This window comes from Panicum virgatum, chromosome 7N, assembly GCF_016808335.1.
Source record: "Panicum virgatum strain AP13 chromosome 7N, P.virgatum_v5, whole genome shotgun sequence".
In the NCBI taxonomy this organism is placed as follows: Eukaryota; Viridiplantae; Streptophyta; class Magnoliopsida; order Poales; family Poaceae; genus Panicum; species Panicum virgatum.
Window position 1 is genome coordinate 1,498,108 of NC_053151.1, and position 69,259 is coordinate 1,567,366.

At 46.7% G+C, this 69,259-nt stretch overlaps 6 protein-coding genes and 1 long non-coding RNA gene across 19 annotated transcripts; 4 read left to right on the forward strand and 3 right to left on the reverse strand.

Annotated features, from left to right (window-relative positions):
* Nucleotides 1-1,865: 1,865 nt before the first annotated feature.
* LOC120682142 lies at nt 1,866-8,376 on the forward strand. 7 transcript variants are annotated; one of them, XM_039963897.1, is made up of 12 exons: nt 1,866-1,895; nt 3,191-3,292; nt 3,382-3,669; nt 3,764-3,971; nt 4,036-4,217; nt 4,308-4,598; nt 4,698-4,917; nt 5,126-5,173; nt 5,284-5,393; nt 5,559-5,633; nt 6,011-6,098; nt 7,850-8,231. In XM_039963897.1, the coding sequence occupies exons 1-12, from the start codon at nt 1,881-1,883 to the stop codon at nt 7,993-7,995; spliced, it is 1,773 nt and encodes a 590-aa protein (XP_039819831.1). In that variant the 5' UTR covers nt 1,866-1,880; the 3' UTR covers nt 7,996-8,231. The 7 variants fall into 7 exon arrangements, 6 of the variants coding, with proteins under 6 accessions (XP_039819831.1, XP_039819832.1, XP_039819833.1 ...); XR_005678233.1 differs by lacking the exon at nt 1,866-1,895 and adding an exon at nt 2,548-3,037 and having other exon boundaries at nt 4,698-4,910; nt 7,850-8,358; XM_039963898.1 differs by lacking the exon at nt 1,866-1,895 and adding an exon at nt 2,548-3,037 and having other exon boundaries at nt 7,850-8,376.
* Nucleotides 8,225-9,803, reverse strand: LOC120682144 (methyltransferase-like protein 22). The gene is made up of 4 exons (XM_039963903.1): nt 9,675-9,803; nt 8,922-9,066; nt 8,687-8,792; nt 8,225-8,584 (listed from the first exon to the last, which is right to left on the reverse strand). Exons 1-4 carry the CDS (start codon nt 9,800-9,802, stop codon nt 8,448-8,450), a joined length of 516 nt encoding a protein of 171 aa, XP_039819837.1. The 5' UTR covers nt 9,803; the 3' UTR covers nt 8,225-8,447.
* An 8,968-nt stretch (nt 9,804-18,771) lies between these two features.
* Nucleotides 18,772-23,187, forward strand: LOC120682970. Its single transcript, XM_039964978.1, has 7 exons — nt 18,772-19,033; nt 19,894-20,082; nt 20,609-20,701; nt 20,894-21,076; nt 21,149-21,251; nt 21,327-21,512; nt 22,052-23,187. Exons 1-7 carry the CDS (start codon nt 18,833-18,835, stop codon nt 23,185-23,187), a joined length of 2,091 nt encoding a protein of 696 aa, XP_039820912.1. The 5' UTR covers nt 18,772-18,832.
* A 2,087-nt stretch (nt 23,188-25,274) lies between these two features.
* On the reverse strand, nt 25,275-26,934 carry LOC120683418 (ubiquitin-like-specific protease ESD4). Its single transcript, XM_039965501.1, has 6 exons — nt 26,831-26,934; nt 26,270-26,613; nt 26,114-26,188; nt 25,921-26,040; nt 25,666-25,818; nt 25,275-25,583 (listed from the first exon to the last, which is right to left on the reverse strand). The coding sequence occupies exons 2-6, from the start codon at nt 26,465-26,467 to the stop codon at nt 25,581-25,583; spliced, it is 549 nt and encodes a 182-aa protein (XP_039821435.1). The 5' UTR covers nt 26,468-26,613; nt 26,831-26,934; the 3' UTR covers nt 25,275-25,580.
* On the reverse strand, nt 26,920-29,716 carry LOC120683416. 7 transcript variants are annotated; one of them, XR_005678790.1, is made up of 7 exons: nt 29,461-29,716; nt 29,284-29,334; nt 28,105-28,730; nt 27,908-28,018; nt 27,449-27,779; nt 27,260-27,365; nt 26,920-26,987 (listed from the first exon to the last, which is right to left on the reverse strand). XR_005678790.1 is itself a non-coding variant. In XM_039965500.1 (7 exons), exons 3-7 carry the CDS (start codon nt 28,708-28,710, stop codon nt 27,316-27,318), a joined length of 996 nt encoding a protein of 331 aa, XP_039821434.1. In that variant the 5' UTR covers nt 28,711-28,730; nt 29,284-29,334; nt 29,461-29,716; the 3' UTR covers nt 27,021-27,315. The 7 variants fall into 7 exon arrangements, 6 of the variants coding, with proteins under 6 accessions (XP_039821434.1, XP_039821430.1, XP_039821428.1 ...); XM_039965500.1 differs by lacking the exon at nt 26,920-26,987 and having other exon boundaries at nt 27,021-27,365; nt 28,105-28,289; nt 28,392-28,730; XM_039965496.1 differs by lacking the exon at nt 26,920-26,987 and having other exon boundaries at nt 27,021-27,365; nt 28,105-28,727.
* A 1,433-nt stretch (nt 29,717-31,149) lies between these two features.
* LOC120682971 lies at nt 31,150-32,946 on the forward strand. Its single transcript, XM_039964979.1, has 4 exons — nt 31,150-31,599; nt 32,305-32,585; nt 32,660-32,810; nt 32,873-32,946. The coding sequence occupies exons 1-4, from the start codon at nt 31,356-31,358 to the stop codon at nt 32,944-32,946; spliced, it is 750 nt and encodes a 249-aa protein (XP_039820913.1). The 5' UTR covers nt 31,150-31,355.
* Nucleotides 32,947-32,962: 16 nt separating this feature from the next.
* On the forward strand, nt 32,963-33,541 carry LOC120680842. The gene is made up of 3 exons (XR_005677820.1): nt 32,963-33,103; nt 33,176-33,234; nt 33,401-33,541. It is a non-coding gene; the product is annotated as an uncharacterized LOC120680842 (long non-coding RNA).
* The last annotated feature ends 35,718 nt before the right edge of the window (nt 33,542-69,259 follow it).

Genomic DNA, 69,259 nt, shown 5'->3' on the forward strand with positions numbered 1-69,259 from the left:
TCGTGATGTTACCCTCTTCCGATGCTAGTAATCGTTGTCTTATCCGTACTATGAACTTTATCCGCTACAATGACTATTTCCGCTGCTCTTGAACTTTAAGTACTTTGTTATCTCTATTCGAACAGGTCTGTAATAACTTTAATTTAGGCTCCTATTGGAGTTTTTAATTCTGTGGAATGTCGTAATCTCTGGGAATCGCCATCATGCGAGCGTGTTATTTCGATCGAAAATACATGGTTTAATCGAGCTTGACTCAACGGATCTCCATTTTAATCCGATTTAAGTGTACGAACCCCTCGGGTAGTTCCTGGTGCACTTAAGTTGGATTAATCTCGGGTGGTTCCGCCACACTGGCCTTCCAAACAAGACTGTTCCTAGTTCGCATTGCAGTTGGAAAGTTTGTCTTATATTCTTCTTCCAGCACACCTAGGGCTGGACAAAATACTCGAAACTCGATAACTCGCTTGGATCGGCTCGTTAGTGGCTCGGCTCGGATCGGCTCGTTTGTATTTTGTAACGAGCCGAGCCAGCATGTAATAGAAAGCTCGAGGGTTGGCCGAAGCGGCGGGGACCCCCTGGAAGTAGGCATGACGAAGGCTCGGGGCCGGAGCTGATGTAAGCTCCGGAGATATGGGTTCCGCCAGGAGGACCCGGGCTTACGTAAGCCCGGAGAGAAGCCGCGCGGGATAGCAACCCGAGCTTACGTAAGCTCGGGCCTCCTCTGTGCGTCAGCCACGACGCCAACCACCGCATTAAATGTGGTGGGACGCTGCGGTCAAAAAGGGGGCGCGCCTCGCCTGCGCCACACCGCGCCCTGTAGAGATGTGCGCCACCTACCCCACGCCGCTCGCTGTACGCACATGTCCCGCGAATTGCGCGACGTGTATCAACAGTTATAAAGGACATAGCGCTGTACCCACGATCATGACATGGTCCGGTTGTACTTCCTACCTACCCCAGCATGGTCTGTTTGTACTTCCCACCTACCCCTTGCTCTATAAAAGGGGAAGGTGGGCTACCTTAGAACAGGCTGAAACTAGACTAATCGAACATAGGTTGAACCCACCACACAGGCTGAGCCTTCTAGTTCATCTAGAGCTGTCAACACTTGTAACCGTTTCTCATTCATAGCCAAGAACACTCCAAAGAGGACGTAGGGTATTACACTCCGGTGGCCCGAACCTCTCTAAACCTCTATGTGCTTTGTGCTTGAGTTGCTACTCGTGCTTGTTGGCGAGCACCGGTCCCTACGCTCTTCAGTATTCTGCTCTCACTTTGTTGGGTACCGGTGTACCCCTGTGTCGCACACGTCGACAGGCTCGTTATTGGCTCGTTTGTATTTTGTAACAAGCTGAGCCAGCATCTTAGCTCGCAAACGAGCCAGATCGCGAGCTAGCCAAGATATTTGTATGAGTTCACTGAGGCAGTGAGGCACCGACCACTGTGCAGACTCCAGAACAATCGGCGACTCCACCTCCACGAGCAGAGGACTCTCTATCCTCAGCCCACGCGCCCACCTGACCACCACGCGTCTTCGCCCAATCGCCCCTTCGCCTGGCTTGCTCGCGCCGCCGCCCCCACGTCCTCCGCCTCCGCCTCGGCCTCGGCCCCCGGCCTCGGCTTCGCCCTTGTCGTCGCGTCTGCGCCGACGCCCCTCCGCCTCCTCCCGCCGTCCTTCGCCGGCGCCCCTCCGCCAGCACCCGCGCAGGCGCGCAGCCACCTCGATCCGGTCCCGGCGCCCCTGCGCCACCACCCGCGCGGCCGCGCCGGATTTCCCTCCGCCTCTGCACACCATCCCCGGCCTCACCCCCCCAAACCCACCCCATTGCACGGCGGCGCTGCTGCTCCTCTCGAGGTCCGCCACCTCCTCGGTGCCGCTGATGTATTCATCTCCGGTGAGTACGCCTCTGCCCCCCTCGTTTCCTCTGAAGACTCGATCCACGTGCTCTGCCCGTCCTTGGGGCTGTTGTCTTCAATCGATCCCCACAGGAGCTTGGGTGCTGTCGGATTCGTGGTCTCTCGATCATAGATGCTTCTTCTCTCTCATGCCACGCGTTCCATCATGCCACGCGTCTCCGCGGGAGGTCTCGGCCAGTCCGTGAAATGCGGCCAGGCAAGGAAGGGGCAGCATTCTTTAGGGGGCGTTTAGTTCCCAAAACAAAAAAATTTTGGGTGTCACATCAGCGTTTGACCAGATGTCGGGAGGGCTTTTCGAACACTAATTAAAAAACTAATTTCAGAACTCACTTGGAAACCGCAAGACGAATCTTTTGAGGCCTTTGACCGCATCATTAGCACATGTGGGTTACTGTAGCACTTATGTCTAATGATGCCCTAATTAGGCTCAAAAGATTCGTCTCGTCGTGTACATCCAAACTGTGTAATTAGTTTTGTTATTTAATTACATTTAGTGCTTCATACATGTGTTTAAAGGGGAGGTGAAAATTTTTGGGTGAAAATTTTTGGGAACTAAACGGGCCCTTAATTTACCCGATTGGCAAATAGTTAAATATACCGTGGACCAATCGACGACTCCACCTCCACGAGCAGCGACTCTCTATCCTGAGCTCACGCGGCCACCCGACCACCTCGCCCCTTCGCCTTGCTTGCTCGCGCCGCCGCCCCCACGTCCTCCGCCTCCGCCTCCGCCTCCGCCTCCGCGCCGTCCGCCTCCGCCTCCGCCCCCGCCCTCGGCCTCGCCCTTGCCGTCGCGTCTGCGCCGACGCCCCTCCGCCAGCACCCGCACGGCCGCACCTCCGCCTCCTCCCGCCGTCCTGCGCCGGCGCCCCTCCGCCTGCACCCGCGCAGGCGCGCAGCCACCTCGATCCGGCCCCGGCGCCCCTGCGCCACCACCCGCGCCGGATCTGCCTCCGCCCGCGCGGCCGCGCCGGATTCGCCTCCTCCCGCGCCCTCCGCCTCTGCACACCATCCCTGGTCTGCCCTCCCCCCCCCTCCCCACCCACCCCATTGCGCGGCGGCGCTGCTGCTCCTCTCGAGGTCCGCCACCTCCTCGGCGCCGCTGATGTATTCATCTCCGGTGAGTACGCCCCTGCCCCCCTCCGTTTCCTCTGAAGACTCGATCCACGTGCTCTGCCCGTCCTTGGGGCTGTTGTCTTCAATCGATCCCCGCAGGAGCTTGGGTGCTGTCGGATTCGTGGTCTCTCGGTCATAGATGCTTCTTCTCTCGCAGGAGATGAGCGTCTATAACATCAGGATCAACCAAAGGCTGCTGGACTGCACATATTGCGGCCAACCCCTCCGGCCTGACACTTTGGGTGGCAAAGCGTGGAAGGTGGGTGAGATCTGAGATGAGATCCCCGGCCCGGCCGCAACGTTTTTCTTTTCCTAGCTGCTCAACTTCATTCCTTCTGGGCCTTGCAGTGCGCTGGCGTCCACATCTTCTGTCGTGCCTGCGTCAGCCGCCACGAACAGGCATGTATCTCCTACTGCTCTTCGCTGGACCAAATCATCAGTAAGATGAAGTTCAAATGCAATTGCTGCGACTCTGAATACATCCCCTTCCACGAGATCGAGGGACACCTGTGCGACATCAACATCCTTGTCCATCACGAGTTTTTCGCCGTTCGTGACTATGGAGAGTGCATCATCGACACAAGCGCCCTTGTGTGTTCTGAATGCCGGCTTCCTCTCCGACCTCCCATTTTCAGGGTGAGCTCATCTCTGATCTGATCTGACCGAATTAATTTGGATGCAGTTTGGTTTGATTTGGTTTTGGCTTCATGCTATCCTAACCTTGTTACAGCATCTCCGTAAATACATGCACGTTTGTAGCATCTGCTACCATCGTGGTGATTTCGCCAACTACCATCACTGCCACGACCTCGACTACCTGGTCGAAGGTATCTCGGTGGAATGTGAGGCTTGCAAAGAATACCTTCCATTCTCTACCTTGGCTTCACACCAGCTGGACGGTTGCTCATTCAGGCAGACATTGCCAAAGATTGCCCCAGGCATGCCTCCCACCTCTTCTCCCCTACATGGTCCATGTTTGCAGCCCTGATGGTTGTGCTTCAGGTTGTGCGCGATCTCCTCAGTGCCCCCTGATGTCTTCATCTCCGGTGAGTGGGCCTCTGCCTCCACCATCCGTTCCTCCGAAGATGAGTGTGTTTAACCTCAGGATCAGCCAGGGGCTACTGGATTGCACATATTGCCACCGAGCCCTCCTGCCTGACAGTTACGGTGGCAGAGCATTTACGGTAGGTGAGATATGAAATGAGATCCCTGCCTGCAAAGTTTTTGTTTTTGTTTTACTAGCTGTTCAACTTCACTACTTATGGGCCTTGCAGTGTGCTGGCAGCCACCTCTTTTGCCGTGACTGTGACACCCGCCATCAAAAGGCATGTATCTCCCACTGTGGTTTGATGGATGACATCATCATTCAGATGAAGTTCAAAAGCAACTGCTGCGACTCTGGACGAAAATACACGCCTTACTGCGAGTTTGCTGGACACCTGTGCACTACCCGTGCTGTGGAACAGCAGCTCAAGTCCGTTCGTGCCTGGAAAGAGTGTATCCTCGACACAAGTGCCCTTGTGTGTTCTGAATGCCGGCTTCCTCTCCAACCTCCCATTTTCAGGGTGAGCTCAGCTCTGACCTGATCTGATCTGATCGAATTAATTTGGATGCAGTTTGGTTTGATTTGGTTTTGGCTTCATGCTATCCTAACCTTGTTGCAGCATCTCCTTGGTAACATGCCCGTTTGTAGCGCCTGTTACCACCGTGGTGATATCGCCAACTACCGTCACTGCCACGAGCTTGACTACCTCGTCAGTGGTATCTTGGTGGAATGTGAGGCTTGCAAAGAATACCTTCCGTTCCGCAACTTGGCTTCGCACCAGTTGGACAATTGCTCGCTAAAGATTGGCCCAGGCTCAAGGGCCCGAAAAAACGTGTGTGGTAATACATGCATGCCTCCCATCTCTACTCCCCTACTTGCATCCATATGGTTGTTTGAACGGTGCTCATCATTTTTGGTGTGGTTTTTAAGCGTTAAATAAATGTGCTGGGGCAGTTTGGAGGTATTTGTGATGTTTGCGTACTACGTCTTTGTTCCCCAACTTGTGGAAGTGGAGGTGGTGAGTAATGAACTTTATCCTCATTTCAGATGAAGATAAAACCAAAAGTCCTTCGGTGGGCAGCAATAGTATCCATGGTATGTAATTCCCCCAATTATTGGTTGCATTTTACTCTTTAGGCTATTTGTGCTACTAGCCCTTGAGTCTTGCTGACCCTTATTGCCCCACTGTGCATTCTGTTTTTAAGGGAAAAACAAGCGAATGCCTCCACTCGAGGTTGGTAAAATGGACAAGCACATTGTTCACAGTGATGAGTCTGGGAATGATGATGACTCATGTGATGATAACCATAACCATGTAAGTTTATTGGTGATGAAACCATTTGTATGCTCTAAGCTACATGTACATAAAATTGGATTGCTGATTCGTTATGATTAGACCCAAAGTGGTATGTGGACTTATTGTTGGATGATGCGCCACATTTGATCTATGGATTTTTTTTTGAAACCCTAATTTTTCCAGGGCACGTGTGAGCATGTGTTCAGTTGTGAAGATGATTCTATTGACAAAATGGATGAAGGGAAGGAAGTTGAAAATGTGAGTTGGGTTGTTGTACTTTTCTCTATATGCATCTTTAGCATCAGTTGATTCTGTTATGAATAGCACTATACCACTATTCAATATGAGGGCTCTAGGCCCGAATATGTACAGGTACAGGAGTTAGCAAATATGCACAAAACCCCTCATAGAACGGGGAAAATACAGACACAACATATACATCTAACAGATTCATATGCTTTGTATGTACCCTAGCCTCATATTGCACATTTATTGAAAAGAGTTTCCTGTGTTCCATCATGTTCTGTGCCCTTTAAGAGAAGAAAATTGATAATAGGTCCCTTAGTTGAGGTTATTAGCGATATGCAGCTTCACGGCTCACACTCATGTTTTCTTTGTTTGCTTGTTCATTGTAGCCTGAGACTGTGAAAGGAGTGACCGAGAATGCCTTCAAGACACCTTGTGAGAAAGCAGAGATTGCAATGCCGAATGGGCAGAAAACAGGTACTTGTTGCCGTGTTGAGTGCCTACCTAGTTTTTATCTAATATGCTTTCTTTATGGGTTAATTATATATGTGCCATTGTAGAGTTGGCTTATTAGGGATGATCGATATGTGCGTTTATGTGACTTATGGGCTGAAATCAATAATAAGCATGTTCGATTACTCAACAATAAAGTGATAAACATGTGGGATTACATTACAACTGTGTTGGGGAGTGTTAGGATATAGCAAGGTTCAAGAAAGTGCAATTAAGCGTGTGATTAAGTGTGATTACATGCTAAGTGCAAGGTCAGCGCTTTGCTTTAGCCCTAAGAGGTCAATTAAGCGGCCTCCGCTGTGGGTTGCTCCTCCACCATTGCTAGCTACCTCTGCCTCGGGTAGCTCCTCCACCACAGCTAGCTCCCGCTGCTGTGGGCCTTGTCAGCGGACAGCAGCTTGAGGCCAAGTAACTCAACCTGCCAGCGCAGGAGGTGGTGCAGCGGTGTCGGCGTGCATGTAGCGGGCACAGACTGCGTCGTGAAGCTCCGTGCTGCCCGGCGGTTGGGTACGTTCGAGGTGGCTGGCAGCAGCTGCCTGCTGTTGTGGCAGAGATAGGAGAGAAGAAAAGGTGGTGGCTGGGTGCTGCGTCCGCTGGAAGAGTGGTCTAGTGGAGGTTTTAGCGTAAAGAAACGTGTGGACGTGGTGATATGGTGCAGGTCCAAATTAAATAGAAGCCCATACCACCCTTTTCCCTTTACTTTTACATTTCCTTCATGGAGTGCTGATATATTGATAAGGAAAATGAGTAAATATTTGACATATATATAATCATTGGCAAAGAAACATGTACATCTTCAAGACAGCTTCTTAATATGGCTACCAAGGCCAAGGGGTATCCATACTAAGAAGCATACTGCAGGGATCAAAATTATATGTATGGCAAGAACAACAGCAACATAAACTGAACCTAATTTTCTCTGCATCAACAGCTTTTAGTGTTGATTGTATGAACACTGGGATTACTTTGTCCTTCAGGAAACATATGAAATTATCCAAAGGATTATATGAACACAAAGAACGCTTCTAGAAGTTCTGAAAATTTCCAGATTGTCAGCAATAGACATAAAGTAGCAGTAGCAGCGAGCTATGAGTTTATTTGAGATCAAAACAATTAGCAAGAATAAGAAACATATGTGACTCAGGGCTCAAAAAGGTGAAACAATATATATAAATTATAAAGAGATGTGAGGTCATGTGGAACAACAATTGCAATTTAATAAATAAATAAATAATCACTTGTTTATTCCTTTGATCCCTAGATGAACAGATAACCGGTTTAACAATCATTGACTACTGCCGTAAGATGTCAGTTTTCATCACTTTGATAATTAAAGATAAACCAATCAGCCACATAGGTGAAAGAAGCAGAAAGAGTGTAATGGTGTTACAACCCATGCTAGCTTCATCATGCAGATTGTTTCATTTTTTTAGTATTAAATGTGCTGGGCAATTTGGAGGTGTCTGCGCTCTTTTGCATTGTATCCTTATTCCCCAGCTTGCAAAGTAGAGGCTAACTCACAGAAATGAGAATATCAGACTTTATCCTCATTTCAGATGAAGAGAAAACCAAGAGACTTTCAACATGCAGCAGTTGTATCCATGGTTTATCATTTCCCCAATTATTTGTTGCATGTTTACTCTTTAGGCTATCTGTGCTATTGGCCCTTGAATCTTGCTGCCAGCTGAACTATATGTACATGTTTTTGTTTTAAGGAAAAAACAAGCGAAAGGCTCCTTATGGGGTTGGTAAAATGGACAAGTACATTGTTCATGGTGACGAGGTTGGGAATGATGACTCATCCGGCGGACGGCATGGCGCCGTTGCTCGAGCACACGGTCGTCGACAGGCCCGGCACTAGCTCATCGTCCCCTGCTGCCGTGGCCTTTGTTCTGCTCTTCTGGGCCGTCATGCTCGTCGCTGGGATCGCCTACTGGAATTTCTTATGACGCTGACGGGAGTTTGTTAGCTGCCAGTAGAAACACAGCGTGCGGGAACTTGGTCTCATCGCGTGCTCTTTGTTTATGTTGTTGTACTAACCGTCTCGATCCCCACTAATTACTTGAGAACTAACCATTCGATATCTCCAATTGAGCATCTACGTTTGTTCATATTGTGTTCGAAAAAAACGCCATTACAGATCGCATTTGCAAATAACAGCCGAGATATTGCTGGAATAATAGTCTGATGAAAAAAACGACATCAAATGAGATTTCTGAATGTATGAGTATATAAGTTATTCTATCCTCTTCCTAATGTCGCGTAGCATGGAACAAGAGTCGATGGCTTCTGCACAACCTACTGCAGTTTCTGTCATGGACTGTACGTGATTTCCCAGATTTCCAAATCACTGCCCCTCTCGTATTCTCTGATGTACTGAGGAATCTCTGCCAGATCGATCTGCTTTCCAAGGACACCCAGTTTGTCTCCGTGGATTGCATCCCCGTGTTCTGCAGATAAATGGAGTCAAAGGAAAAGGTGTAGATAGCTTGGAAATGATAATGGTTTTTTGTTAGCTAATTAAGCAGAATTTTGTTTTGCAAATAATTTACCATCTTGAGTTGCAAAGAAACTTCGGAAATGAGCGTAACCATTGGCCACAACGTCTAGTTCGTCCAGACTGAAGTTGTATCTCTTCTCCAGGGCCAAATACAGCACCTACAAAGTACAGAGGAGAACCTCAACTCATTCATAAAAGATTTTAACACTCTTAACTCCTAACTTTGGGGAAGCATGTTAACTCAAGACCTTGGAATTGAACAGTATAGATGCAGTATAGAACAATACCTTCTTAGCACCACTTGACATCAATTTCCTCACTGTGTCGAAGAACAAATCAGTGAGATCGTCACTGTAGATAACATCTGCGGCAAACAGGACTGTTGCTTCCTCAGCCTCATCAATTTCATCTGCAGACCATAGGTACCTTAAACTGCATAGAGACACGTGAATGAGCCCAGTGCCAAAGAAACATTTGCCAAAACTGAAAAAAAAAGTAGAAGAAAGACTATATAAAGGAGTTGGAAACTCCATCTAGTGTTTGCGCATCAAAGACTATCAGGTGGAAAACCTTTCCCAGCCCACCTTTCCCAAGACAATTGTGTCAGCACTCAGCACTATAAGTCTATAATCTTTCTGAAGAATGATGAAGGATCCCCTTCCCTAGAGCTAAAAGCCCCAAATGACTAAGATGTGTGCAGGTCAGAACTCAGAACTCAGAAGGTGCCTTCATTTACACATGAACTCCCATACTTTTGTGTCAATTTGGAGCCCATCCAACATATGATGTTTGCCTTTCAATTCTGCAATCAATTTCAAATCTACTCAGTTTGCCTACTTGATGGTGCTACTGACCTCTAAATTATATGGTTTCTAAACTGTATGGCAAATTAGTGTGTAATATTTTGTTTTACACAGGAAGTGGTAAAGGAACATATGATCTGATATTCAGTTTCCACTTAATTATACTGCTTATGAATCATTTTTTGCTGGTGCATCATGAACAATAATGTAAGTGAGATCAATTGGTGCAAAGAAAACCTTGGATCAGAAGGATCACATGTACTCACTGGTGGAGGCCATGACAATTTCCAGTCCAGTTCCCTTACACAGACTTTAGCTTCATCAACTTTAGCGTACCAGAGTTGATGCAGACATTGGCCAAGCATCCCTTTTTTAGCGGTCCACACTAAGACTAGAATGTCGTGCCCACCGGTGCCCCGATGGACATTCTCATGCAACGTCATCATTTTTCAAGGGTTCTGCAGGATCTTCAAATGACTAGAATGCTACGGCATGACTGACACGGTCCTTGCGCCCATGCCGGTTCGAGGGCCTCGGCATGGGGAAAAGGTCACCCGGGGCGAGGCGTGATCACCCCGGGGGGACAGGATGGCCCCGGGGGGCCCGAGCAAGGTCACCCCGGAGTGAGCGCAAGTGGAAACATGGCGGCATAGTGCCTTGGGATGACGCGGGCCTGTCCGCACAGTGCGTCGTGGGCCTGCATAGTGCTGGGGATGGCCACACCATACCGGAGTTGGCGGACAAGACCCGGCCTGCGCCGTCCATGCGGTGATGTTGACCGGCGCCCGCGCCTGGTCGTCGTCCGTACGCCTTTCGAGGGCGCTCCCATACCCGTTCGAGGGTCTCGCGGTGGGAGGACAAGAGTCGGCAGCACAGGCGCCAGAGTGGTGCGAGCTTATCCGCGCAGCACGTCGCTGTCTTGACAATGCCCGGGATGGCTGCGTCGCGTCGGGGTGAGCGAGCAAGACCTAGCCTGTGTCAGTCATGCCGCAGCATTGACCGACGTTTATGCATGACCTCAGTCCGTACGCCTTTCGAGGTTGCTCCCATACCCGTTCGAGGGTCTCGCAGTGGGAGGAGGATGAGAGTTGGCAGCACAGTGACGCGGAATGACGCTGGCCTGTCCGCACAGGGCGGCGCACAGCGTTTGGGTCCAGCCGCACAGTGACAGGGGTCACATGCGCAGAGCTCCATGCCGCACCAGCTGCGCGGCATGGGCGATTTGCTTTTGACTTCACCGTCCCGCGGTAGATCGGGGCATTAAATGCTCCTGTCGGGCGGAGCGGATGGAGCGCCGTCGGTCAAGCAGAGGCCACGCTTAAGCCCAAAGCAGATCCTTGCTGGAGGAGCTCTTTGGTCCAGTCGATGGTGCCGGAATGATCCGGCACGCCGCCGCCACTGCTTGCATCGAAATAGTTTCCGGCCCCATTGTAGTCGCCGCCATCCTGGCTCAACATGACCGCCGGTGGCCTAGAGCACCTAGATCTATTGGAGGAGGTGCTGGATCTTTGCTTTGACAGTTGGGATCGGCGAGATGAGATGGTGCGAGCGCGGCCGGCGGTGGCCTAGGTTCGAGAGTGGGAGGGAGAAGGGAGCGGGGGCGAATGCCTAGGGTTCGGCAGGGGGAGGGGCAACGGCGGGGGTATACCCGTCCACTCCCCTCGGCTGTGGGCTGGGCTAAAAAATCATGCGACCCCATTTAGTTGCGAAATTTTTTGGGCCAAAAATTTCGGTCGCGGGCCAGAACTCCTCGGCATCTAAACGTGCCCATATAGTGTGGAGAGGGCCTGGCGCCCCGCTAGTTTGCGCCAGGACCCACCACATGGAGCTCCGTCCACTCTGGGCCGCCGATTAGGCACGAGTGTTATGTGTATGTTGCTGTCACTCAAAGGAAGTACTGGTAAACTGTGGCATACACTGGTAAACTGCAATATCTAAACACGAAGTACATAGTAATACATGGTAGTAAAACACAATAGTCTGGGAAATATCACTTAATACAACAAACTTAATTGCAAGTGTGATTAAATAAAATAAAGAACATTGCATCATGCATACACAAAGATGTAACTAGCGCCTAGGTCGAGGTTGTCGTGTAGATGAGCTCAAATCAGGAGGTGCTCCATCACCGGCATTCCCAGATGGACCCGCCTCGGCAGACCCAGGCAATTCCATCATTGGACATCTCTTGTAGCTATGCCCAAAACCACCACACATAGTGCAGCACTTCGTTGGTTTCCCAGCTTCAGCCTCATCCATTCCATTCCAGATCTGACGTGTTCTTCTACGGCCACGATGAGTTATCTTTGTTTCAGGATCGGGAATGTAAGCTGGAACTACATTCTCCTGTGTGAATGTACCCACCATAGCGAAGCTATACACCTCTTGATTCCATACCGCAGCAATTGACTCCTTTCTATAGTACGATGAAACAAATTGATTAAACTGAAAACCGCCCACCCTGCATGCTGCAATAATATGTGAGCAAGGCTTGTGCAACAATGTTGGCTTGTAGCATGAACAATGAATCCTCCCATTCTGACCAATAACATATTCGTGCGCCACTCTTTGTCTCTTCAAACCTCTATGAGCTCTACCTTTGCATGCAACATCGAACTTGGCTTCCTGGTTACCCCAACGTCGGACATCATGCAGTTCTGACTTTTTAATCTTCTCATCCATGTACTCATTCATTGTATACCCATACAACATTGATGGGTTATTCAAAGAGGGACTGACAGCCAGGTAACGCTCCCTGAAGTGTATTGCCATTAGGAACTAAAGATAAAAGGTTTGGTAAATGGTCTCCAACTTGCCACGGGCCATACAAGATTGACCAGGTTTTGCCTGGGAATGCATACATGCTCGAGGAATTGGACGGCGTCAAGTTTTCTGTTGCTGTCAATGGTCAACACCTCAAGAAGTATTTCCCGAGCATGTGGGAAAGCGAGTAACAAGAGCCGATGAGATCCATCTGGCTGTAATCATGAAAAGGCCAACACGTTGAGTTGGCCAGTAAAAAAAAAGAAAAGAGATAGGCCAACACGTTGAGTTGGCCGATAAAAAAAAATATATAGGCCAACACGTTGAGTTGGCCAGTAAAAAAAAAGAAAAAGAAAGGAGCCAACACGTTGAGTTGGCTAGTAAAAATACATATGAGAAGCAAACAGCCGATGTGTAACCATCGACTTAAGATGTTTTTAAATGAGTACAAGTTTCAGGTTTAACAGGCCACGTCAAATGTTTTCTGAACAGTTCTACTAGTTCAGGAATTTTTCTATGGCATGGATGGCGTCTGCACGTATAGCATCAGCTCTTGCAATGATTTCTTCGTCGTCCTTGTCATCGCCTGATATTATCTGCCGACTCAAGGTGCTTATCTCTGCAAACTCTGCCCGTATCTGTTCAGTCATTTCTTGGGCTTCCTGCTTAGAGTTTGTGATCGAAGCTTTCTCCTCTTGGATTAGTTTTTGGGTATTGCGGACCTTTTCTTCAAGTTCCATCAGTTCCTTTTCCAAGAGGTTGAGTCGTCTTGTGTTCTCGGAGATATCAGCTTTAGCATCCAGAGTTGCATTCTTTTGGTTGAGGGCTTTGCACTTTTGAGCTATGTCAGTTTTCAGAGAGACTTGAGAATGACGTGCTTCTATTCTTTGTTGAGCTGCCTTCACCTCTGCTCGGAAGAAAAGGAGATGGCCAGCTGGCCAAAGTTTGACTTGAAGTGATTCTGGAAGCTGGGTTTCTATCTGCTCGAGAATTTCTTTTATCTTGCTGGGATCATCAACCATAGCAGTGATCGGAGCAGATAGTAGATCCTTGATGAGTTGAAGCTGATGTGCCAAATTAGCCGATTGCTGCAGAGATTGTGTTTCTGCTCCAGGGACAGTCAGACCCATTGATACCGGGTCGAAGGAAAGCAAACCTGAAATATCAAAGCTCTATGGACATATCTGGAGTTAGAGCAAGATGCGTTTATGAAGCTATCGGCTGGTTTAGAATTGGTTCTCACAAAAGTTACCTGTTCTGAACAAGAAGTAATGATCGGCTCAGGTGTAGCCGATCCTGTTGGATTGGAGGTGACAACAGGGGCTTCGACTGTGATAGCTTGTTCGTCATGCACATCCGTCAGAGCGTTTGAAGCGTCAGTTTCAGGGATGTCTTCAGTTGCGTCCTGAAATTAAAATTACGGTCAACCAGGATATATGTGCATAAGGGAGAAGTTTCAGAAAAGATGAATCGCCTGGTTGGTGTTGGACTCTGATGGGCTCGGGGAAGTTGGTGCTGGTTTCTTGATGACTCGCCTCGTAATCATCTTCCTTTTGTTGGTCAAGACTCGGGGGGGGGGGGCAACACTTGCAGAAGTTTGTCTTCGTTTGGAAGCCGACTGAAGTAAGTCTGGCTGAATGGTCATTATCACTTTCTTCATTGGTGATGATCCCTTGCAGAAGAGTATGTCAGGGGCAGTTGGAAGAAAGTGGAATGGCTACCCGTTGCTGGTCATAGGTTCTGGACCATCCTGTTGCTGCTAACAGGGTGAGCAGGATTAGTCAAGTAGAGGAATGAATGATCTAGAAAGAATAAAGTGCATAAATTCAGTATCTCTTCCTCAGGGATTACATGTTCAGGATCAATTTGCTGCAGTCGAGGACCTAGAGCTTTCTTGAATACATGGGTTTTTCACATTCCCCACCATGTGCTAAAATCGATCGATGAAGGATCAAAGGATAGATCGGCTGGTATTGGAATGTGGAGGTCATCGAACATGCTGTAGCATCTTGAGCTGGTGAGACCATCAGGCAGATCGGCTCTGCTCCCCACCAAGTGGTGAATATGGAAGTGGGGAGGGACCTGTCCTAGGCCAAATTGCCGAGTTGCTATGACTGGTTGGTAAGATTCATAACCTGGCTTGATAATTCTATTAGAGGTGCTAATGCCAACAGGAAGAAAGCCAGATCGGATCATTAAAGAGTATAAATGCCGAGTGCTGTCGTCATCGGCAAAATTGTCTAATCTGAAGGTAGTTGGGTTCTCAAAGGATTCAGATTCAGTAAATGGGAAATAGAGTGGATTATCCAATCCTTTGTAGAAAACTTTGAACCAGTTTGCTGCATCTGCTGAATTCAGTTTACTGCCAGGGAGACTAAATATAGCTTGGCCATAGCTAGTACATCTAATTGGTTTGCTACTCTCATCAGGAAAAGAGTTCTTGGTCAGGCTTTGGAAGTTCGGAATCTGGTGCTGAAAGTACAGTTGTGCCCACAACTGAATAAACCACCAAGGGCCTCCAGTTCTCAGTTTCTTTTGGTTAAGCAAATTAGATATCATCAAATGGAGATATCTGTATGTTTCTCCAAGGAAAAGTTTGCCTAGGCCGGTGTGATTGCCATGGGCCAGGTGATAGGCCAAAGGAAGGTAATTCTTAGTTGGAGCTAAAGAAGGACCACAGAAGATGAAGTGCTCTAACCAAAGATTTAAGAAGGTTGTGTGTTCCTTCTCAGTCGCTAGGCCTTTTGTTTTCATGTGCTGATTCATGTAAGTGCCCCAGTTTGTGCAGTTAACTTTGGAAGAAAGTTTGAAGGGGACTTCTGCCATTTTGTGAGCAGCAGGATTAGGAGAACTAATGTCTAGGCCAATGATCATGGTGACATCCAGCAGAGTAGGAGTCATGGGTCCATGGCCAAAGAGGAAACAGTTAAGAGCATCAGACCAGAAATAGCCGATGGTTTTCAGAAGATTTTCATCTTTGTCAAGGGGTGATAATGATAAGCTAAGTGCATCGGCTATGTTCAAATCCTGCCACAAGGGCATATAAGTTTTTGCTACTCTGCTGTACCATGTAATCCAGCTCTCAGGGGGATTAGGCCAGGCTCTTAAGCAGTCGGCCCAGAGGTTCAGATCGATGTTTTGACTCACAAAAGGGATCCTATTTACTTCACAAGAGATCAAATCTATAGGGTTTTCGAAAGTTCGTGGGCCAAGACAGAAAGATTTTGGATTGGAAGGATGTGGCAGAAGAATGTCTGACACCTGAAGTTCAGGAATTCAGAAGTATGCATATGGTGTCATGTTTCAGAGTTTAGTGTTTCAGGGGCTTAGTAAGCTGAAGAAAACTAAAGGATTAGGCCGAATATTACCTTCAGGCCGCAGATTGCCGCATCATCGATTGCAGAGCTTGTCATCTGAGCTGCAGAATCTGCCATGGTACAGATCCGTTGACTTGGGGTTTGGTTGCTGTGGGTTCTGATTCGAATTCCGGGTGCTTGGAGAGTTCTTGCTCGAATTTGTAGAGCTTGGTTTTCGAATTTCATTCGGATTTGAGAGTTTGTTTCGAGCTCGGTTCAAGGTGGAAGTGATACTCTACTCTTGTGCGGATTGCTTCTAGTTTGAATTTTGTCGGCTCTTGGATATTTATAGAAGTCTGATGCGTTGCCATCGGCTTTTTTGGAGAGTAATCGGACACACAGAATTAAAGGGGAAGTCGATTTCATTAAAAGAAAGATCATTACAAGGAAAAGCCGATTGTTACAAAGGAATTAATCCTTCGGCTTTGTGATCCTACCCCTACGATACTACCTATTTCTACTGCTCGTAGGTACCTAGTACCTATGACGCTTGGGACTCTGGGCCGGCGCATCGCCACCATCGTCACTGTCGTCATCGTCGTCACTGCTGAAGGCACTGCTGGTGCCTTCGGACCCGAGGTCGCTCCAGCCGTCGTCTCCGCCCTATTTTCTTCCTCGCTGTCCTCCTCGGAGGACCCGAGGAACCGAAAGGGCTTTCCGCCCATCGGCTCGTCGTCGTCGGAGGGGGAGTCAATCTCCTCTTCCGAGGAGAAGTCGACTCCGTCCGAAGAGGGGTCTTCCTCGTCGCCGCTCTCCGACTCCTCCTGGAACAGGAGCCGGAGGTCTTCTCCTTCAGTTTCGGGCTCGTCCTCCTCGGAGACGACCCCGAAGTCGAACTCCTCTGCATCCCAGTGCAGAGGAGCCAGCGCTTCGTACGCTACGGTTGGGTCCCACTCCGGCGTCGGCTCCCGACTCTCCGGAATGGAGTCGATGGAAGAAGCAGGGAGGGGGGAAGAAGAAGGAGAAGAGGAGGAGGAAGAGTCTCCGAAGGAGTTGGAGTCAGAGGAGGAAGACATCGCCATGGCTACTGGTGCTGGAGGATTGGGGTTTTTTCCTGCGCTACTGGCTTTGGGAGGAAGATGGAGTTTTGCCGTGAAGAAGAGCCGATTCGGGGTGAGATTAAATAGTGAAAAGATGGAAGACGGATCGGCAGTTTCACGTTCTACGAGGTGCCAGTTGCAGAGACGTTGCGTCTTCCTTTGTGGTTGCAGTGTGTTTAATGAGCATTAACGGGAAGATGAAGCGACGGAGTGGTTTTGGAACTATCATTGCCAAGACCAGGGGGCATGTGTTATCGCCATAAATTAACAGGATTAATTTATGGGCCGAAAACAAGATGACCTTAAAGCAGAAGATTAAGAAGGCTTGTAAATCGGCTCCTGCGTGAGCATTTGGGCCACATGGGCCATGTATTTATAGAATTAGTTCAAGATTAGAGATAGAGTCCGATCGGGACAAGATTAGTTTAGATTGTTTCCCAAGTCTCCGGACTATAAATATGTACCCTATGTTATTTATAAAAAAACGTCATCACGTCTCACAAATAACAATCTCGGCGCATCGCCATCCCTAATCCTAGGGTTTCATCCAAGTAAGCGCCATGCTACCCTGATCGCGTCTCGCGATCAGGGCAGCGTTGTTCTTGATTTTACCTTGGTATTACTCGTACTGATGCGTTTTTGATGGCGAGTAGTACTAGTTATCTCGATGTTCGTAGCATGGCTTTTAGTAGATCTGTTGTGGTTCGTTGCTTATCATCTACGAATATCATGTTGTCTCTGTGCAGTCACGTTTCAATCTTATACTAGTTCTTGTCGCATAGAATTAGTTGCACAAAGACAACACCCTACTTCTTTTATGTCTAGTAGATCTAGTTTGTTATGGTTTGCTCTTATTTCTAAGAGTTGGCGTAATATCTGCTAGGTTACCTTACAAACGGGTTGGATGATCCGGTGGTGTACTAGATGCTTTATCTTAGCCTTAATAGGGATTGTTCCGGGAATCGGCTCTTGCTAGTTCTTAGGCCTCTGTTTTGGGTTTTGGTTTAGTTATCTGTTATGTTCATTAGGCCCAGTCACGTGTAGGATGTTCCAATCTAGCATTGAAGCTTTTACCATCGTGGATTAGATTAGTTAGATTTAATTGAAGCAGCTTTATAGTTATTCGCTTTATTTATCAATACCCGGATGCAAACAGATCCAATCTGACACTGGGACTCGATCGGCTCTTTAAAGCCGATGCAAGAGTCGTCCCGGGGAGCTGACCACAGCTCGGACTTATGTTTCCACGTGTTTGTGTATGCAGGCTAATCGTTGCAAGCACGTTCGCACCTTCCTGATCGGGTATAGGTCAGGTGGCACGCCCTGCGTCTTCAACAAGCCGCGGCGTGTGCTGGAATTGCGGGCCGTCGACGAGGGAGCAGAGCCTGCCAGCGCCCCGGCAACCTCCCGGCTCTTCGTGTTGCCTGTCGCTGCTCGCCGGTGGGTTTCGACCGACAACACCACCGCCGGCAGCAAAGGCCGCCGCAACTGGGCACTTGTAGGCGGCGTGGCGAAGATGGAGCATCGAGCTTAGGCGCGGAGCCTGGTGGTGGAGGCCCGGCAACAACGGCTCAGACCCGCGGTGCGCTCGCTCGTCGTGTCATCGGCGAGCTCGCACGGAGCTGGGCAGCGGAGGCCCTGCGGCAGCAGCTCGGCGAGCTTAGGCATGGAGCCAGGGGAAGGAGGCGAGGTCAGGCACCGGCCGCCATTGCCGTTTGCGTCGCGTGGGAAGATAAGGGGAAGATATCGTTGGAGAGGATGACAAGTGGGCCCTATAGCTAACGGTGTTAAGAAGACCATCCATCCCATCCTTCTTAATGTGCTGTGGCAAATGGCCACAAAATCTTAATGTTTTTGGGCAAATACCATATTTTTTAATGTCCTGCAGCAAAAACCACATTCGAAGAGTGTACCACAGCAAATTTTTCCCCAAACGAAACACCGACCCCCCTCCTCCACGCCGACCACTCCCCTCGCCGCCGCTGCCGCCGCGGCACACTTTTCCCACGACCGCATCGATCCATCCGTCGCGCTAGTTTTTCCGCCCATCCGCCTCCCGGGGCTCCACGGGCCCGACTCGGTTTGCGCCAGGGGCGGCGGCTTCGTGCTCTGAGCCACTCGACGCCGTTGTAGCCCGCTGTTGCGGGGGTGCTCGGCGGTCGGCTGCCGCTGGTGTCGCGGTCTAGGGTTTTGGCTCCGCCAGGCGGAGGCGGAGGGTGAATTGGTTGGCGCGCGCATGGGGATGGTGCCCAACGGGCTCCTGCCCAATGCGTCCGCCCGGGTGACACGGCGACTCGATCCCGAGCGCTGGGCGGTTGCGGAGGGCCGCACGGCGGAGCTGATCGCACGCATCCAGCCCAACGCACACTCTGAGGGCCAGAGGCTGGCCGTCTACCACTACGTGCAGCGGCTTATCATGAACTGCCTCTCTTGTCAGGTATACTACCTGGTTACCAACTGGTCCGACTGCTCCCCGCAGGTAGTAATAGGAAATAGCGTCTGCCTGAAGTAGAAGGCTCTTGTATATGTCGGTGAGGACTGATGTATGGATGGATAGATGAAACTGCTATTGTAGAACTGACTTGAGTAATGGTTGCTTTACAAAGAGGGCAATAGTCAATAGGTGATGCTTTGCTTTCTATTTCTCAAATGTTTGTCTGACCTACCGAAGTTGATTCTGGAGCAAGAGCTTGCTGAAAATGGGTGGTTACAGAAGAGCAGGAGGGATGCTGGTCACCTTACACACATGCTTCTACATCTGATATTTGAACACCTGTATACAAGCATCAAAGATCAAAGAGTGGGGATGATTGGCAAAAAAAAAGTGCATTGGGGGAAGAGTAGGAATAGAGATCCTGGACACGTAGTCGAACTGTATTTCCCTTTTCATACACATTCCTGTGACATGGGGTATTGCACACATCCAGTACCATGTTACTGAAGTTTCGTGGAACCACAGAGCTGGTCTCTGCCAATAATACGATATGAGAAACTTGCATGTCTTAGCCAGAAGAGTTCTAGTAATTCTAGTCATATATCAATAGCTAAATGTCTGAAAATTCTGGATTGCCTGATGGCATGAGCATTTGCCATACCGCCTAGCAGGTGCACTGAGATACCACTTTTACCTTATGTCATGTTTATTGGATGATTGAAATAGACTTTTCCGTAAGTCTTATGCATGCCTAGGGGAATTTTGCACTAGTGTTTTTGAAGTTCTTTGCCCTTATCCTCAGTGTTCAATTGTCCAGTTGATTAGATGTGCTTCACAGAGAATTGATCTCTTTATCTCTACAGGTTTTTACCTTTGGTTCAGTACCTCTCAAGACTTACTTACCTGATGGTGACATTGATGTCACTGCTTTTAGTAATAGTGAAGAATTAAAGGAGATTTGGGCAAACCTTGTCCGGGATGCATTGGAGCGTGAAAAGAAGAGTGAAAATGCTGAATTTCATGTAAAAGAAGTCCAGTATATTCAGGCAGAGGTATTTTTCAATGTGACAATTCCAGCATGTTTTTTTTAAATATAATTTTACTGCTGTATAGGCACCAGAATTACCTCCAAATGGAGTTGCTCCTCTGCTAAGTTCTAACTATGTACATATGTTGGAGTTTCATTTAGCATTGTTCCTGCATTTAAAACTTTACAATCCTGTTGAAGTTGTTACCAGAAGTTGCCAATAGTACTTTGTGCTATATGAATGGAGGCAGAACAGAAACTAACAATATCTTGAGCCAAAGTTCAGTTTAGTAATATAGCCATTTCTGCTTCTACACCGTCCTTTGCACAATATGGTGTGGCAAAATAGCTATGCTATAGAATTCCAGAAGATTATGCATTTGATGACACTTCTAGGTTCTATGTACAATAAAATGCATCCAATGGCATTTTCTCGCTCCCCTTCCTTATCTTCTTTTGCGGATTGTGTCACCTTTAATTATTTGGCACTTGTATTATTTTGCTTTTCACTCATTTTAGTCTTTCTCATATGTATCATGTATCATGCACAGGTCAAGATTATTAAGTGTCTTGTGGAAAACATCGTTGTCGACATCTCATTCAATCAAGTCGGTGGACTATGTACACTTTGTTTTCTTGAAGATGTGTGTTCTTATTTTCAAATATAGAATAATTTGTATGTGCAGACAAGTTGCTCAAAAATTTACCATTTATATGTTAATACTGTAAGAATTTTATATTGAGTTGAATAACTGTGATTGTTGCATCTAGTAGCTGGCTCAAATATGCTTGATTTTTCTATCCCTACCTCTTGTAATGTTTCCACATTTTAATAGATCGACAACTTGATCAGCCGAAATCATTTATTCAAGCAGAGTATCATATTGATAAAGGCATGGTGTTTCTACGAGAGTCGTATTCTTGGAGCTCACCATGGTCTTATATCTACCTACGCATTGGAGACACTGGTTCTGTACATATTTCATATATTCAACAATTCTTTAACTGGACCTCTTGAGGTGACTCACTCTCTTCTCTTTTGGATATCCTGATATGAAGCCAATGCTTATTTTCTGTTTGTGCTTGTGCAGGTTTTGTACCGTTTCTTAGAATTTTTCAGCAACTTTGATTGGGAGAAATTTTGTTTGAGCTTGTGGGGGCCAGTTCCTATAAGTTCACTTCCAGATATGACTGGTAATCTCTGTATGTGCCACTTTGTTTTGATAGATCAGTGATTGAGTTTGTGATCATTCATGTTATGTCATGCAGCGGAACCTCCGCGGAAGGATAGTGGTGAATGTTTGCTGAACAAGTCCTTCCTGGATACGTGTAGTTCTGCGTATGGAGTTATGCCTCACACCCAGGATAATCAGGGTCAACCATTTGTTTCCAAACACTTCAATGTTATTGATCCTTTACGCACAAACAACAATCTTGGAAGAAGTGTCAGCAAAGGTAACTATGAGCCTACTTATAGATCATCCTATAGGTGAATTGAACATAGTAAATGTTCTTTGGTTCACCTATTTCCATGAAATTGATGGTGTACTGCGTTTGATTTAAGGATTTCTGAATGGGATGCAATGATATCTGTAATTCATCCACTGTGCATGTGTTAATTGATTGCTATGTTACCTCCTTGTGTAATTTATGTGTTCTACTGATATATTGCGATAGCTGTATCTGTCAATACTTTTGTTCATTCTTACATATGTTGAGTTCGTAGTTTACAGAAGAAATCTATCTTACTTTGACTGTCTAGCACTTAAATATTAAATTTTCCCCTGTTGTGTTTGCATACTCTGAAAAGTAACCCTGTCAATATTTTGTCTTATTGGCCATTTGATACTAATAATGATTGATTCTGTCTCTTAAGAGGATTCAAGTTTATGGATTGGATGACTACCACTTTTTTTATTTGTTTAATGAGAAGTTTATTCTGTACAAGGACAACAAAAATTTGTCATTTGTTGAGTTGACATTTGGTTCTTCAGGCAATTACTTCAGAATACGCAGTGCTTTTGCTTATGGGGCGAAAAGGCTTGGAAAGTTACTTGAATGTCCAAAAGAAGATTTAATTGCTGAATTGGATCAGTTCTTCACAAATACATGGATAAGACATGGGAGTGGAAGTCGCCCTGATGTGCCTATTGCAAGTCCGGTCGATGTGCAGCCTCTGAAAGTTGTTCCTTCTGTATTGTCAAACAGTCACAGAAGTGTAACAGCATTTAAGAAAAAAGTTGAAAATCCTAAGCTTCTTGCTAATCAGGATAATCTTCATGTGGATCAAGCTAATCTTACTGAAGTTTTTCATGGTTATCCTTCTTCTCAGACAATTCAGAAAAGTGACCTACATTGTCGTAATCTGCCAAGAACAGTTAATCCTTCTGTTTCTCATTCTCAGTACCAAAAGGTGAATGTAGCACAAGGAAATGCCAAGGTCTCTGAACAGCTTGAAAGAAATCACTCCGCTGGATTGATGCAAGCTGAAAGGGATAAGAGAGTGCCAAATGGTCTCTTTGTCAATGACAGGAATGGGCAAAACAGGTCTAGATTTGCAAGAACCCGATCTAGCCCTGAACTGACAGATTCTTCTGCTGAAGGATTTCGTGGTAGGGGGGCAAATGTGGTTGGTATGGAAAAACCTTTGAAGGTTGATTACAGCAGCAGAAGAAATATCATGGTTCCAGAAGTGTCCAGCAACCACAGCACCAAGTCTTCACAGGATGAATCAATGTCTTCCTTGAACTCATCTCACCCTAGTGCAAAGGCAGTCTCTGACTCAAATAGCGTTTCCAGCAGCTATCGTGAAGATAATGGTTTTGTGATGAATGAAGAACTTCCTACTGTCTCTGAATCATCGGATATGCGCCATGACGAACAAGTTCTGGTTCATTTAATGGAATCCATGAAGTTGCATGGATTCAATGGACAGATTCAATTGCCAATGCAAATACCTTCTCATCTGTCTGTAACAAATTCCCATTTACTGGCTCTAGCAGGTTTTTCACAAAAGCATCTGGCTGCGGTTCCACCAGCTAACTTAATTGGGGCACCATGGTTTCCCAATATGCAGTTCCTCCGTGGATTTGCCCAATATGCTACACCCTGGTACATGCTGATACAATAGCCTACGTGGCAAGCTCACCGTGTGAGTACAACAATCCAACTTGCCCTGCGAGTGATCAGATCTTAGTCCATCTCGATGGTCGCAGTTGGCTCCAATGCCACGCTACGAGATAGCCAAGATACGAGAGAACGTACCTAAAGACTACAACCACCAACGGCACATCGGTACGTCTCGATATGGGAGGCTACACACCGGTACATGCCGATACGGTACGCTACATGGAAAGCTCACCGTGTGAGTACAGCAATCGAACTTGCCTAGTCAGTGATCACATCTTAGTCCATCTCCTTTCCCTTTCGACACTCTGATGGCCGTCGTTGGCTATAATGCCACGCTACGAGATAGCCACGATACGTTAGAACGTACTAAGTCCTACAACTGCCACCGGCACACCGGTACATCTCGATACGGGACGCTACACACCGGTACATCTCAATACGGGACGCTACACTCTGGTACATCCCGATGCGCGACGCTACTCCCCGGTACATGCTAATACAATAGCCTACGTGGGAAGCTCACCGTGTGAGTATACCAATCCAACTTGCCTAGCGAGTTATCACATCTTAATCCATCTCCTTTCCCTTTCGACACTCTGGTGGTCGCCGTTGGCTCCGATGCCATGCTACGTTATAGCCACGATATGAGAGAACGTACCTAAAGACTATAACTGCCAATGACACATCGGTACGTCCCGATACGGGAGGCTACACACCAGTACACCCCGATACGGTACGCTACGTGCGAAGCTCACCGTGTGAGTACAGCAATCCAATTTGCCAAGCGAGTCATCACATCTTAGTCCATCTCCTTTCCCTTTCGACACTCTAGTGGTCGCCATTGGCTCTAATGCCACGATACGTTAAAACGTACGTAATGCCTACAACTGCCACCAGCACACCGGTACATCTCGATACGGGACGCTACACTCCGGTACATCCCGATACGGGACGCTACACCCTGGTACATGCTGATACAATAGCCTACGTGGCAACCTCACCGTGTGAGTACAACAATCCAACTTGCCCTGTGAGTGATCAGATCTTAGTCCATCTCCTTTCCCTTTCGACACTCTGATGGTCGCAGTTGGCTCCAATGCCACGCTACAAGATAGCCAAGATACGAGAGAACGTACCTAAAGACTACAACTGCCAACGGCACATCGGTACGTCTCGATATGTGAGGCTACACACCGGTACATGCCGATACGGTACGCTACATGGGAAGCTCACCGTGTGAGGACAGCAATCGAACTTGCCTAGTAAGTGATCACATCTTAATCCATCTCCTTTCCCTTTCGATACTCTGATGGCCGTCGTTGGCTACAATGCCACGCTACGAGATAGCCACGATACGTTAGAACGTACTAATTCCTACAACTGCCACCGGCACACCGGTACATCTCGATACAGGACGCTACACACCGGTACATCTCAAAACGGGACGCTACACTCTGGTACATCCCGATGCGCGACGCTACTCCCCGGTACATGCTGATACAATAGCCTACGTGGGAAGCTCACCGTGTGAGTATACCAATCCATCTCCTTTCCCTTTCGACACTCTGGTGGTCGCCGTTGGCTCCAATGCCACGCTACGATATAGCCACGATATGAGAGAACGTACCTAAAGACTATAATTGCCAACGGCACATCGGTACGTCTCGATATGGGAGGCTACACACCGGTACACCCCGATACGATACGCTACGTGCGAAGCTCACCGTGTGAGTACAACAATCCAACTAGCGAGTCATCACATCTTAGTCCATATCCTTTCCCTTTCGACACTCTGGTGGTCGCCATTGGCTTTAATGCCACGATACGTTAAAACGTACGTAATGCCTACAACTGCCACCAGCACACCGGTACATCTCGATACGGGACGCTACACTCCGGTACATCCCGATACGGGATGCTACACCTTGGTACATGCTGATACGAGAGGAGTCCATCAACATCTTCCTCATGCCAACTTGTGGTATTTCTAGTCTGGCAAGCTGCTCCTCAATGCGGAGCCTTTTCCTTGAAGGAAGGACATCAACATCTTCCTCTATTGCGGCCACCTGTGATGTATCGGGATGGAGATTTGCATCTACTAGGGAGAGCTTTACAAAAACAAAAGAGCTCACAACCTGTTGGGAGAGCTTTACATAAACAAAAGAGCTCTCAACCTAAACAAAAGAGCTTTACATAAAACTAGCGGATGGTGCGGCCATTGTATCGTAAACAAAAGAGCTTTACATTGCATGATTTTGCATGAACGCACAGATAACTCTGTAACATGCTAGTTATCATGCACTAATCTTCCTTGGCATGCAGATATTAACTCATTTAATCAGCTTTTGATGCTAGTATCGCCTTTGCTATTCGCCTCCTAAAATAAGGAATCTCTCACTGCAAACAGAATTCACTTTAGTCCAATTTAAAAGGTGCAAATGAAATCATGGCATAGATCAATGTAGAATCATGCACTCACGCAGTTAAATGATGGCTGGATTCCTCTGCTGAGGAAATCAATGTTCATCAACAAAAATACAACACAATCGTTATAGTTATCCTGCTGAGGAACATCTACTATTTCTGCTGTCCACGTACTGGCGTCTGTCACTAACTTCTTCATATATTCATGCTGAAAGAAAAAGAAACAATCTAATCAAGAAAAGTACTGGTAGGCTCAGACATGAAAATTAGGCCAAGTACTGGTAGACTCAGACATGAAAATTAGGCCTACCATATATCTCAATGCAAATCTGCTTCTGCCACCCAAGGAATCACAGTATTGAATAGCTTGATGCTCAACATCTATCACTATTAAACTCCAATGTTTTCCATGATGAATTGGAAAGAATATCTGTAATGAAAGTTGAATGTGATTTTTTTTAATTGTAGGAATGGAAGTCAAATGACAAGAAAAATGATCTTACTTTATGAAATTCAGCAAGTCTGTTCTTTAGAATATCAGTGGTTTCCCATCTACAAACACTCTGATTCGACCGAATCTGCACAGGAGAGAAATTAAAAAAGAGGAATTGATAGAATATCAATGGTATTCCATCTAGGAATAATCTGAATCGACTTACCTTAGTATAATAAAATGAACCAGCAAAGTGGCATTTCTTAAACTTATGTGGTGTCCTTGTTTGCCGCTCCTTTAACAATTTACAGTATAACCCAATTATATTATCATTTATCCAATTTCCAATATTCAACCTCTCCGCACATTCTTTATCAATGATGATGTCCTCATGCAACCATTTGACGTTTCTACCTTTGACCATTAATAAACTTTTCTACGTCATTTTCTTCCTCCTGTGTGAGTGCAGCATAAATCTCTTCTAACATCAATTTCTTCTTTCTCTTGAACACAATTATAGGTTTATTGTCTTCCTCTAGCCTTGCCTCGCTGGATGCCTTCCTCTTGGCACTAAGAGAGCATGCAAAAATCTCAATGAAAAAAAGATCTAAACTCCGATATGCAAATGGTACATCACTTTACGGCTACAATGTATATTCTCTAAAAAAAACTGTGATTCGATTGGAGCATGTTCATCATGGGATGCCATCTTCTACTACCAAAGAACGCAAAAGAAAAGAAACATGCAACTCAGATTTGGATCCGCGCATCAGAGGTTGCCAGTCACCTTCTCTTCCTTTTCCCACGTTCCATCCTTTTTGTGGCGTTTGTATGATTTTTTGGATATGTAAACTCAACATAATCTTTCCTGACGCGGCTACTCCTGGGTAAAACAACTCTCTCACTTTCAGGAGAAACATACACTCTGTTGTCATCACCCATATCTGTAATAGAAATCAGTGATTAAAATAGCCAGCTATCTCGAACCACGCAGGAGATCTGCGAGTCATTTCATTAAGAAGGAAAAAGAGGGTCTAGATACAGACTTGGGCCAAAACAAAAACAAAATAAAAACAAACAGGACCACCAGACCACAAGACCAACAACCCTACACACAGAATCTAAGCCACTAGTACTGGGCCAAAGGTCACTGAAGAGGATCTCAAGCAGATTACGAAATTAATAAACTAACATAAAAACTAGCAAGCTCTCTGACCTTCATGATCACCTTCAAGAGGACCATTCACTCTATCACCCATATCTGTAAGAGAATCAGGTGGGGGTGACTTGTTGCTTATCCACTCTGGAGTCATCACCCATATCTGTAAGAGAATCAGTGATTAAAATAGTCAGCTATGTTGGCTAGTACTGGGCCAAAGGTCACTGAAGAGGATCTCAAGAATACCTGATTTGTCTAGGGTCTTGTTTGTTCCATTTTTTAGCACTTGTGCAATACTGTGTAGCTTTGCATTAAAGGTGACACTGAAATCTTTTAACTTGCATGACCAATCTTCGCTGGCCTTTAGAGCATCAGACATCTGCTTAGTGACCAACATTTGCTGATCGACCAATTGACTAAGAGTAGAGTTAGACTCCTTAGCAAAATCTTCAAAAATCTTCCAAGCATTTGAGGTTCCATCAGCATTGGTCACCTCTTCAGCATACACAACATTGGCCACCTCTTCAGCATACCCAGATAATTCTTCGGCATATAAAGTTTCCGAAAAATTCAAGACCTAGTTCAATGTGTAGTTCAAAATTGTTAAATGCAATTAAAATACAGTTCGAAATTGGAAATGGGAAGTGTTGGCAGTACATGCACAAAATCAAGTTGACTACTACTAAAACATGTGATATTACATACCTTCGAAGATAAATCAAGTGGCTGAAGATCGTGGAGATCCTCGCCCCGAACATATTGTATCCGTGGTGTCTGACATATCTCGGACTTGTGTAGAAAATCAAAATAGATGAGCTGATTCAAATATATAATGGTTGGTCAGTAGCAGCAAAGGAAAATGATTAAGGCAATTAGATAAGAGGAAAATGATTATAACTCACATGCAGGATATGCACACACCCATACACATATTCCGACTTTAAGTTTGTGAAATTCTCGATTCTAGAAATCAAATATTGGACAACAAAAGCGCACCAATTGAATTCCTTGATTTTGTCCACATCTTCAAGAGAATCCAAAAAGTCACGATTGACTTGAAGGGTCGTGTTTGGAGATAAGTAGTAAGCTAATGCAAAAAGCATGAATGAAATACAGAAGTCAGCTTTGTTATCTTCCTCCGTTAGCCCCTTCAACGCTTTTTCAATACTTGAAACATGTTGCCCTCTACCATGTTCAGTGTAACGTTGTTTCAATGCTTTGCTGCACTTCCAAGAACTTTTTTGAACTTCCATAGTTCCTTTGGGAATCCCAAGAAGCTTTGGAACCAATGGCTCGATGGGGATGGCCTTATTACCAAGCACCAAAGTTTTTGAAGCACAATTCACTTGTCTGACCAGCCACGTTGTCAACTCAGCACAAAGTTTACAAGACAAAATATCATTGAAACATCCAAATCCAATATCAGTCAAAAATGTTTTTTGATTTGGTGTCAACTGAAGATCAGCAATCTTATCTGGACAGCATCGGTGTCTACATCGCCTTGACATCTTTACTCAGAAAAGTACTACTGTTCAAAAAAATGGATATTATTAAATACTAATAAGAAAAAAAGAATCTTCATATTCACTAAAGAATACTTTTGGACACGATAATGAAATTTAATAGCCATACTGTGAGCTATTCATGGCTCATGGTTCACAAACTGGGCATAACAAGCATCTACATGACTGATTGCCTACTGTATTCAGAGATCTTAGCATAACAAAGTGCTTCAATAGTTACAATCAGACAATTTATGAATTTGGGGAAATCCCATGAAACCTGCAACAATCTTTCGTGATTGTACTCAGGTAGTGCTAGACGACCATAGTTAAACTAATTAACATTGCTTGAAAAGCAAATAAGAGCAACGGTATTTGATTTTGTTAGCATCATTCCCGTGGCAAGTTTATTAGCATAAGATATTTTCACATGAGTAGAAATAGAAATAGAAGTGCAGCTTATAACAGTTAATAAGCCAGTACTCTTTTTTTCCAAAGCACAAATTGACAAAAGAATGCAGATCACCACTCATTCACAATTTCACATACACATTCAAGGAATGAAAATAGATATCATACCTGACCGGTGAGAGAGGATCGCAGAGGAGAGGAGCGCGCCTGTGCCTTTCTCTGCAGAGGAGAGGAGCGCCTGTTACTGATACTTACTGATACAGTATGCTACGAGATTGGATTCGCCGTCGGTGAGAGAGGAGGCCGCGGCGAGGGATGGGGCACATGAGGAAATAGATATCATACCTAACCAGTGAGAGAGGAGCGCGCCTGTACCTTGCTCTGCCGAGAGGAGCGCTACTGATACTTACTGATACAGTATGCTATCGCCTGATGCGGGTGGCGGCGTGCTGTGACGGGAGGGAGGGGGTGGAAGGTTGAGCGGCGCCGACGGGAGGGGGTGGCGGAGGTTCAGCAGTTCTAAAAAAACAAGAAAATGCATCATGGGCCGGCCCAACGGAGCAGCAGGGTGTGCGGCCTCGGAGGAAGTGCCAAAACGGACCAGCTCTGTGCCAGCCAAAACGGACCAGCTCTGTGCCAGCCAAAACTTTAGACATTGTGCTGTTTTAATTACTCCTGTATCAATGTTGTGAACTTAAGACGTTGTGCTAGTCATGCTCGATGCTTGGTGTTGTAAACTTTAGACATTATGTACTGGAAGAGCTTTTGTGGAATTTCTAGTTTTTATCCTTAATTCCGTTGCCAGGTAAATCGTTGTTTTGTCAATAGATAAGTCAATACCGTGTTTATTTATGCAGCTGATGCTTGGTTGTTTTCTCGTTGTCTAGACTTGTTGGCTCAAATGATTGGTGTTGTAAACTTAATTTTAGCTTGATTGCGATTGCCTCCTGACATCCAGTGTTTCTGTTCAGTGTTTCCGTAACGATGTTCTGGTTTGACTAATTGACAAACAATGTAATAAAATTCACATCCTTGATGATGTTTTTTCTGGTTTCAAAAGTACGTGAGCGATAAGATCGGTTTGATGCTCAGGTCAGGGCTAAAGATGGCAACGGATATAAAATATCCACAAATCCGCGGATACCCGACCCGCTGGGCGCGGATTCTGGTCTCGGTTTGTACCCGCGGGCGCGGGCGCGGATTTGACTCTAAACCCGATGGGTATTTTATAACGGATTTAAAAATTTGATATCCGAACCCGCAAACCCGAAACCCGTTGACATGTGGACCCATACCCTTGTATATATATATATATCTATATATATATATATATATCAGATCTTTAGGTTTTCATTCCCCCGAACAGAGTCCCAGCCGCCACCCTCCCGAGCCCCAGCCCCCAAGGCCCCAACCCAGCGCCGCGCCGGCCCCCAGCGTCACGAGTCCGCGACCCCCCCCCCCCCCCCGCAGAGCGCCCCCTCCGAACGCCCAACCCAGCGCCGCGCCGCCCCCACGACCTAGCATCGCGAGTCCGCGACACCCCCGTGCGGAGCGGCCCCCTCCGAGCACTGCCAGGGCCGTCCGCTCCCCCAGCCCCCTCCTCGACTCCACCGCCGTGAGGGATTCGCCGCCCTGGACGGTACCACCGCCGGGGGTGCTCGCTCCCCCTGGACGGGCCGCCGCCGCGAAGGGGGCTCGCCGCCCCATGGACTGGCGCCGCTGCCCTCCGCCTTCCCGGTCGCCGCCTCCCCCGCCCTCCGCCGTCCCCGGTCACCGCCGTCGCGCCCTCCCCCAGATCCAGCGGCCGGCCTGGCGGTTACGGGCATGCCCGCGGGCATGTGTTACCCGCGGGTAGCGGGCGCGGGCGTAAGGTGGTGCCCATTGCGGGTGATGGGCGCGGGTGCGGGCACGGTTTTTGCTCCGCGGGTTCGGGTTTACAAAGTCACTATCCGCGCGGATAATATCCGTTGCCATCTATAGTCAGGGCTCCATCAGCCGAGCTCGGTCGCACCACCCCTGCCTCATCTAAAAATAAATTCAGTCTCATCTTCCCCTGCCTCGTCTACCTCCCACCCCTACGAGGCTACCACTCGCCGTCCCCGAGGCTGTACCTCTTGAGTCACTGACCACAGCCGCCGGCGAGGCTCGTTGAAGGAAGAGTAGCTGACCACAGCCGCCCCGAATTGAAGGCTCCCCCCCCATCCGCAAACTGAAGGCTCTCTCCCGGCCTCCCCCAAGAAATGGAGGACATTTGTGGTTCAGCTGGTTCGTCCTCGCACCAGCACGACGATTGCGCTTTAGCTGATTCGTCCTTGCGCCAGCACGGCGATTGCGCTTCAGCTGGTTCGTCCTCGCGCCAGCACGGCGATAGACCATATCCTCGCTGGACCGGTGCCCGGCTCAGATCTTCGCGGTCTTTACCGGGTCGATTGTCAGGCGGTGCCTGGCTCGGATCTTCGCGGTCTTTACCGGGTCGATTGTCAGGTAACTACAATCTGTAGCAACTATTTTGCGGCTAATTTCATTTTTGAACATATCTAGCCAGTCAATGCATAGATAGTTGCAATATTTTGCGGCTAGAATCTGTAGCAAACTAGAAACCTAAGCCATTCTTTGAGCCTCCACCCTGAGCTCACCGACAGTTTTTTATCCATACAGTTAGTTCGCTCCAAAATGAGTTTTCATTCCTTAGGAGTTAGGTCACATTCATAAAACTCGTGAGCAGGTCATGTGTGATGACTTACATGTTCATATCATGTTATTTGAAATGCCAGATATGTGGTGTAAGGGTGATCTAGCCAGTCCATGCCTAGTTCGCTCCAAAATTTTGATGTGGATCATTCAGAGGTCATGGCACCGCCAAAGTTGCCTAGAAACAAGATGGACTATTTTGTGGATGAGTGTGACGATAGTATTCCTAGCTCTCCGTTAATTGTAGTTAGGCAAAGCTGGGCAAAGCTTTGCCTAGAATCCCCTCATCAGGCCTCATATGCGCTCCAAAAGAATGTGCATCTTTTTCCTCTTTTTCCTCATATGCCACTGGCATGGCCTGACTCCTTGATCTAGCCTTTAGCATTGTTAAAAATTGTAGGGGGCACATCGGAAACCATTACATGATTTGCTTGCAGAAATCCATACAATACTTTCAGAACAAATGATTAAACTCCTTGCATCTTTTTCCCCTTTTAGGTTGGAGGAATCCGTTGGACATGCATTGGCCTGAGCATTTGGACAAAATTTTCGTGGATGCGTGTTATGAAGCGGTTGAGATGGACATCACTGTAACAGAACACAAGTCGTTGTTTTGGAATAGGATTGCAGAGTTCATCTATAAAGCAACGCAACTGAGTATTATACAGAAGGATCTGAAAAGTAGGTTTAAATACTTCAGAGACTTGTGGGGACAGTACCAGAAGCTTACACGGGAGTTGCACTTGCACCGAGGCTCGACAAAGCCCTCACCTGAAGAGGTACCTCACCTGAACATTTCACTGTCTTTCTCCGTTTATAGAAACTTAACACTAACTGAGGCTTTCCATTTCAGATGAAAAAAGAACTTGAATCAAGTAAATTCAATCGTATGTTGCAATATATGGATAAGCTCACATATATATTTGTAAAATGTGATGAGCATAAGTCACCATCAGTAGCTGCGTATCATTGCAATGTTAGATGTGGGAACTTAACTAATCCAAGTAGTTGTTCAAGTAGCAGGAAGCTCAGCATTGATGAGGCCTCTTGCCGCCATGTTCGGCAGAAGAGCTCGGAAGTTCATTTGGCTCGGTCATTTCAAAATGGCATGACCCACGAGGATGCAATACAATATCTTAGAGCAAATGGCATCGATCATTATACATTTTGTTTAGCCAATAAGTTACTTAAAGACAATAAAAATCTGAGTTCATTCTCCCTTCTGGAATCCCTTGAGGAAAGGATCGATTTCCTGAGACTAACATGGAAGTTGGAAACTGATCCCAGTTCCTTAAAGGTAAGCCAGTTTGTCTAGGTCTTCTGTAGTCATGTCAGTTGCTTATTGCACTTTTGATGGAATATTTGGCAGGACTTGCCACCAGCTAGTGTGAGGAGAGGTACCTGAGCTCACTGAGCGCCTGCCTTCTGGTAAGCCAATGGCCAACTGAATTTGAACTGAATTTGTTTGAGCATTTGATTTCTGTGTTGCATTTGGAGTTTATTGTCCATGTTCGTGACGCAACACAGAGAGATGGCAACACAGAGAGCATTTTGCTAATTTGCTCCATCCATTTACCTGATCTGCTCTCCGTAGCCTACTTATCTCTCAAAACTAAGGGAAAAGACCACCGGCCAGAAGAACAGGATCACCATCACCAACGACAAGGGCCCGCTAAGCAAAGAGGAGATCGAGAAGATGGTGCAGGAGGCAGAATGTACAAGGCCAAGGATGAGGAGCACAAGAAGAAGGTGGACGCCAAGAACTCGCTCGAGAACTATGCCTACAACATGCGCAACACACGCTGCCTCGCCACTAGGAGGAGAAGATTTGCTGCTCCCCCATGCCACTAATGTTTTTTTCTTATTGAACTTAGTAGTTTTCTGTATGAACTTCTGTTTATCAGATACCCAGTTGCACAAGTTCATTACTCTATTTATGATATTCAGTATTTGTAATATTAGCGGTTGACTTTAGGAAATCAGAAATTATTTGGCTCATGACAAACTTTTGGATTTGCCATATTCATGTTTTTTTCTATAGGTTTGGTTAAACTTAAGATTGTTTGGCTCAAATTTACAAATTGATTTTTTTATTTATTTTATGGTGGTGGGTGTTTAAAATAAACAACATAGATCCAATTACGAGCTATATTGTTAAATGGTTTTTGACTTATAGGTAGCAAAACCCCCGTCGCTTGTGTTTAGAACCCACCCGAAGAGGTTCATCGCGGTGCCCTGATGGACAGTCTTAATTTTTCTTGGGCTCGACATGCTAGTCTTTGTGTGGAACCATTCAAAAGGGACGACGCTGCAGGAGAAATTCAATCAGGGCACTGGTGGGCCCGACCTGCAATATAGTTCCTCACTTTCGATGGGACAGATGAATTAGGGGGAGGAAGCATCCAGCCGACTTATGCTGAGAGGCTAATGAACTTAGGATGGACTTTTGTATAGCTAGATGTAATCAGAACTGGTTTATATTTTCTCTGTTAACATGTTGGTGTGAACTTTAGAAAGAACAATCTTTTACAGCAAAATGGCCACGCCAAAGCTGGTACAAGTTCTTACTCCCCCTTCATTCAGAAATATTAACATAACCAACAGTTTGCCTTAAACCCAAATCCCTTCCATTTGCCTTCGCCATCCCATCCACACCCCCATCGAGACGAGCCTCGGCGGCGGCGAGGTGGCCGCCGAGCTTGACATGTCCGATGTACCGGATCAAGTCATTAGCCAGATTTAGCATTTAGGATCTAGGGTTTCCTAGGAATGGTTCCTGACCAGAAAACATAATATCTACATTTGGGTATGTTAATATTTCTGGTGGAGCACCAAATATTCCATACTGTATAATGGAATATTTACTGTTGGTTACGTTAATATTTCCGTATGAAGGGTCTAATATTTCTGACCACATAAAGGAATATTTACAGTTGCATACATGAATATTCCAGGTCATAGCATCTAATATTCCTGACCTGAGTCCGCGGAGGTGGAGGCCCCAGGGGCCAGCGCTACCAAGAAGACCCCCGGGGCTGACCTCGAGAAGGAAGCCCCGGGAGGCAAGGTGGATACACGAGCGACCCCCGAGTGCATGATGGCATCGGCGTCGGGGGCTGCCTCGGGTGTCCCCCTGATGGGGATGCAGTTTCCCCGGGGTACAGGCACCGATCCAAAAGATGCTTGGACCTAAGGGTACACGCACCGATCCAATGGGTGCTTGGACCCTAGGGGCGATCCAGCGGACAACTTGATCCGTAACATCGGGCACGTCACCGTTGATCCGATTCATTCCTGGCTGCCCGACCGGTGGGGGTCGGGATATGAGCCTGACCATTCCTACGGGCGGGGCATGCCAATTCTCTGAGCGCCAAGGCCACGAGGTTGACCTTCCTGCCTGGCCGGCCGGCGCCCCCAGGGTGTGAGTGCCCATTCTCTGTTTCTTCTGGGGGGGAGGGGGATCTGACGTGCCCGATGTAACGGATCAAGTCGTCCGCTGGATCGCCCCTAGGGTCCAAGCACCAATTGGATCGGTGCGTCTACCATGAACCTGGTGGGCTCGACATGCTAGTATTCATGTGGAACCATTCGAAAGGGACGACGTTGCCTGTCTGAATTTCTCGTGCAACATCATCCTCTTTTAGGTTTCACACCGAGATTTGCATGTCGGGCCCACCGGTTCTCAGTCTTAATTTTTCCAGTAACATCGTCCTTTTTTAAGTGTTCCCGAGTGGTTCCAAACGAAGAGTAGCATGTCGGGCCCAACGGTACCCTGTCTGAATTTCTCATGCAGCGTCGTCCCATTTTTAGGGTTCCACACCAAGATTAGCACGTCGGGCCCACCGGTTCCCAGTCTGAATTTTTCCTATAACGTCGTCCTTTTGTAAGAGTTCCCTAGTGGTTCCACACGAAGACTAGCATGTCGGGCCCAACGGTACCCTGTCTGAATTTGTCATGCAGCATCGTCCCTTTTTCCGAGTTCCACTCCGAGATTAGCATGCCGGGCCCACCGGTTCCGAGTCTGAATGAGTTCCCTAGTGGTCCCACACGAAAACGCATCCGATGTACTGGATCAAGTCATTAGCCGGATTTATCATTTAGGATCTAGGGTTTCCTAGGAATGGTTCCTGACCAGAAAACATAATATTTACATTTGGGTATGTTAATATTTCTTGGGTGCACCAAATATTCCTCACTGTAGAATGGAATATTTACTGTTGGTTATGTTAATATTTCCCGCCCTTGCACGCCTTCCGTGTCGGCGGCATGGAACATAGACTGTTGGTTAAATGTTGAAAGTAATGATACTCTTAGTCGCAATGAACACTCGCTTAGCCCTCTGTTGTGGGCTACACCGTCCCATTCGGCTTCCCCTGTTTGTCTTGTGAACCCTCGTCTGCTTCCACTGTTTGTCTTGTGAACCCTCGTTTGCGCGCTGCCCTCCCCGTGCACTCCAAATCAGCCTTCCGCCCTTCCCCCCGCCCTTGCACGCCTTCCGTGTCGGCGGCATGGAACATAGCGCTGCGCTCCCGTCCCATTCTTCCCTGCAGATTCCCGGCCTCCACACAGATACTGTAGCAGCGCCTCCCACTGAATCAGCCATCGGATCCCTCGCCTTCCACCTAAGCTGCGCAGAAACCGGCGGATCCCTCGCATGTGCGCCCCCTATGCTTCCGACTCCGCTGCCCGTCCGGGCCTCCGCCGCCACCACCGCCGCCGAGACCGCCCCTCCGACTCCGCCGTCCGTTCGGGCCTCCGCCGCCGCCGCCGCCGCTGAGACCGCCCCTCCGACTCCGCCGTCCGTAAGGGGTATTTGTTGCAATACTAGGATTTTGCCACTAAATCCGCAGACGAATTTTCGAATTCTCTGTGTTTTATTTGGTGGTTCTGTTCATATTTCATATATCTCACAAAACCCACGGTTAGTGATGAAACCGATTAAGAAGCTAGCAAAATGGCTTTTAGGCTGCTTCAGCTGCCCAGGGTCATCATGTACGATCGACGTGGCATGTTGTGGTAGCAGCGTCGCCACAAAATGCGACGCGAAGGACGAGAAGGGGGCAAAACCTAGCGTGCCTGATTTAATATCTTTGTAATATTAATTTGTAGTATGTGCCTAATTCCACGTATGGGTGCTGGATTTAGCTGTATCGTGAGATGTGTTTCTAAACCTGTAATAATTTAGCTAGGAAGGACCCGTAATTAGTAGGGCATTGTAATGTATTGTGAGATGTGATAACCCGTAATCTGTAGAACCATGTCTTGTTCTTATGGAATATTCGGTGTTCTAGATTGCTCGCCTGGTGCTTTAATCGACAAGTTCAAAAACCATCTAGAGTGGTGCTTGAACGGACAAGTTCTAACACCATCTAGCTTGGTGCTTGAACGGACGTCTTTCAACCTGTTAGCAAGAAACAGGATGCAAATCTGAAGATACCATCAGTACAACCTCCTGAATGTAACTCTGAATGTGATCAACTTTGAAAAATCTTATGCTGTTTCTCAATATGTTGCTTTTTTATGGCGAGTTTAGATGAGAAAGATCTTGAATGGTATCCTCTCTTCTACGCGGGGCGCAGGTTATGATCTCATCCACCCTGAGGATCATCTCTGCTGCCTCTACCGCGGACAGAAGGATGGCCTGCTTCGCCTTGAACGACTCTTGAATCCCTAGCTTCTGCATGTCTCCGACACTGCCCATGTTTTGTCTAGGACAACATGCATAGGGTGTCATGCAAGGACCTCTCGGCCTTATCAAGCACATGCTCACTCGTTCCCCGCAGGACAATGGTGCAAGCCTATCCCATCTCAACCCCAGTGAAATGAATTAGCCTGTCCTCCCCAATCATAATCTCTTTGATAACCTTGTAGTGCCCAAGCTTAACAGACTCCGGATTATCAGCTGCCACCGGCACACCGGTACATCTCGATACGGGACGCTACACACCGGTACATCCCAATACGGGATGCTACACTGGTACATCCCGATGCGGGACGCAACTCCCCGGTACATGCTGATACAATAGCCTACGTGGGAAGCTCACCGTGTGAGTACACCAATCCAACTTGCCTAGCGAGTTATCACATCTTAGTCCATCTCCTTTCCCTTTCGACACTCTTGGTGGTCGCCGTTGGCTCCGATGCCACGCTACGATATAGCCACGCTATGAGAGAACGTACCTAAAGACTATAACTGCAAATGGCACATCGGTACGTCCCGATACGGGAGACTACACACCGGTACACCCTGATACGGTACGCTACGTGCGAAGCTCACCGTGTGAGTACAACAATCCAACTTGCCCAGCGAGTCATCACATCTTAGTCCATCTCCTTTCCCTTTCGACACTCTGGTGGTCGCCATTGGCTCTAATGCCACGATACGTTGAAACGTATGTAATGCCTACAACTGCCACCAGCACACCGGTACATCTCGACACGGGACGCTACACTCCGGTACATCCCGATACGGGACGCTACACCCTGGTACATGCTGATACAATGGCCTATGTGGGAAGCTCACCGTGTGAGTACAACAATCCAACTTGCCCTGCGAGTGATCAGATCTTAGTCCATCTCCTTTCCCTTTCGATACTCTGATGGTCGCAGTTGGCTCCAATGCCACGCTGCGAGATAGCCAAGATACGAGAGAACGTACCTAAAGACTACAACTTCCAACGGCACATCGGTACGTCTCGATATGGGAGGCTACACACCGGTACATGCCGATACCGTACGCTACATGGGAAGCTCACCGTGTGAGTACAGCAATCGAACTTGCCTAGTAAGTGATCACATCTTAGTCCATCTCCTTTCCCTTTCGACTCTCTGATGGCCGTCGTTGGCTACAATGCCACGCTACGAGATAGCCATGATACGTTAGAACGTACTAATTCCTACAACTGCCACCGGCACACCGGTACATCTCGATACGGGACGCTACACACCGGTACATCTCAATACGGGACGCTACACTCTGGTACATCTCGATGCGCGACGCTACTCCCCGGTACATGCTGATACAATAGCCTACGTGGGAAGCTCACCGTGTGAGTATACCAATCCAACTTGCCTAGCGAGTTATCACATCTTAGTCCATCTCCTTTCCCTTTCGACACTCTGGTTGTCGCCGTTGGCTCCGATGCCACGCTACGATATAGCCACGATATGAGAGAACGTACCTAAAGAGTATAATTGCCAATGGCACATCGGTATGTCCCGATACAGGAGGCTACACACCGGTACACCCCGATACGGTACGCTACGTGCGAAGCTCACCATGTGAGTACAACAATCCAACTTGCCCAGCGAGTCATCACATCTTAGTCCATCTCCTTTCCCTTTTCGACACTCTGGTGGTCGCCATTGGCTCTAATGCCACGATACGTTAAAACGTACGTAATGCCTACAACTGCCACCAGCACACCGGTACATCTCGATACGGGACGCTACACTCCGGTACATCCCGATTCGGGACGCTACACCCTGGTACATGCTGATACAATGCCACGTACGTAAAGAAAGACAAGAGGAGTCCATCAACATCTTCCTCATGCCAACTTGTGGTACTTCTAGTCTGGCAAGCTGCTCCTCACTGTGGAGCCTTTTCCTTGAGCTTAATAGCTTTTAGGCTGCTTCAGCTGCCCAGGGTCATCATGTACGATCGACGTGGCATGTTGTGGTAGCAGCGTCGCCACAAAATGCGACGCGAAGGACGAGAAGCGGGCAAAACCTAGAGTGCCTGATTTAATATCTTTGTAATATTAATTTGTAGTATGTGCCTGATTCCATGTATGGGTGCTGGATTTGGGTGCTGGATTTAGCTGTATCGTGAGATGTGTTTCTAAACCTATAATAATTTAGATAGGAAGGACCCGTAATTAGTAGGGCATTGTAATGTATTGTGAGATGTGATAGCCCGTAATCTATAGAACCATGTCTTGTTCTTATGGAATATTCGCTGTTCTAGATTGCTCGCCTGGTGCTTTAATCGACAAGTTCAAAAACCATCTAGAGTGGTGCTTGAACGGCAAGTCGAAACACCGCCTCCATTGGTGCTTGAACGGATAATTTCAAACACCACCTAGCTTGGTGCTTGAACCCACAATTTCAATGACCAGATACATAGTGTTTACACCGGCTCAACAGAGTTATATGTTGCTATTATTATTATGGCATGCTAGTAGTAGTGTTTACACCTCCCATCTCCCTGGTTCGAGCGTTCCGGCCCATCATCGGTTCACGACGTGATACGGCCCGCTATCCACTTCGCTTGTCCGATCTCTTGTCCGATCCCTTGTCCGATCAGCGGCAGCGGCAGAGAGCTGGGCGCGGCGCGCGCTGGCTGCGCCGATAGGCGGGTCCCGCCGCGCAGAGAGAGGAGGGCGCTGGGCTAGGCCGAAAGCCTGGCCAGGCCGGCTAGGCCGCTGCGGTGCAAAGAAGGAGAAAAAAGGCCAAAGAAAAGAAATTTGGCCTATTATTTGCATATTAGTATATCATAACCAAGTAAATAAATAATCATGAAAATAAATTTTATTTTTTCTTATTTGTTTTTGAAAGCTATGTTGTTGGCGAAGGCAAATGGAAGGGATTTGGGTTTAGGGCGAGGTTATTCCTAACCAAAAAACAGAATATTTACATCCGGTTATGTTAATATTTCCGGAGGAGCTGTAAATATTCCTGACCATAGAACGGAATATTTACCATTGGTTATGTAAATATTTCCTGATGAAATGTTAAATATTACTGCACATATAAACGAATATTTACATTTGCATACATGAATATTCCCGACGTTGCACGAGAAATTCAGACAGGCAACATCGTCCCTTTCGAACAGTTCCACACGAATATTAATTTGTAGTATGTGCCTGATTCCATGTTGTGCATTGTTATGTATGTTTGCTGGATTTAACTAGAAAGGACCAGAAATGTATCGTGAGATGGGATGGGCATGCCTCCGATGGGTGGAATGGGTATGCCTCCAATGGGTCCTGGTCCGATGCCAGCATTTGGAATGCCACCAATGGGAAGCTACTAGATTGGTTTTGCAGAGCGCATAGATGATGGTTGGGATTTTTCCAGTGTAAGCTTAAAGCAATCACTCAACCACACGCAAAGCCATGCACTGCAACAAGTCAATAGCCGGATTTAGCGTTTAGGATGCCACGCTACGATATAGCCACGATATGAGAGAACGTACCTAATGACTATAACTGCCAATGGCACATCGGTATGTCCCGATACGGGAGGCTACACACCGGTACACCCCGATACGGTACGCTACGTGCGAAGCTCACCGTGTGAGTACAACAATCCAACTTGCCCAGGGAGTCATCACATCTTAGTCCATCTCCTTTCCCTTTCGACACTCTGGTGGTCGCCATTGGCTCTAATGCCACGATACGTTAAAACGTACGTAATGCCTACAACTGCCACCAGCGCACCGGTACATCTCGATACGGGACGCTACACTCTGGTACATCCCGATACGGGACGCTACACCCTAGTACATGTTGATACAATGCCACGATATGTTAAAACGTACGTAAAGAAAGACAAGAGGAGTCCATCAACATCTTCCTCATGCCAACTTGTGGTACTTCTAGTCTGGCAAGCTGCTCCTCACTGCGGAGCCTTTTCCTTGAGCTTAATAGCTTTTAGGCCACTTCAGCTGCCCAGGGTCATCATGTACGATCGACGTGGCATGTTGTGGTAGCAGCGTCGCCACAAAATGCGACGCGAAGGACGAGAAGGGGGCAAAACCTAGAGTGCCTGATTTAATATCTTTGTAATATTAATTTGTAGTATGTGCCTGATTCCATGTATGGGTGCTGGATTTAGCTGTATCGTGAGATGTGTTTCTAAACCTGTAATAATTTAGCTAGGAAGGACCCGTAATTAGTAGGGCATTGTAATGTATTGTGAGATGTGATACCCCGTAATCTGCAGAACCATGTCTTGTTCTTATGGAATATTCGCTGTTCTAGATTGCTCGCCTGGTGCTTTAATCGACAAGTTCAAAAACCATCTAGAGTGGTGCTTGAACGGACAAGTCGAAACACCGCCTCGATTGGTGCTTGAACGTACAATTTCAAACACCACCTAGCTTGGTGCTTGAACCCACAATTTCAATGACCAGATACATAGTGTTTACACCGGCTCAACAGAGTTATATGTTGCTATTATTATTATGGCATGCTAGTAGTAGTGTTTACACCTCCCATCTCCCTGGTTCGAGCGTTCCGGCCCATCATCGGTTCACGGCGTGATACGGCCCGCTATCCACTTTGCTTGTCCGATCTCTTGTCCGATCCCTTGTCCGATCAGTGGCAGCGACAGAGAGCTGGGCGCGGCGCGCGCTGGCTGCGCCGATAGGCGGGTCCCGCCGCGCAGAGACAGGCAACATCGTCCCTTTCGAACAATTCCACACGAATATTAATTTGTAGTATGTGCCTGATTCCATGTTGTGCATTGTTATGTATGTTTGCTGGATTTAGCTAGAAAGGACTAGAAATGTATCATGAGATGGGATGGGCATGCCTCCGATGGGTGGAATGGGTATGCCTCCAATGGGTCCAGGTCCGATGCCAGCATTTGGAATGCCACCAATGGGAAGCTACTAGATTGGTTTTGCAGAGCGCATAGATGATGGTTGGGATTTTTCCAGTGTAAGCTTAAAGCAATCACTCAACCACACGCAAAGCCATGCACTGCAACAAGTCAATAGCCGGATTTATCATTTAGGATCTAGGGTTTCCTAGGAATGGTCAGGCAGAGAATGGGCACTCACACCCTAGCGGGCGCCGGCCGGCCAGGCAGGAAGCTCAACCTCGTGGCCCTGGCGCTCGAAGAATTGGCATGCCCCGTCCGTAGGAATGGTCAGGCTCATATCCCGACCCCCACCGGTCGGGCAGCCAGGAATGAATCAGATCAACGGTGAGGCACCCGTTGTAACGGATCAAGTCGTCTGCTGGATCGGTGTGTGTACCCTAGGGTCCAAGCACCTCTTGGATCGGTGCCTGTACCGCGGGGAAACTGCGTCCCCATCAGGGGGAACACCCGAGGCAGCCCCCGACGCCGACGCCATCATGCCCTCGAGGGTTGCTCATGTATCCACCTTGCAACTGAAACGGGTGAGTTGGGAACGACAATGGCCCAGTTTAATTCTAAAATTTTTCTCAAAATTTTTCAAGATTCCTTATCACATCGAATCTTTAGACGCTTGCATGGGACATTAAATATATATAAAAATAAAACTAATTACACAATTTAGATGAAATTCAAGAGACAAATCTTTTAAACCTAGTTAGACCATGATTGTACACTAATTGCCATGCAACAAATTGCAAAGTAAAAAATGTCAATTATTTTGAAACGGAGGGTAGTATATGCTCAACTAAATCACAATAAATTTTTTTTTGAATAAGCGATTTGGGACTGAGGGAGATCAGATAAGAGATCAGACAAGAGTTCAGATAAGAAGTTTGGGATCGGACGAGTGGGGAACCAGCGCCGCCGCGGCCGCCGCCGGCCTCTTCTTCTAGGGCGCGTTCAAACTCGACCGCCCAGCGCCACCGCCCTAGCCGCCGGTTGAAGCTCCATGACGCCCTAGCCGCCGTTTCGCGGCTGCCGGCGGCCTCTTCTTCTTGGGCGCGTTCAAACTCGACCGCCCAGCGCCGCCGCCCTAGCCGCCGGTTGAAGCTCCACGACGCCCTAGCCGCTGTTTCGCGGCCGCCGTCCTTCGATTTCTCCCCTGTGAGCCTTCCTATTTTCTCCCCTTATCTGAGTCCCTTAGCACTCCTAAAAGAAATTCTCCCCTTTCTCCATTTATGTCAATACACACTCTGCCACCCTTTGTAGCTTCCATCATCCAATTAATCCATTTTTGTGAAAAACCTTTCCTCTCCAAAACCTAGATGCCATATGTAGATCATTACCACCTTAAGCTCATGTAACACGTGATTCCTTTATTCCCTGATACCTTAAGCTCATGTAATCACTCTGGTTCTTGTAAATGATCTTGTAATGATCATCAGCCTTCCTGTTAGGACTTTAGTAATGATCTTGTAAATTTGGCCTAAATTATTTAACCATAGATGCCCCTAACACCTTTGGCAGTAGAATTATCACTCCAAAAATTTAGTCTCCACAGGTCTAACCTCTCCATATCAGCCTTCCTGTTAGGACTTTAGTAGTGATCTTGTAAATTTGGCCTAAATTGTTTAACCATATATGCCCCTTTCACCTTTGGCAGTAAAATTCAATTGAGAAACCATCAGGTATGTAGGTTTATAGGTCTCCTTGATTATAGGTGTTTTGGTTTATTAATTGACGGGATTCTAATTTATTTTGCGAACACCAGAATCATCAAAATGCTACCTGGCCAAACTTTGTTCGAAGAGGTGCTATCATGGTCAGTTCACGACATTTTGAAGCAGCAATGGGCCCCTTTTAAGGTATGAGCCTCTCCCAACAGGCAATATTCCTTATTTGGCACAGGTGGAGATGATTCCCAATGAATTTGAAAACCTTCTGGTCTATACAAAGGCATTTCGTTATCCAACAATAGAAGAGATTTGGAATCAAATCTGCTCTGGCATGGATACGATATCCATAGGCCTAAATGTTGGCCTAGATGTTGAGAAACTCAAGAACAGCAGCAGGCCAAATAAATACAAAGTCAAGCTCATTTTGGGAAAGGTAATGAAAAAGGATATGCCAAAAAGAGGAGATATCATGTTATTGTCAAAGAGGGGATTGAACTCAAGCGACCAAATTATCAAGGCTGGCTCCTTTTGCACTATCCTAGTGGTTACCTTGGTCAACGACCATGTAGAGGACTATCCAGCATCAATGCATGTCTGGCTGTCGCAGTCACCATATGGGGGCAGTCCAAATGACCAAACTTCCTACCAAGTTATGCACCTGACTAATCTGATCACTTTTGCACATAGTTGGGAAGTCATTATAGGAGGTTTCAAAGAAAATCCACATATAGTCGATGCCATGTTGGCTAGAAATGAGAATGTGGACAATATGCTGCAGGCTGATGGAAAATTCACAGATAAGGATTTTGGATTGAATAAATCACAGAGAGATGCAGTGGAAAGTTGCTTTTCAGCCTCTGAATGTTCAAAGCATTCTGTACGTCTAATTTGGGGGCCACCTGGCACAGGTAAAACTAAAACAGCTTCAGTGTTTCTGCTTATGATTCTAAAGTCTCTAAGGACACATAGAACTCTTGTATGTGCTCCAACCAACACAGCTCTCGTACAATTGGCTTCTCGTTTTGTTTGTCTAATTGAAGAGTCCACTGAAACCAGCTATTTACTTGCTGACGTCATTATGTTTGGGAGTAATAAGCATATGGACACTAATAATAACCTATCAAAAATTTTATTGGACCATCGAGCAAAGGAAAAACATGCTAGGAACAAACTCTTGGAAAATGCAAAACTTGTATTTTGCACTCCTTGTGGTTCATCTAGGCTCACAAAAAATCAGCAATACGACACCTTGGTTATTGATGAGGCAGCATACCTAAAAGAATGTGAGTCGCTGATCCCTCTCGCAATTCGTGGGATAAAACATGTGGTGCTTATTGGGGATGACAAGCAGCTACAACCAGTGGTTAAGAGCCCGGTATGTCTTCACTATAAAACCATTTGAATCTTTCCTTATGTTACCTGTTATTATTTCCTATTTTTTCTCCTTTCTGCTAATTTCCAAATTTCTAGATTGCTGAAGAGGCTAAGTATGGATGAAGCCTATTTGAGAGATTGAGTGAAATTGGCCACCACAAGCTGTTACTCGATGAGCAATATAGAATGCACCCTCACATCAGCAACTTTCCAAATAAAACATTTTATAGTGGAATGATTAAAGATCGCACTGAGGCTAGTGGAGTGCCCAACATTTTTATCGGTCATAATTTTGATCATTATTCATTCATTAATGTTAGAGAAGGTACAGAAAAACAAATTGGTATGAGTTTAGTAAATGAGGCTGAAGCTGTTGTTGCAGAGACGATCGTTGACAGACTTGCTAAAAGTACAGTCTCTTAACTTTTTGGAGGTTTATTAAATATGATTCGTTTATGGCTGATCCTTATATATTTGGTCCAACTCTACTGCAGCATGCACCTATAAGGAGGAGAAAATCAGTGTTGGTGTAGTATCTCTATATGCAGCCCAAGTGAATGATTTGGAAGAAAGACTTGATAGATTTAAGGAACATGAGTTTCTTTCTGTTAAAGTACAAACCGTTGATTCATGTCAAGGTGATAAGAAGGACATAATAATACTTTCAATGGTTCGATGCAATCATGGTGGGAACATAGGCTTTCTCGATTCTGATAGGAGAGCTAATGTGGCCTTGACAAGAGCAAGGTATGTTAGCTTTTGTTCCTTTTTTGTTGGCAAGAAATGCCTTTGAATCTTTGACAAATCAATATTCCACTACATTTTTATTCATTTTTTATTTAAAAGAATTATTTAACTCGCAGAAAACACCTTTGGATCCTTGGACATGAAACAACTCTCCTGAGAAGTAATTCAATATGGTCTAAGGTAGTCCAAGATGCAAAGGAACGCAATTTGCTCGTTCATGCTCACTTAGACATGCATCTTGCTGAAGCCATTAGTCATTTCAGAAAGTTTGCTATATATGCACAGAGCACAGGTGACATCCTGATAGAGGCCACAATCAATGAAGCAGACAGACGAGTAGATGCAACAATAGAGGAAGAAAACATTGGTTCCTTGCCTGGGGATATGCAAAGAAATTCAGATATGGGTCAGGACCAAGTTTCCAGTCTATCTCTACCACAATGCGACCAATTTGCAGTTAACAGCCCAGTAGGGACCGAAATAGATGAAGCCAACGTTGAATTCTCACCCAGTCATGTTCATTCAAGGAAGAGGCCCTGTCCTTTCTGTAAAGACCAACTTGCCATACCAGAAGTTGCACAGGCAATAGAAGCTACAGTAGAGGATAATGACGTGATTATAGAAGAGCTGACCCAACTAGCTGAGGGATCAAATGCAATGAAGGACAATAAAAGAGCAAAAAAGGCAAACCCCTACGAGCAGGCCAGATCTGCAAGAGATGGTCGTTTTTGGTCCACCGAGCAAGAGAAATTGTACAATAATGTTTATAAACAGAAGGATTTTGCGGACAACAGATGGATCGATTGGGAAAGCATGAAGCAGTCCAAAGAGATGCTTGATGTTGAGAAAAAATGTAAGAACATTAATCTCCGTAAACTGATGGGTATAAGAAATGATTGGCATGAAGAAACAGTCAAACAGTTCTTCTCAACATTCTACATAAATCCAAGTAGGACCTCCCTGACATGGATGAGTGGCATAAATAAGAAGATTACTGTCACTAAGGGATTTTGTGAGAAATTACTACTTGGTGATCCCCAACACAGTAGTAAGATTGAGGATAAGTTAACTCACACACAAGAAGTCATGCTCAACAATTTTGAAAAGGATGGGCTTTTTAGTGCAGCAGATCGTTTGGTGAGAAAAACCATCTACCCTAGGGCTGGAAGTAGAGATAAGACTCACAAGGACATTAGGGTCATACTATATCATATTTTGACTGAGAAGCCTTTCGACGTTGTAGACATGATGTTCAGGGAGATGGAAAAAACTCTCACCGATCATAGAATTTTGATTCCATATGCCCCATACATCATATTACTGATTGACCATGTAAAAATTGTACCTGAAACTGAAAAGAACCGAAGTCACCATGTGTACAACATTGAGCTTCAGAAATGTGAAAAAAGAAATGGAACGGGAAAAAAGCATGGAAGAAGCAGAACAGCAAAGAAGGCAGCGGAAAAAAACTAGAAGTGGAGCCGAGCAACCAATCTACCAAGTTACTCGTTCGAACATTCATATCAGCTTGATCTGGCTCGTGTGAAGGAGGTCACAGGATGGGAGCGGGTGGGCCACGAGGTTGAGCTTCCTGCCTGGCCGGCCGGCGCCCGCCAGGGTGTGAGTGCCCATTCTCTGCCTGACCATTCTTAGGAAACCCTAGATCATAAACGCTAAATCCGGCTATTGACTTGATCTCGATGGGGGTGTGGATGGGATGGCGAAGGTAAATGGAAGGGATTTGGGTTTAGGGCGAATGTTATTCCTGACCAGAAAACAGAATATTTACATTTGGGTATGTTAATATTTCTGGGGGAGCACCAAATATTCCTCGCTGTAGAATGGAATATTTACTGTTGGTTAAATGTTGAAAGTAATGATACTCTCAGTCGCAATGAACACTCGCTTAGCCCTCTGTTGTGGGCTTCCCCTGTTTGTCTTGTGAACCCTCGTCTGCTTCCCCTGTTTGTCTTGGGAACCCTCGTCTGCGCGCTGCCCTCCCCCCGCCCTTGCAGATTCCCTCGGCGGCATGGAACATAGCGCTGCGCTCCCGTCTTCCCTGCAGATTCCCGGTCTCCACGCAGATACTGTAGCAGCACCTCCCACTGAATCAGCCATCGGATCCCTCCTGGTTCTCACAGAAACCGGCGGATCCCTTGCCTATGCGCCCCCTACACTTCCGACTCCGCTGCCCGTCCGGGCCGCCACCGCCGCCGCCGAGACCGCCCCTCCGACTCCGCCGTCCATAAGGGGTATTTGTTGCAATACTAGGATTTGTCCGCTGACGAATTTTCAAATTCTATGAGTTTTATTTGGTGGTTCTGTTCATATTTCATATATCTCACAAAACCCACGGTTAGTGATGAAACCGATTAAGAAGCTAGCAAAATGGCTTTTAGGCTGCTTCAGCTGCCCAGGGTCATCATGTACGATCGACGTGGAATGTTGTGGTAGCAGCGTCGCCACAAAATGTGACGCGAAGGACGAGAAGGGGGCAAAACCTAGCGTGCCTGATTTAATATCTTTGTAATATTAATTTGTAGTATGTGCCTGATTCCATGTATGGGTGCTGGATTTAGCTGTATCGTGAGATGTGTTTCTAAACCTGTAATAATTTAGCTAGGAAGGACCCGTAATTAGTAGGGCATTGTAATGTATTGTGAGATGTGATAACCCGTAATCTGTAGAACCATGTCTTGTTCTTATGGAATATTCGTTGTTCTAGATTGCTCGCCTGGTGCTTTAATCAACAAGTTCAAAATCCATCTAGAGTGGTGCTTGAACGGACAAGTTCAAACACCATCTAGCTTGGTGCTTGAACGGACGTCTTTCAACTTGGTAGCAAGAAACAGGATGCAAATCTGAAGATACCATCAGTACAACCTCCTGAATGTAACTCTGAATGTGATCAACTTTGAAAAATCTTATGCTGTTTCTCAATATGTTGCTTATTTATGGCGAGTTTAGATGAGAAAGATCTTGAATGGTATCCTCTCTTTTGCGCGGGGCGCAGGTTATGATCTCATCCACCCTGAGGATCATCTCTGCCGCCTCTACCACGGACAGAAGGATGGCCTGCTTCGCCTTGAACGACTCTTGAATCCCTAGTTTCTGCATGTCTCCGACACTGCCCATGATTTTTCTAGGACAGCATGCATAGGGTGTCATGCAAGGACCTCTCGGCCTTATCAAGCACATGTGTAAGCATCTAGGCCCTCAAGGTATGTTTCGGTGATTAATGACAACCATTATTGTGACTAATGAGTTTGTGTAGTTTAATAGATCATTATCACTCATTTGGTCATATGTCAAAAGAGGCCCCTCAATTTCATTATTCAAAAAGGCGATCTCGGTTTTCAACTCAATTATATGTCAAGACTAAGGATCTTTCTAGTCCTAAGTGTCATAAGATTGAGAAGGACACTTAGGTTAGTATAGGTTTTATAGTTTTGTAGTGATCACACTATTAAGAGGGGTTAAGGCCAAGTAACTTGATCATGGACATGGTCAATCAAAAATGGATGCACACTATGGTCACTCAGGATTCAAGAAGTTCAAATAAGTGGTTTCCAACTTATATCTCAAGAATATTTGGATTTCATTCAAGACTCAAATCAGAAAAGGCAAAATCAGAAAAAGTCTTTAACACCGGTTTAACCGACGCAATCCCTTTTCTATACGTCGGTTAAACGAAGTCAGCAGAGTCTGGACAAGTCAATACACCGGTTAAACCGACGTGTTTGAATTTAACGTTGGTTCATTAGTCCAGAGTTGGTTTTTCCAGGGTAATTCAAGTTCTATACACCGGTTAAACCGACGCTGTTTGAAATGAGACGTCGGTGCAATTGACCAGTGAGATGGTTTTTCCATGGATTTCTGAAGTTGTACTCACCGGTTAAACCGATGATGGTTTTGAGTTAACGTCGGTGCAGTTGTCCAGAGACTTGGTTTTTCAGTTGATCAGTGGACAACTACACTCACCGGTTAAATCGATGATACGTCGGTTAATCTACCCAGGTTGTAACGGCTAGTTTTCAGAAGGGGCAGTTTACATTCATCGGTTAAACCGATGCTGACTATTGGAGGTACGTCGGATTAACCGGCGCTACGCAGTTTCTGGCAGCTTTTCTCCAACGGCTCTATTCGTGTGAGCTGCCTATATATACCCCTCCAATGGGTCATTTTGCCCACTCTTGACACCAGGTAACATCCAAACACTCATACTATAGTCAAGAGCCACCTTGAGCTTCATCATTCACATATTTGTTCATTCAATCAATCAAGAAGCAAGACTAAGGACTTGAGTAGAGAGAAGCTTGTGTGCATCCGTTCTTGGTGATCGGTTCTTGCTCAAGTGAAGGCCCTAGCTTGTTACTGTAACACCCTGGGTGTCTACACAGTAATTAAATAGGTGTCTGCACAGTAATTGTGTATGTTTGCTATGCGTCATGTGCTTGAATTGCTTAAAAAGGATCTTTTTGTAATTATAAAAGGCTATATGTGTAATTATGATTTTATGCAAGGTCCTTTCTTTAGTTATTTCTGAATATAGCTTTTGTGGAGGGTGTTTTTGCAAAATTTCAGTGCATTTAATGCATGGCAGCAAAATTTACTTTTAAGTCCATGTTTGAAGTGAATTTGCTTTGAAAAAGACAAATTTCCTAGAATTCAAAATCCCTTCAATGATTTTAATTTTAGCTCTTGAATCTTTGGTCAAATAAATTTTTGCACAACATCAAAGTTGTAGATCTTGAAAAGTTGAACAACTTTCATGTTGGGCACTTTTCCATTTGAGCTTTGGTTTAAAAGTTATTGCTGGTTTACAGTTTAGTCCCTGGAATTTTTGGAAATTGCAAAATCGCCCTTATCCCCATCTCCCACATCCCTGCTCTGCTTCTCGTCGCCGTCCACCGACAGCGCCGCCCGCCGGCGCATTCCCGGCCATTCCGGCCATTAATTCGCCGCGCGCTGGCACCCACGCGTCGCGGACGACCTCCTCCACCGCCCTCTAGCCTCGCGCTGGCCCTCTTCTTCCCGTGCCACGCGCCCCGCGGCTTCCAGAGCCGCCTCGACGGCCGCCACCGCGACGCCGCCGTGGACAGCCCCGGGCAGAGCTCGCCGCCTTCTTCTAGCGAGCGCCCGAGCACTACACATACCCCAGGACTCGATTTCGTGCGTTCCTTTGCCCTCTCCTCGCTCTCACACCGCAGAACGCCGCCGCCGCCCCGCTTGAACCCCGGCGAGCTCACCCCCGCTCCTCCGCCCGCTCTGACCCCCTAGCAAGCACCGCCTCACCCTCGCGCAACTCCCAGACCATCTCCCCTCGCCCGAACCTCACCGGAGACACCCCGCCGCCGTGCTTCGAGCTCCACCGGCCGCCGTTCGCCGTGGACCGACCTATTCTCGCCCTCGTTTCGCGACCCAAGCACATCCCGAGAACCGCCTCGACTTCCTCTCCGTTTTACCCAACCCACCCCTCGCCGCCGGTGAGCCCCTCGCCGGGAAACGGCCGGTCAAACCCCGCCTTCCCTCTCTGACCCGGCCAGGGACGTCGGTGTTTGAATTTGAAAAACCCAGGGGGTTATCTGCGTAGTCAGTGACACATTTGAATAGTGCTATAGGGACTTCTTTGCTATGATTTTCAGTGAACTTTGAAATTCAATATCAATTCGTAGAAAATTTGTAAAATAGAAAATCTTGATGTTTTGGAATCCTCTTGAAGAGATCTATGCAGTAGAACCATAATATGTTAGGCTTTAGTTGCAAGTTTTTGCTGTAGAATTTGATTTGTGTTACTAGTGCTTAAATATTAGTTGTTTTCATCTTTTTCTTAACTACTGCATAAAGCCATGTCCTGCAGTGAAACTTTTATGGTAGTTTACTCATGTAACACTAGCTTTGCTATAAAAATTTCATGATCAGTTCTCTTGTGTAGCTATTTATTTGATTTAATCCTTCTTTAATAGACTTTATTTATGATAAATAGTTTCTGTTCTTGATAAATCCTGAATTTATTCCTGAGTGTTCATCTGGAGTATCTTAGCTTGTCCAGGAAGCTTGAGCTTCAGTTCATGGCTAGAGCAGGGGCTAAAAATAAATCTTGCTAATCTATTGTCTGTTTTGTTTATATTCTCAGAATTATTTCTGTGTAGATTAAATCATGACAAATTCACAGTAGCTAGTTTATTTCTGTGTTGGCCTACTGTTAAATTTTGAGCTTATGTTTTGCTTTAGTTTGATCTGTATAATTCAAACTTGTTCAAGGTGTTGTCTGAAGGAATGAATTGTTGTGTTTAAATGGCTACATGTCTTGGCATGATTTTTACAGGGTAGATTGCTTTGTTCATGTTCTGTTTAGGGTAATTTTTTCAGAATTTGTTACTGTTTGTACTATGAGTAGTTGTTTTGTTAGCAAACTATGTTTTGTTTGTTATAAGAAAACCACCCCCACTTGTTTATGAAGTTAGTCAACTTCTTTTGTGCTGTTGATCATGATGCCTTGTGTAGTTAAATTTGGTATTTAACTACTCTATAAACGATTGCCCATGTGTATATTTGTTTTGTTTGCTTAGCTTCACTATATTGCGAATGTGTTTATAATTCTGTTCTTGCATTACATATAGATACGCCTGCTTTATCGGACGGGACGTACGAGCTGATCCCGAATTCCGAAGGAGGTGATCTCGAAGCTCAAGTGAACACTGCTGAACTAACTGAAGCCCCGGACCAAAGTTCGGAAGAGCCTAGAGCTGAAATAGTTAGCAACTACCGAGAAGGCAAGCCCCGGACATAACCTATACTTCAAACTAATATCATTTACCGTATTATTTACTTGTGCATCTACAGTTCTTAGGATTTGAATTGAAAACCTAGATGCATAATCCTAGGAACCTATGTACTGAACACTAGACCTGAGTTCGACTACCTGCTAAGCTTATAGGACGCTAAAAGTCGAGTGATTACCTGTCACTCGCGAGCTTTATAGGAATTGCCTGTTTACTTTCTGTTAACAATATAAGGACGACGGACGGGGTTGTGATCGATATCATAACTTCATGTGAGACCCCGTCTGTGTTATTGAACTTGCTAAGGTCACGGTGTGTGGTAGCGTTGGTTAAGCCTTTGAAAGTACTAGCCACATGCCGTCAATATGGTACGCGGCAAGCCTAGTAGCCGATTGGACCGGGGAGTGGATATACCTGACACTCTCTCTTAGGGATAGGTTTTATTTTTATGTTGCGCAACACTGCGACTTCAAGGGACAAGGGTGGACCTCGTAGAAGGGTGGACCTTGGAGCCCTGTAGTCGGGGAGAGTGTTCCTATCCATAAGCCGGAAAGAAAGGTCAACGGTTGTTTGGGAATGACCCGACGGTGTTCCAGACGTGTGTGTTAGGTTTATCCTTGCAAGGTTGAATTTTGATTCAGAATCGTCCGCCTCTCACGATGAAATGAGACTGCTTGATCTCTTTGCCACACGGAGTAAGAAGAGCAACAATACTTTGATCAATCTTGATGTTTGCTTAGATTTCTACCATGATTGGATGGTAGTTGCTTACATAGAATGGTTAATCAACTAGAATCTTAAAAGCTAAAACTTGAAAGTAAGGACATACTCTTTATTGCTTTTCAGCAATAGAAAACCAGAGCCTCACAAAGCCTTGCATAGTCTAGCTAAGGTGGGCTACTTATACCCGTTGGCGGTTAAGTCTTGCTGAGTATTAGAATACTCAGTCTTGCTGTTGAAACCCTTTTTCAGGTATGAGTTTTGAGGATCAGATCGCTAGCTTGACCTATCCTTGCTCGTTGCCTCCTGGCTGGTCCGTAGAGTGGGATACGTCTTCGACCGGCAATGACTATGACGAGTGATACCATGCTTGGGCAAGCCTGGTATCCTTTTTGCGACATGTTGTAGCCGTCGTGTTTTATCTTCCGCTGTTTAAACCCTGAAGCTTTACACTTATGGCTTGTATAACTATTTTGACTTAAGTTGGTTTTGTAATAACCGTTTGAACTGGTTTGTAATCTTTACTATGCCTGTGTTGTAAAATTGTGGTTGTAATATCTCTGAACTCGCCTTCGTGCGGGGTATGCTTGTTCGATCCGAGAATCGGTGGTTGTATCGGGACGTTACCCGACAGACCAAAAATTGTTCCGTTTGAAGTGCGTTTAAACTAATGTTGCCTTTATGGTGATGGCCTGCGCACTTGAGCCGGGATAATTTAGGCGGTTCTGCCACAGCTGGTATCAGAGCTACAAGCGTACACCAGAGGTGTTGGAACCTTAAAAACTGGTTTTCTTATAAAATGGGATCAACATGGTATTTCAGAAAACTACGTTGAACTCGCCTTCGTGCGGGGTATGCTTGTTCGATCCGAGAATCGGTGGTTGTATCGGGACGTTACCCGACAGACCAAAAATTGTTCCGTTTGAAGTGCGTTTAAGCTAATGTTGCTTTTATGGTGATGGCCTGCGCACTTGAGCTGGGATAATTTAGGCGGTTCTGCCACAGTTACTCTTGGTGATTGGCATCACCTAGGCGATCTTTGTGATCGAGGTGTTTCTCGCGGAGCTTGCCAAGGATTGTGGGAGCCCGGAGAAGAAGATTGTACGTGGCTTGATCTCCACCACGCCGGGATGGTGAACGGAGACTCTTAGTGAGCGCCCTCGTCTCGGTGACTTGGGAGGTGACAAAACTCTTTGTGAGTGTCACAACGTGGATTAGGGGTGTGTGCCAACACATCGATACCACGGGAAAAAATCCGGTCGTCTCTTGTCCACTCTCTTTACTCAAGCATTTTCTTTCATGCAATTTATTCATGTGCTTGACTTAGAGATCATAACTTAGCTCTACCTTGCTAGGCTTTACTTCTCGTTATATCTCTCATAGCTTGTGTAGGTAGCTTAGTTATTCGGTTGGTGAATTGGTGGCATACTAGCATTGCATAGGTTAAGGTTGCTTTATTGTGTTTTAGAAATTGAAAAAGGCCCAATTCACCCCCCCCTCTTGGTCCATCGATCCTTTCAATTGGTATCAGAGCCTCGTTGCTCATTTGGATCATTAGGCTTCACCGCCTAGAGCTATGGCCAAGATGGATGGTTCGCCGCCTCACTTCGAGGGCAAGAACTTTGCTTATTGGAAAGTTCGCATGGCCGCATACCTTGATGCGATTGCCCCCGAAGTGTGGTTGGCAACTAAGACCGGGTTCACCGGAACTCCCACCACGGAACAATTAAAATGGAATGCAAAGGCTACAAATGCAATTTTCGAAGCCATAAGTAAGGAAGTCTTTGCTAGAGTAAATGGCATGGACTTAGCAAGTGATATTTGGAAAGAGCTAGTTGAAATTCATGAAGGCTCTACAAAAGTTCGTGAACAAAAATATCACTTGTTTAGAGCTAAGTATGATTCCTTTAAAATGCTAGCTCATAAAAATTGCAATGATATGTATTCTCGCTTGAATGTCATTGTCAAGGACATTAATGCACTTGAAATATCCAAAATTGACAGTGGCTCCATCAATCGCAAGATTCTCATGCTCCTCCCGAAGCCCAAGTACAACATCATCAATGTTATGCTTCAAAAGGAGAATCTTGACACAATGGAAGTGGGAGAACTTGTGGGCGAAATTCGCACTCTTGAAATGGGTATCCTTGGTATGTCCGAATGTAACACCCTAATTTAAATTTCAGCATTTATTAATAAATTTAATTGGCTTTATTTAAATTTCTAAGGTTTATTGTGTTAGACTTGCATTTAATCTAAATTTTTGTTCTATAAGTAATTAAAATTTTATCATAGGTTTAAATTTTGGTGTTGCATTCATTCTGGTGCATAGTTTTAATTATTTGAGTGTGGTTTGAATTCAAATTTGTATTTGAATTCAAACTTTGTTTGAATTAGAAATAGAAAAGAGGAAAGAAATAGAATAGAAAAGGAAGAGACGAAACCAGCCCAAACCCCTCTCCCCTTAGCCCGTTCTCTCCTCGCGCGGCCCACTCTCTCCTCCCTTTCCCAGGCCGGCTTCCTCCGCACGCGGCCCGCCCAGCCTGCTACCGTCTTCCCCCTCTCCCGCACTTGGCCCGCTCCGCGCGCGCGACCCATCTGAGCCGCCGGCCCCACCTGCCAGCGTCCCACGCCCGCACCCCGCGTCGCCCGCTCAGCCCGTTCGCAGTGCGCCCCGCCGCTGACCCGTGGGCCCCGCCTGCTAGCTTCGTCTCCCTCGCGCCGCGCACTTGCAACGGATCCCGTGATCCCCGCCGAGACGCTCGCTGGCCTTCCTAACTCGGGCGCGGATGCCGAGATCCCCGCGCTAGCCCCTTTAAACCGCCCAGCGGACCCCCTGCGACATCAAACACCCCACATCGCCGCCCAAACCCTAGCTAGTCACGCCCGCGCCGCCCCGCCGCGCATAGTCCCCTGTGCCGCCGCAACCACAATGCTCCGCCGCGCCCTAGCCTCAGCGGAGCCGCGCAAAAGCTTCGCCCCTAGTCCAGGAGGCTCTCCAAGCTTGCTGCCCGACCCCGGACCCTTGCCAGCGCCTGAATCGTGGACGACGTCGCCGCCGCCGGTGAGACCAATTCCGAGCATTTGCTCGCTTCCTTTGATCCTCGTGCCCCGCTGATCCGCGGTTCTCGCTCGCAGCTCGGGTCCGCATCACCTCGACGGATCAGCAGGCCAGGAGGAGCCCTGCAGCGACCCGGACAGCGAACTCCGTCCGTGCGCCGCCGTCGAACTTCGTCGCCGCGACTTCTGCAAGACGCCCCTGCTTGATTTGAACCTCGGTGAGGATCTCCTCCGCCCGCTCTCCCTTTTAGACCCGTTGGCTTAGCCCGTAGAGCACCCAAGCAACTCTGGATGCTAAAGTTGATACCTCCGAGAAAACAAGACGACTCAACCTCTTGGAAAAGGAACTGATGGAACTTGAAGAAAAGGTCTGCAATACCCAAAGACTAATCCAAGAGGAGAAAGCTTCGATCGCAAACTCCGAGCAGGAAGCCCAAGAAATGACTGAACAAATACAGGCAGAGTTTGCAGAGATAAGCATCTTGAGTCAGCAGATAATATCAGGCGATGACAAGGAGGACGAAGCAATCATAGCACGAGCAGACGTTGTACGTGCAGAAGCCATCCATGCCATAGAAGGATTCCTGAACTAGTAGAACTATTCAGAAAACATTTGATGTCGCCTGTTAAACCTGAAACTTGTACTTGTTTAAAACACCTTAAGTCGATGGTTACACATCGGCTATCTTGCTTCTCGTATGCATTTTTTTCTAGCCAACTCAACGTGTTGGCCTCTCATTCATCATTTTTTTATTTTTTTATTTTTTTACTGGCCAACTCAACATGTTGGCCTGTCATGATTTTTTTTATTGGCCAACTCAACGTGTTTGCCTTTTCTCTTTTTTTTACCGGCCAACTCAACCTGTTGGCCTATCTCTTTTTTTTACTAGCCAACTCAACGTGTTGGCCTATTTTTCAGTACAGCCAGATGGATCTCATCGGCTCTTGTTACTCGCTTTCCCACATGCTAGGGAAATACTTCTTGAGTTGTTGGCCATTGACAGCAACAGGAAACTTGACACCATCCAGCTCCTGAAGCATGTATGCATTCCCAGGCAAAACCTGATCAACCTTGTACGGCCCGTGCCAAGTTGGAGACCACTTGCCATACTTTTTATCTTTAGTTCCCAATGGCAATACTGCCTCCCAAACCAAGTCTCCAACCTGAAAATTCTTTGGCTTGACCTTCTTGTTGTACGCACAAGCAACTTTAACCTTATTTTCCTTGATCTTCTCCAGCGACCAAAGCCTTAGCTCTGTCAGATCCTCCACATTATCGTTCATCAAGGCTGCATACTGTTCAGCAGATAGATCATTCTGAAACTCAACACGCCTTGATCCGGCCGTGATCTCCCATGGTAACACAGTGTCTTGGCCGTAGACTAAATGGTACGGCGATGTCTTGGTAGACCCGTGACATGAAATACGATATGCCCACAAAGCTTCTGACAACACCTCATGCCAGCGCCTAGGATATTCATCGATCTTTCTCTTTATGAGCTTGATGAGGCTCTGGTTGGATGCTTCAGCCTGTCCATTAGCTTGGGCATAGTATGGAGATGATTTGATCAGCTTAATTCCCATGTCATCGGCGAACTTCCTGAATTCCTCTGATATAAAAACCGATCCTCAATCGGTTGTATTAGTTTGAGGAATCCCAAATCTATGAATGATGTGCTCTTTGACAAAGCTGATCACATCTTTTGACGCTACTGACCTCATGGGTACTGCCTCTACCCACTTTGTGAAATAATCTATAGCAGCTAAGACCCACTGGTGACCCTTGCTAGATGACGGGTTGATCTGACCAATCATGGCCATGGCCCAACCTCTGAATGGCCACGGTTTGATGATAGGATTCATTACTGATGCTGGCACTATCTGAATTTTGCCAAACCTCTGACATGCCTGACATCCCTTATAATATTTGAAGCAATCTTCAAGCATAGTGGGCTAGTAATAACCCGATCGCCTAATCAGCCACTTCATCTTATGAGCCAATTGATGAGTACCGCAAGCTCCTTCATGAATCTCATGCAAGAGCCGATTCGACTCTGTGGGTCCCAGACATTTAAGCAGTAGTCCTTCCAAGGTTCTGTAAAACATGTCATCCCCTATCAGAACATACTTTATAGCCTTGAGTCTTATCCTTCTGGGTGCCCCCCGAGCCGAATCCTTCAAGTAATTGAAGATATCGGCTCTCCAGTCTCCGGGTTCTAGAAACTGAATCTCCACATCGACCCCATCGGCCGTTTCCTTGTACCTGGACGCCATCTGTGCCAAATCATTGGATTCATTGTTCAGAGTCCTGCGTATCCAGTGGAAATTGATGTACCTGAATTGTGACATCAACTCACGGCACTGCATCCATATCGAAAAAAGAGCCTCGCTCTCACATCTATATTCTTCCGTGAGCTGAGAAATCACCAGCTTTGAATCTCCAAAAATTTCCACCGCTTCTGCACCAGCTTCGAGGAGCAGTTCCATCCCCTTGCGAACGGCTTCATATTCTACCAAATTATTGGTGCATGGGGCAATCATCCTGATGGAAAAGGAGTAAGTCGCCCCTCGAGGCGACACCAACAGAATTCCCACACCGCACCCATCATCACAAGCCAATCTGTCAAAAAACATAGCCCAAGCACGAATAAATAGTGCAGCAATATCAGTACTGATCCTGTCTGCAACAAGATCCGCCAGTGCTTGTCCTTTGACTGCTTTCGCAGGCTGATATCGGATATCGAACTCTGACAATGCAAACATCCATTTTCCAAGCCGGCCTTTCAGCACAGGAGCCGGCAGCATGTGCTTTATGACATCCGATTTGCATATGACAATTGTTTCCGCCGAGAGCAAAATATGACGAAGCTTTGTACATGTAAAAAATAAGCAAAGGCAAAGCTTCTCGATTTCAGGATACCTAGTCTCGGCGTCTAACATGCGCCTGCTGAGGTAGAAAACCACCCTCTCCTGGCCGTCTTTCTTCTGGACTAACACCGAAGCAATGGTAGTGTCACCCACAGATAGGTACACATAGAACGGCCTATCTTGCTGAGGAGGAACCAACACTGGAGGCTTTGACAAATATTCTTTAATTTCATCGAAAGCTTGCTACTGTTCTGCTCCCCAGCGAAACTCACCATCGGATTTGATCTTCACTAAACCCATGAACGGTTCAATGCGCCCAGACAGATTAGAAATAAATCGTCTGACAAAGTTAATTTTACCGATGAGCTTCTGCAACTCTTTCTTCGTGGTAGTCGGCTTCATCGTTTTCATAGCTTCTTGACTCTTCAAGCCAATCTCGATTCCCCGTTCGTGCACCAGGAATCCCAAAAATTGACCGGCTGGTACTCCAAAGGCACATTTCTTTGGGTTCATTTTGAGCCCAAACCTTCGAGTCCGCTCCAAGACTTGACATAGATCTTCTAGATGCCCCCAGCTGATTTGGATTTGACCACGACATCATCAATATACATTTCTACCAGTTTGCTGATGAGATCATGAAAAATGTAATTCATGGCACGTTGGTACGTTGCACCGGCATTTTTCAGTCCAAAGGTCATAACCAAATATTCGAACAAGCTGACTGCGCCTGGTACTCTGAATGCGGTCTTGTTCACATCTTCTGGGGCCATGAAGATCTGGTTGTAGCCGGCATTACCGTCCATAAAACTCATCATTTTGTGGCCGGCAGCTACGTTGATCAATGTCTCTACAACAGGCATCGGGTATTTGTCCTTTGGCGTCGCTCTGTTGAGATCTCTAAAATCGACGCAGACACGCCATCGGCCATCCTTCTTTTGTACCGGTACCACGCTAGAGATCCATTCTGCATACCGGCACGGCCTGATGAACCCAGCATCCAACATCTTCTCCACCTCTTTCTTGACTTCTTCTAGGACTTCGGCCTTCATCTGGCGTGCCCGTTGCTGAAACGGCCGAAACCCTTTCTTGAGCGGGAGCTGATGCTCGACGATGCTTCTGTCTAGACCGGGCATCTCAGTGTAGTCCCACGCGAAACAATCCCGGTACTCTTTCAGCAGCGCAATCATCTCCTCACGCAAGACCGGATCCAACTTCTTGCTGATAAATGTCGGTCGTGGCTTATCCCTAGGACCGATGTCAACCTCTTCCAAATCATCAGCTGACATGAACCCGTATCCGAGCTTGTCGTCGTCTGAAAAACTAGCTGTGAATGCAGGTGAATCTTCGTTATCCACAAGATCGGCGACAAACACAGGGAGATGACAAGAAAAATTATTTGGCCAACCGTACGAGCTGGCCGCTTCTATACTTCCATTATCATTCGAAACCAAATAGTCGATGAGTGGCCAACTGCCAGAGCAGGCCATCGTATGTACACGATGTAACAATTCCGACCCCAAATAGGATTTTTCTATTCTTTGGGGCCGGTCGCTGGGACCGGCCTCTCTATCACTATTACACCCTGTAGCATGCCAGGATGCGTCTACTCTGTGAGGCCAGTGGATAAGACCAGCCTCAGTCCATTTTTTGTCGCTTCGATCCAATCACAATCTTTCAGGGCGATCCCTGAGATCGGCTCTTTCCCTTTCGCATCCCAGGCGTTCATGTGTGCGAGCGAGACCTCGCTGGAGTCATCTGCACGGACCACCTCCACCTCATCGCCATCCCATTGGATGAGATACTGATGCATTGTGGAAGGGATACAATAGTTGGCGTGAATCCAATCTCTCCCAAGCAACACCGTGTATGTACTCTTGCTGTTGACGATGAAGAATGAAGTCGGGATCGTCTTGCGGCCCACTGTCAACTCCACATTAAGAACCCCCATCGCCTCTGACGGTTGCCCGTTGAAATCATTGAGCATCACATTGGTTTTGATTAGGTCAGCAGAAGAACGCCCTAACCGGCGCAACACTGAATATGGCATCAGGTTGACTGCAGCACCGGTGTCAACCAACATCCTGTTAACGGGTTTACCGTTGATAAAGCCCTTGAGATACAGCCCCTTCAAATGTTTGTAGCTTTTTTCCTTTGGCTTCTCGAAGATGATCGGCTGGGGACCAAGATCCAATTGTGCAACAGGCAAATCCTCCGGTTGGGGTGCCCGGAACTCTGACGGGAGCACGAACACCATGTTCACATCAGCCGATGGCTTCTCATCGGCTTTTGTCTGCTTGGGGCACCACTCTTTTCTTGGAGGGCGTCTTTCCTCCCTTCGCGGGTGCTTGACTTGTTCCGCGAGATCCGGACGCGCCTTCCTCAGCACGTCAAGATACTTTGCTTCTGCCTCTTCTAGATTGCACAAGCGCTGCACTCTGCGCTTCTGCGAGCGATTAAGCCCGTCAGGACACCACCGTGGGCGATGGTACCTGTCTTCTTCTTCTGGCTCGGAATCACCCCTGGTCGACCACTCAACATGTTCGTCGTGACGCACTTTGGGCCCCAAGCGTCGAAACACCGAAGTATCGCCTGACCGGCGTGTCCGAGGCCTGCACTCCAGACAATCATCTATAGTGGGCAATCGTCTCATGCCGGAATTCCAGCAGTACCTGAAGAACGGGCAATGCAAGTGATCGCGTACAGCTTGGCGCCTCCCCGTGCGGTACTCGTACTCCTCTTCTTCCGATTGATATCGGCAACGCAGCTTGTGCTGATATTCATATTTTTCAAGAAGCCAATCAGAAGCTGGGAGCTGATTATGAATGTGACACACTTGCTCTTTAGTAATATGTTATCGCCCTGGCTCATTTTGATCTTGGGGCCGTTTGCCAGAAATGGCCTCTCTCCTTTGCTCATCACGACGGCGTACAGGCCCCGCCATGTTGATCTGGAATTAAAAATTATGGCTCGTAGGAGTGAAGTCTGACAACTCTACCACGTTGGCTTGTGGGAAGGGCTTCGTGTCGACCTTCATCGTGTGTTGAGCCAGAATTAATCGGCCTTGCTCGATAGCCGATTGGATCTGATGACGCAGCTCCTTACATTCACTCGTGGCATGAGTGAACGAGTGATGCCATTTATAGTATAGCCTCCCCAGCAATTCTTGTGCAGTTGGCAACTTGTGATTCTCTGGGAGCTTCAACTGTTTTTCTTTGAGCAGCAGATCAAATATCTACTCTGCTTTGGTCACGTTGAAGTCGAAGCCCTTCACAAGCCCCTGTTGTTTGATCCATTTGCATGGGACGGGGTTTGCCCCCTGAGTCCAATCTGCCACATCCACTTCTTGTTCCTCGCCAGAGTCATCAGATTCATCCGCCTGGGCCATGTTCACATGGTGCTTGAACTTGTCCTGGTACAGCTCAGGATGGTAAAGCTCGTACGCCGTAAGCTTCTGCACCATGTGTGCCAGGGAGGTGAATTCCAACTGAAAAGCCAGATCCTTGATCGGCTTAGCGAGTCCCAGAACAGCCAAATCGACTGCCTCCCTCTCTGTGATGCGTGATGAGTAGCATCGGTTCTTGACTTCTCTGAAGCGCTGTATGTATTCCGACACAGTCTCTCCTCGCTTCTGCCTAACTTGGGCGAGGTCGGCAATCCCAGCTTCAGCAGCCTCTGAGTGATACTGGGTATGGAATTGATCTTCCAGCTGCCTCCAAGTTCGAATAGAATCTGGAGCCAATGACGCGTACCATCCAAAAGCCGGGGCTGTAAGAGATTGGCCGAAGAACCGGACCCTCAAAGGATCTGATACTGAGATCATCCCAAGCTGCGTTAAGTATCGGCTCACATGCTCTATGGAGCTGGCTCCTTCTGACCCGCTGAACTTGGTGAATTCAGGGAGCCGATACTTGGGAGGCAACGGGATCAAGGCGTAGTCATTTGGATACGGCTTGGAATAGCCGATCGCTTTTCTCTTGGGCAGGATGCCGAACTGGTCTCTCAGAATTGCACTGACCTGCTCCACACTAAAAACTCCTGGGGCCGATGGCTCAGCACTCGGCCTGGTAGCGTACTTTGCCAGCCATGCTTGTTTCTCCGCGTCTGCTCCAGAAGCTCCTGGGTTTACCAACTGCACCGAGCGTGTTGGACTGACGCTGTCAGAAATGTATGCACACGTGTAGCCATGCAGGATCTCCTTGGGTGGCTCGGTGAGGAACTGGCCTTCTCCAGGATCACCGCCGATCTTGTGGACAACATAGATCGGCGAACTCTGCTGTCCCGCTGCCGCGAACGAGTAGGACACTGGCGGCTTAGTTTGCATTGCAGCTTCCCCCCTGTGACTCCCCAGGATTGGTGCCGATGGGGAGTACTGGTTCTTGATAACCTCCTGGACAACGCGATGTGCCATGCGCTCAAGCTCGTTCACCAGGCTTTCTGAGTGCCAGTGGAGCGTGTGAGCCACCATGTAGTTCATCTCCTGGCGTAGGGCCCTGTGCGCTCCTCTGACGGCACAAACAGATCAACGTTGTCGAGAGCGCCTTCTGGTGAGAACCCCTTCCACCTGATGCCATGGTTGCGGGTCCTCTCAAAAGAGCCGATGAGATCGGCTTCGAACTGAGCTTTGGCCACATCGTATTTCTGCTTGTATTCCAGAGTCAGTTCTTCATACATGATAGGTTTGGTGACCGGCAGAACCGATGCTTGGTCCTGAGCTCCTGTCATCTCTGTGGTGGGCGTTATTGTTGATGAAGGTCCCACCGGGCGTGCCAGAATGTGTTGTCGGTCGAAACCCACCGGCGAGCAGCGACAGGCAACACGAAGAGCCAGGTGGTCACCGGAGCGCTGGCAGGCACTGCTCCCTCGTCGACGGCCCGCAATTCCAGCACACGCCGCGGCTTGTGAAGACGCAGGGCGTGCCACCTGACCTATACCCAATCAGGAAGGTGCGAACGTACTTACAATGGTTTGCCTGCATACACAAACACGTGGAAACATAAGTCCGAGCCGTGGTCGGCTCCCCGGGACGACTCTTGCATCGGCTTTAAAGAGCCGATCGAGTCCCGGTGTCAGATTGGATCTGCATCTATCCGGATATTGGTGAATAAAGCAAATAACTGTAAAGCTGCTTCAATTAAATCTAACTAATCTAATCCACGACGGTAAAAGCTTCACTGTTAGATCGGAACATCATACACGTGATTGGACCTAATGAACGTAACAGATAGCTAAACCATAACCCAAAACAGAGGCCTAAGAACTAGCAAGAGCCGATTCCCGGATCAATTCCCTGTTAAGACTAAAGCAAAGCATCTGACACGCCACCGAATCATCCAATCCGTTTTCAAGGCCTAACCTAGCAGATATTACGCCAACTCTTGAAAATAAGAGCAAACCATAACAGATCAAATCTATTGAACTTAAAAGAAGCAGGGCGTTGTCTTTACACAGCTAACTCTATGCAACAAGAGCTAGTACAAGATGATGACATGATCGCGTAAAGACAACATGATATTCATAGATGATAAGCAACAAAGCACGATAGATCTACTAAAAGCCATGCTACGAACATCAAGATAACTAGCATTACTCGCCATCAAAAATGCTTCAGTACGAGTAAAACCAAGGTAAAAGCAAGAACGATACTGCCCTGATCGCAAGAAGCGATCAGGGCAGCATGGCGCTTACTTGGATGAAACCCTAGAATTAGGGGTGGCGATGCGCCGAGAGTTGTTGTTTGTGAGACGTGATGACGTTCTTCTTTCACGAATAACATAGGGTACATATTTATAGTCCGGAGACTTGGGAAACAATCTAAACTAATCTTGTCCCGATCGGACTCTATCTCTAATCTTGAACTAAATCTAAAGATACATGGCCCATGTGGCCCAAATGCTCACGCAGTAGCCGATTTACAAGCCTTCTTAATCTCTTCATTAAGCCCATCTTGCTTTCGGCCCATAAATTAATCCTGTTAATTTACGGCGATAACAGACCGGTAGCGGATCTACCGGTCCCGACCGGTTAGCCGCCCGGGGTGGCCGGTTTACCGGCCCGGTCAGGCGGTAAACCGCCAATTAGCGGCGGTAAGCCGCGGCCAGGTAAGGTTTTTTTCCTTTAGGATTTAGGTGTATTTAGAATTTAGGGAAGATTTATTTGTATTACATGATTTTTTGCACTATGTAGTAGGTTTTAGGTAGATTTGATTTAGGTGTATTAGATGATTTTTGACACTATGACTTAGGAGTTAGAATATTAGAAGATATGGTTTTGTTGTCGATGTATGCAGATAGACAATGGCAGGCAGAGATGTTGTATGGAAACACGGTGAAAATCTTTATCCCGGATGGCGATGCAACTATTGTCGTACGCAGAAAGGAGGAGGTGGTGCGACTAGATTGAAACAACATTTGGCTGGGCGCGGGGCAGAGGTGGTCCATTGCAGGAATGTGCCACCTGATGTGCGGGACTTCTTTCAGCGTGAGTTGGATAGGGCAAAGAAGGCAACTGCTGACCGGGCCCGAGAGAGATTGAAATGGGAGAAGGCTGCAGTGGAGGGAAACTATCCCGGTGATGAAGAAGATGAGGAGGCTCAGGTGCAGCGTGCCATGGATCTATCGAGAGCGGAAGCAGAGTTTCGACGGGGGGTGGAACAGAGAGGAGGTGCATGTAACACCCTAGGTGTCTGCACAGTAATTAAAAAAGTGTCTGCATAGTAATTGTGTATGTTTTATAAGCATCATGTGCTTGAATTGCTTAAAAAGGATCTTTTGGTAATTATAAAAGGTTATATGTGTAATTATAATTTTATGCAAGGTCCTTTCTATAGTTATGTTGAATAGGTTGTGTAATTATAACTTGTGTGGAGGGTGTTTTTGCAAAATTCAGTGCATTTAATGCATGGCAGCAAAATTTGCTTTTAAGTGTAAGTTTAAAGTGAATTTGTATTGAAAAAGACAAAATTCCTTGGAATTCAAAATTCCTACAATGTTTTTAATTTTATCTCTTGAATCTTTGGTCAAATAAATTTTTGCACAACATCAAAGTTGTAGATCTTGAAAAGTTGAACAACTTTTATGTTGGGCACTTTTCCATTTGAGCTTTGGTTTAAAAGTTATTGCTTGTTTACAGACTAGTCCCTGGAATTTTCGGAAATTGCAAAATGACCCTTATCCCCTTCCCCCACCTCCCTGCTCTGTTTCTCGCCGCCGCCCACCGACAGCGCCGCCCGCCGGCGACGTGGAGAGCCTTCCCGGCCATTACTTCGCTTCGCGCTGGCACCCACGCGTCGCTTTGCTCCTCCTCCCCCTCCTGTTGCCTCGCGCTGGAGCCCCACGGCCGTGCCACGCGCGCCGCCGAGCCCAGAAGCGTCCGCGCCGCCGCCACCTCGCCGTCGCGGTGGAACGCCCGCTGCAGAAGCCGCCGCCCTCTTCTAGCGAGCGCCCGAGCACTACAAGAGCCCCAGAAATCCATTCCTCTTTCTCTTTTGCTTTCCCCTCGCTCTCACACAGCAGAACGCCGGCGAGCTCACCCCGCCACGGAGCCGCCACCACAGACCCGCTCCACCCCAATAGCCCCCACCATTAGCCGCGCCTCGTCCTAGAGCAGCTTCCCAGCCGCTTCTCGTACCCCAAAACCCACCGGAGCTACCCCGCCGCCGTGCTCCAAGCCCCGCAAGCCGCCGCTCGCTGTGGACCGACCTCCTCCCTCCCTCATTTCGTGCCCCAAGAGCCTCCAGAGAACCGCATCGACCTCTACTCCATTTCCCCCAACCCATACCTCGCCGCCGGTGAGCCCCTCGCCGGGAAACGGCCGGTCAAACCCCGCCTCTCCTCTCTGACCCAGCCAAGGACCCTCGGGTTTGAATTCGAGAAAGCCCAGGGGATTATTTGAATAGCTCAAGACACATATGAATAGTGCTCTAGGGACTTCCTTGTGATGTTTTTCAGTGATCTTTGAAATTCAATATCAATTCGTGGAAAATTCGTAAAATAGCAAATCTAGATGTTTTGGAATCCTCTTGAAGAGCTCTATGCAGTAGAACCATAATATGTTAGGCTTTAGTTGAAAGTTTTTGCTGTAGAATTTGATTTGTGTTACTAGTGCATAAATATTGGTTGATTTTATCTTTTTCTTAACTACTGTATAAAGACATGTCTTGTAGTGAAACTTTTATGGTAGTTTACTCATGTAACACTAGTTTTTCTATAAAATTTTCATGATCAGTTCTCTGGTGTAGCTATTTATTTGTTTTAATCCTTGTTTAATAGACTTTATTTATGGTAAATAGTTTCTGTTCGTAATAAATCATCAAAATATTTCTGCATGTTCTTTTTTAGTAGCTTAGCTTGTCCAGGAAGTTTGAGCCTTAGTTCATGAGTAGAACAGGAGCTAAAATTGAATCTTGCTAAACTGATGTCTGTTTTTTTTATTTTCTCAGAATTAATTCTGTGTAGATAAAATCATGAAAAATACACAGTAGATAGTTCTTTTCTGTGTCAACCTCCTGTTAAATTTTGAGCTTCTACTTTGCTCTAGTTTGACCTGTATAATTCAAGCTTGTTCTAGGTGTTGTCTGAATGAATGAATTGTTGTGATTAAATGGCTACATGTCTTGGCATGATTTTTACAGGGTAGCTTAATCTGTTCATGTTCTACTTAGGTTAATTTTTGCTAAATTTATTGCTATTTGTGATCTGAGGTGTTTATTTAATTTGCAAACCTTGAATTAAATGCTATAGGAATCAACCACCACTCATTTTATGAAGTTAGTATAACGTGCTTGTGCTGTTGATCATGATGCCTTGTGTAGTTAAATTTGTTATTTAACTACTCTATAAACGATTGCTCATGTGTGTATTTATAATATTGTTCTTGCATTACATATAGATACAACTACTTTGTCGGACGGGACGTACGAGCTGATCCCGGAATCTGACGGAGGTGATCTCGAAGCTCAAGTAAACACTGCTAAACTAACTGAAGCCCCGGACCAAAGTTCGGAAGAGCCTAGAGCTGAAATAGTTAGCAACTACCGAGAAGGCAAGCCCCGGACATAACCTATACTTCAAATCAATATCATTTACTGTATTACTTACTTGTGCATTTACAGTTCTTAGGATTTGAATTGAAACCCCAGATGCATGATCCTAGGAACCTATGTACTGAACACTAGACTTGAGTTCGACTACTTGCTAAGCTTATAGGACCAGTAAAAGTCGAGTGATTGCCTGTCACTCGCGAGCTCTATAGGAATTGCTTGTTTACTTTCTGTTATCAATATAAGGACGACGGACGGGGTCGTGTTCGATATCATGACCTTTGGTGAAACCCCGTCTGTGTTGATGAACTTGCTAAGGTCGCGGTGTGTGGTAGTGCTGGTTAAGTTTTTGAAAGTACTAGCCACATGCCGTAAATATGGTACGCGGCAAGCCTAGTTGCCGATTGGACCGGGGAGTGGATATACCTCCCACTCGCTCTTAGGGATAGATTTTATTATGTTGCGCAACACTACGACTTCAAGGGACAAGTGTAAGGATCACCGGGGTGTCCGACCCTAGAGGGGGAGGGGGTGAATAGGGTCGCTAATCGTTTTTCTATCCTAGGGCTCAATCTAATTGCATAAGATAAACC

Bases quoted from the DNA above. Each gene is read 5' to 3' on its own strand.
- LOC120682144 (XM_039963903.1), bottom strand. From the start codon at position 9,802: ATGCTTGGCCAATGTCTGCATCAACTCTGGTACGCTAAAGTTGATGAA. The intron at 9,067-9,674 runs GTTTTCTTTGCA...GTCTCTATGCAG, and splicing joins TGTGATCCTTCTGATCCAAG to TTTAAGGTACCTATGGTCTG. The intron at 8,585-8,686 runs GTAAATTATTTG...ATTTATCTGCAG, and splicing joins TTTCTTTGCAACTCAAGATG to AACACGGGGATGCAATCCAC.
- LOC120683418 (XM_039965501.1), bottom strand. From the start codon at position 26,467: ATGGTCAAAGGTAGAAACGTCAAATGGTTGCATGAGGACATCATCATT. The intron at 26,041-26,113 runs GTAAGATCATTT...CTTTCATTACAG, and splicing joins GACTTGCTGAATTTCATAAA to ATATTCTTTCCAATTCATCA. The intron at 25,819-25,920 runs GTAGGCCTAATT...TTTTTCTTTCAG, and splicing joins GATTTGCATTGAGATATATG to CATGAATATATGAAGAAGTT.
- LOC120682971 (XM_039964979.1), top strand. From the start codon at position 31,356: ATGGAGGACATTTGTGGTTCAGCTGGTTCGTCCTCGCACCAGCACGAC. The intron at 31,600-32,304 runs GTAACTACAATC...TTCCCCTTTTAG, and splicing joins TTTACCGGGTCGATTGTCAG to GTTGGAGGAATCCGTTGGAC. The intron at 32,811-32,872 runs GTAGTTGTTCAA...CATGTTCGGCAG, and splicing joins TGGGAACTTAACTAATCCAA to AAGAGCTCGGAAGTTCATTT.
- LOC120682970 (XM_039964978.1), top strand. From the start codon at position 18,833: ATGGGGATGGTGCCCAACGGGCTCCTGCCCAATGCGTCCGCCCGGGTG. The intron at 19,034-19,893 runs GTATACTACCTG...TTATCTCTACAG, and splicing joins TGAACTGCCTCTCTTGTCAG to GTTTTTACCTTTGGTTCAGT. The intron at 20,702-20,893 runs GTGTGTTCTTAT...ACATTTTAATAG, and splicing joins CACTTTGTTTTCTTGAAGAT to ATCGACAACTTGATCAGCCG.
- LOC120683416 (XM_039965496.1), bottom strand. From the start codon at position 28,710: ATGTCAAGGCGATGTAGACACCGATGCTGTCCAGATAAGATTGCTGAT. The intron at 27,780-27,907 runs GTATGTAATATC...ACATTGAACTAG, and splicing joins CACTTGATTTATCTTCGAAG to GTCTTGAATTTTTCGGAAAC. The intron at 27,366-27,448 runs GTATTCTTGAGA...ATTCTCTTACAG, and splicing joins CAAGACCCTAGACAAATCAG to ATATGGGTGATGACTCCAGA.
- LOC120682142 (XM_039963897.1), top strand. The intron at 3,293-3,381 runs GTGGGTGAGATC...TGGGCCTTGCAG, and splicing joins TGGGTGGCAAAGCGTGGAAG to TGCGCTGGCGTCCACATCTT. The intron at 4,599-4,697 runs GTGAGCTCAGCT...ACCTTGTTGCAG, and splicing joins TCCAACCTCCCATTTTCAGG to CATCTCCTTGGTAACATGCC.